We start from the raw sequence: 72,089 nt of genomic DNA on the forward strand, positions 1-72,089 counted from the left end.
GGTGTGTGTAGCATTCTTCAACATTGGTCCTCTAGAATTAGATTGGTCATTAAATTTGCCAAAGTTCTTAGAACTTTCAAATCTGTTAAATTTTACAGTATTTTATTGTACATATTGTTCTCCTGGTTGTGAAGTTTTGAAGAAAGTTTCAGAACAGTCATGTTTTATTTTCCAGAGGTGCATTATCCCTCTACTATTCCCCTTTTTCACAATGGTGAATTCCTCCTAGAATCCCCATTTTGAAAAAGATCTCAAACATTCCATGTTTTATTCTCTGGAATTTACCATTCTGCCCTTTCTTAACTACTTTCTTTTCAACTCTCTTCCATGTGTTGTCCTCACTTTTTCAACTCTCTTTCACATATTGTCTTCTCCCATTAAAATGTATACTCATTGAGGGTGAGTACCATCTTTCTTTTTGTCTGTAATTATATTGCCTTTACTTAGCAAAATGCCTATTATATAATGTGAGCTTAATAAACATTTGTTGACTTGTCTTCTGCAACTTTACTCTTCATCAACCCATGAAAATCTTTTCAGGTTTCTCTCAAATCATTCTATTATCATTTTTATGATATTGTACTATTTTATTATATTCATATATCCCTGTAAATATTTAAGTAGAAGTTGAATTACATATTTAAGGAGAATTTAGAAATGTTCTAGAGAATGTGCTTACATCTGAGATTCTACCTAAGCGTCAAATTCTATAATTTTGGGCAAGGTTTTTTCTTAAGGTGCCTGAGCCTGAGTTAGCTGATCTATAAAAATGGGAGTTAAAAAAAAACAACCTAGAATTACTGAGAAGAAAATGCTTTGTAAACGTTAAACCTGATTTATTATTTGGATAAATCAGAGCCTTCAAATATACCACAGAACATGGGATAGCTAAAGTTACAAAAGCTGCAAATAATCTCTCTAATGAACTAGTCTCTTCTTATTACTTCCTGACTCAAAAATCTCAATGCTTCCCTACTTTCTACAAGATATAATGCAAATACCTTATGCTGCCATGTATGGTTTTCCATAGTCTAGTTCCAATCCACGTTTCAGTCTTACTAATCTCCAACTACTTTATGTTCTAGCAACACTGTTTTCCAAACAACCTCCAGATCATATATGTAGAGTTAGGAGTAACCTTAAAGATATTCCAGTCAATGCCCTGATTTTATATTTTATATTATATTTGAAAGGCATCAATATTTTGGTGATGTTGGTCATTTAAATGATTATTTCTGTAGCACACAATTTGCAAGTGTCATTCCAAAATGGGGAAAAATGCATAATAATAGCTGGCTTTTTTCTCTGATAAAGCCTAGAATGCAGAGTTCTTTCCCCTAGGGAAGCGGAAGGGCATAATATTATAACATTTTAGCCTCCTCCTATAATGGACTATTCACAGTTCACCTCTGAGATCTCTTCACCAAATGACTTTGGCTGGACAGAATTGGACCCAGCTGGATGCTGAACAATTCCCAGCAGGCTTAATGGAATCTTGCACAGCCTCCCAAAGTCCCCCCTACCCCTTAAGAGTGTCCTGTCCAGGTATCCTGTCCCGCTCCCTTTGTTCTTCAGTTCTCTTACCAGGCAACAGAAGTTCAGAGCTTTGTAGCACTAGTACCGCAGGGTTGTCTGCTATAGTTCTGACTCTCTGTAGGCTTTAGATTTTGAATGGCTGTTATTGTGCTGGCTGGCTGTTGAATCCCAAAGAAACTTCTCTACCCTGGAGCCAGGGTCTGGAAGGAAGGTAGAATATGGGATTGGGTTTTGGTGAAAGTGCATATGTCAGGTTCTTGGGTCTGCTAGTGCAGCCTCACTGCAGGTAGCTTAAGATGTATGGGGAGGGGTGCTGAGTGATCTCACGTCAAGTGTCAATTTACAGGGTTTTTTTTAACATTCTTGGGGGGGCAGCTAGGTGGCACAGTAGATAGAGCTCTGGCCTTGGAGTCAGGAGGACATGAGTTCAATTCCAGCCTCAGACATTTGACACTTACTAGCTGTATAACCCTGGGCAAGTCACTTAACCCTGTTTGCCTCACCAAAAAGCCAAAAAAAAAAATTCTTTTGGATTCTAAGTGTCCCAGATTATAGAGACAAGGGATGTCCCTTTATCTATGGCATATATTCTGCATTTTGGAGACGTTTGAGAGGTTGTGGGGATAAGAGAAAATGTCTAGTTTTTTTTTTCTCCATCGTGTTGCTCATATGACCAGGAAGTCCTGTTCTTGCTATTTCTTGATGACAAAATCATGCACAAGCAAATAAGAAATTTGAATGATGCTCAAATTGTTCCCAAATATGGAAATTGTATTAGAATAAACCTGTATTTTCCAATAAGCATTATTACAGAACTGGCTACAGTTAGCACTGTAGATTTTTCTCAAGTTATGTTACATCTTTTGCCAGTCATTATACAACAAGAACCTGTGGCCAACTAGTTCATTTAGAATAGATTAGGCTGGACAAAACTCTTAAGTCCATTCTCTGTCATGGCTAATTCTTTAACATTGCCCTGTATCTTACAAGTAATACCCCTATTTCTTGCCCACTTGCCCACATTTAATAGATGTGAGATATGAAGAGGGTGAAAACATTTGGAAGAGTTATAGGGGTGTGGTTGGGTTAGCTTAACCAGCTTATGAAGACTAATTGTGACATTTTCAGCAAATTTAATTTCAGCAAACAGTACAAATTGAGGCTTGGTTTATTATTTTATTAATTTTCTATACTGAATAAAGGTGATGGAAAATGATAATGATGCAGATTAAACTTAAAAGTATGCCGTGTATGCATCTATTTTTTGATGAGCTGGCTTAACATTTACCAGCATACCTTCGAAACATTAACCTACTAGAAAAGCAACTCAGAGTTAAATTTTAGTGACTGTTGATGATAGATCTGTTGGACAATTTCCATTTCATGGCAAGCATACAAGGTGTTATGGATATTTTTAAAAACGCTTGTAATCTACAATCTTCATTGGTATTGTTCCCATTGTCTTTTATTTTTCAATCAGAATAATGAGGGCAAACACCATTAAATGATTTTGCCCCATCAGAGTGCATTTAAAACAACAGCCAGGAATGTATTTTCTCATGCTGTTTGTGGTGGTCTGAATTCTTCTTAGCATGTTAAGTGAAATTTGGAACATGAATCTCCATGTGAGGACCCTAGGAAATAAGGCAGTACCTTGTCAATTGATCCTCCAGTAACGTGAAAGGATTAAGAATTTTCTCTAGTTACTTAATTTTTACCAGGGACTGATTTCCTAGTGTGCTCATAGAATGGATAATCTGTAACTTAAAAGCAGAAAGGGATTCATACCTAGAAAAGTATCTCACAACTCAGGATTTAGAACATGGGCACAGTGAAAACTGCTGTTCCTAAGAAAGTTCAGAAATTATATAGAGACATAGAATATATATCTTTTGTCCCTTGGTGCTATACAAGGAAACGCTATCATTAATGCCTATCATTAATGCATGAAAAATTTTACCTTAACTTAAAAACTTATTTTGGTGGGATTTCCTTTTTTTTTTTTTTAATTTCTGTTTGTAACACACAAGTTTTCATTAGACTCCATGACTTGCTACACTGTATCTGCATCAGGACTCTTGGGGAGCTTCATTACCCATTTTATTAGTTCACCTCGTGGGCCAGGCACCTCAATAATTAGACTATAAGACAAAATAAGCATTGCTCTCCTGGGCACAGCTTGGCTAGTGCCATCAGATCACTACAGCGTCATAAGGCAGAGAAATGAGAACTTATTGTCTACAAAGCACATTATTTGAAAGGACACAGAACAAATGCCTGCTTGCTAATACTTACTTTGATTCATTCTGAAAAATAAATGAATAAAGCTGGGTATTTTTGATGCAGTGATACAATTGATACAATTATATTCCAGCTTTGGATCTCTGTGCTCCTTCCACTTCTCTGAAGGATTGAAGGCCTAGTTCCAACTGTGTTTACTCTCTTAAAGCCATTTCATAATTGCTGCTACTGCAAAGAGCCCCCATTCTTAGCCCTATGCAAATCCAAAACATTCACAAGTTCAAATGAGTTTACAAACTTAGCCGACTACAGTGGTATGTATCTAATCACACTTTACTCCCTATCCGTCCATCGAGGCGATTGTTTTCTCTCCTTTTACCAACCCTAATCTGTTCATCTCTTGGTTCCATCTATTGTAGACTAAATTCCATTAATTGCCTGTCTCTTCCTTCCTCATCTATATCATAGACCAGGCTTTTGAATCTTTTATTTGTGTGCTTATTTTGGTCAGCAAATGTACTGTCTCTGTCTCTTCAGCGGCACTTATATTCTGATAATATACAAAAGGCGAAGTCAGTGGACAATTGCAGTCAGAAGGCCAGTAAGATTTCAGGGATAAGTGAAAAGTAAAGCACCCCAAAGACAATTAAAGTTATTTTTGTTGGATCCTCATACTGAGGTACCGCTATAACACCCAGCAAGATAAACATTGATTGACATATCTCTAACCACAAGGGAATTACAGTAGATAAAATAAGCATTAGAAAGTAGAACTCTCAAAAGAATCACTAAACTCTTTCTTCCTAGCTATGATTTTATTTTTTTTTGTTTGGCTTCAAACAAATACATATCACTGAGCAATTCTGGCAAAAGTGTGCTAGCAAATGTTTAACAACCAGCTCTAAAAAAATAAAAAAAATATGCACAGCACACTTTAAAATTTAATCTGATTAGCATTTGCTCTTTCACTTTAAATCTAGATGATGAATAAAACAATAAATCAATCTTTGATTGGTAGCACATAACAATTTGTGATCTCACACTGAAAACTTAATAATCCATTCTCATAGCTAGTTTGATTTGCCTTCAAAATATTTCTAAATTCAGATTTCCTTTTATCTGACACATATAGCACTGTAAACAATTAAAACTATATACATTATTTCACTTAAACTTCTCAACAACCCTGTGTAGTAGGTTATATTTTTCCTACTTTAAAGATGAGAAAATAGAGGCTCAAAGAGGTTACTTGCTCAAGGGCATATAGCTAATAAGTATCTAAGGCTATATTTGAATCCAGTTCTCCCTGAGTTCCAGCTCAGCACTCTAGGCACTATTCCATGCTACTTTTTGCAGAGTAATTTTTGTGAGGACACTAAGAAGGGATAATGTTATCATTGGTAAAAACGGAGGAAGGAAGTCAACTCATACAGTAAATTTGAGGAACAAATGTAATTATAATGTATTTAATGTTTTTTATAATAATTTTGTAAAAAAGATCTATGCAATTAGTGGATGAAAATATCACCACCATCTCAAAATATGGAGAACATGAAATATAGACATAATTTACTCAATCAAAATAGGAATACGAGAATTTTCATCTTATAGATGAGACTTTTGACCAGATATACAAACTCCATTCTTTTAATTTCTGATTGAAACAATTTAATATATTGTCTTTTTTTTTTTAACAGTTTAGCATTTAAAATCCCAAAGAGAACTTTATTAGTATTTGTTTCACATAATTCTTCATGCTCCACCAGCTAAAGAATATTACTGTTTTTGGTGTCTCCTCTCTCCCTCATTCAAACGATTTTCCTTTGATGTGTCATAAACTTGTCTTTCCTATTGCAAAGAAAGGCCTGAATGTTATCTCTACTCTATCATATGAAAACTGCCAACTTCTAAATTGAAGAAAATTTGCCTGATCCTCTACCATTGTTCACAATTGGAGAAATAATTTATGGGAAAAGTTTGTGGATTTTAAAAAAAATCTCTTGCTCCTTTCATTCATTTGCAATAGGAACATCATAAATGTTTATAAACTGGCCCACAGGAAACCTAGTGTTTTGAGAAGGAAGAAACTATAACCCATAACAATTTTTTCCAAAAGTTGACATAACTTGGTTTTGTACCGTTGTCCATATGAATGTGTTCCCCAAAAGATCCTTAGTGTGCAGAAGATTGATAAGAGCAAATACAACAAAACTGTCATTATTACAGCACACCATGTCTACGAAACTGCTTTATTCATTGAAGGAGAAAAAGACTTTCATGTGTGATTAACTTTTTTTCTGAAGATATAAATGTTGGGATATCCATGAGTCTTACTACTGTTCTCATTTTAAAAGGGACAGACTACAAGTGTTTTGGTTATTAATGTTTCTAAATTAATTATTCATTATGAAGTATATGGCACAAGGAACCCATGATATTTGAGAAAGTAGGCCTTGTTGGATCTATAGCCTTATGTTTCTCTTAATCCTTGCATATTACTTATTTGGTTAATTTTTAGCTTATACAGTATAAATTTTAAGCAAAATCTCCACTTGCTTGGTCACAATATAGCAACTAAATCCTAACCTTTGTTTATGGATTCAGTCAAATTCAACATGCATTTATTAAGTGACTGATACACAAAAGGCAATTTGACAATTTCTGGGGATTAAAAAAAAAACCAGAAAACAGAAAACAACACATTACCTCAAGAAGCTTCCATTCTACCAGATTATGTCAATACTGATAAAGTTGAAAGCTTCAAGAAAACTGGCTATCTAATACTTGAGGAAAATCAAATTGTAATTTCTTTGAGAACTAGAGTAGGAGGAGCATATGGTAAGAGCTTTGTTTGAAAATCTGATTAAAAAATCATTTGAAATTGATGATAATATTATCAATGCCTAAACTATGATTTCTCACACTGCACTTTATCAGGGCACAAGTCCATCCATTAGGATATTTTAGTTACATCTTTAGTCTTTTCATAAAGGTAAAGATGTAAATGAAATCTCAGCCAGAATATAGAATGTTATTTGAAGTATCAATTAAAAATCTTTCTCATTTCCAAGGTGTGGGTTCAATTTCAAAATGACTCTAAAATATTATTCATAAGCAATAATATTAAGAGGAATCCATCAGTTCAATTAGATTGGTACTGAACTACTTAGGTTCCAAAATCTAGCCTTTCATTCAATTTGGTATCAAAGGATGTGTTTGGAGTAGAGAATTCATGGAATCATAGTTTCTCTTTCTTACGTTGCCCACCTCTTTGATCTCTTACTAGCTGCTGCTTAGCTGTGAAACCAAGTGCAGTCTTTTGTTTTGCATCCAAGGGCCTCAACTATTTGACCTATACCTGCATGGGATGGTTTATAGATGAGCAGGAACTTAGGATCCTTAGAGTCTAACCCCTTAGTTTTATAGATGAAGACACTGAAACTCAGGGGAAAGGGGAGGGAATAAAAATTTATTAAATGCCTACTATGTACTAGGCACTGTCCTAGGCACTTTACAAATCTTATCTCATTGGAGCCTCATAACAACACTGCAAGTAGGTGCTATTGTTATTATCATTTTATGTTTGAGAAAACTGAGGCAAAAATTGGTCAAGTGACTTACCTGGGGTCACATAGCTGCTAAGTTTCTGAGGCTGGATATGAATTCAGATCTTCCTGACTCCAAGTCCAGTGATATATATCCACCAACCCACTTTATTCTTCTTCATGCATCCTATACTATAGAAAAAAACAAGTACTTGTTTTTCCTGAAACACACGCCTGCACGTGCGCACACACACGCACACACACAAACACACTACTTTTTTACATATATTTATGCCATTTCCTCTTGCTTAAATGTTCTCTTCCAGGATCTCCTTTATTTGTGTGATTTCTACCCCTTTTTCAGGTGGAGGTCAAATATTTTCATCTTCATTAATGCCTTATCTTATTTCCAAGGTCTCTCCCACCCGCAAGAGGATAATGATCTCTCTTTCAATTAGTTACCAATGAAACTTTTGTTTATACCTTTCTTACACTTCAGAGATGTATATGATAGGGAGGGGGACAAACAGAGGCAGAAAGACAGACAGAGAGATGGAAAGAGATGGAGAGAGACAGAGAGACAGAAAGAGTTTTTTTTTAATTATACTTTATACTTCTGGGATACTTAGAGAAGTCTATCTATTGATATATCTATAGAAGTGTCTATGAAAAATTGCTTAGCCTATGCAGCAAGGCCCAAAAAATTATTGTCTCTATTGGGAGATCTGTCAATGGAAGAAATATAGGCAGGCAGATAGATAGATAGATACAAATACAGATAAATATTAGAGATATAAATATCTATCTATACATCTATATCTATAGCCATCTATAGTTATATCTTACTATCTATATACATATATGTATATATACATGTTTGTGCATGTGTTTTGCTTCTATTAATAGACCCTCCGATAGGAACAATATTTCTTAGAGTCTTACCACATAAGCTAGCTACTTTTTTCCTAAAGTGCTACTCTATGGAGGCTCAGGTAATTTATTCCTAAAACAGCATTGAAATTGTCCTGGTCCTCAAAACACAAAAAGTACCAGAGAAACAATGTCTTCCAGCTGCTGTCTCAGGTCTCTGACTATGGACCATGACAGATAATACAGAGGCCAGGAATTTACATGAAACTGAATCAAGTCTTTAACCTTACTAAATATCTTTTCTACACTATGGTTAAGTAAACTTCATTTTATTGATTCTTTCCTATTTCATTTATTTTGTTCTACTCTCAAACCTGAGGTGCTAGACCAGTTTGACCAGATACAGCCTGCTAGAAACTCTAATCTCCATGAGTACTGGGATGGCATCTGATTCTTCCTCCTAACACTTAAAGAACCTGCTATAATATATTAGGTGGTCAGTAAATATTTGCTGAATCAATAAATGATCCTATGCCAGCAATTATTTTTGTATTATGGCTAGAATAGAAGCTGCTATTATTCATGTAGTATATTCAATGTGAAATATAAAGAATCCCTTAATAGAAGGAAAGTTATATAATTGTAGCAAATAAAGAATATAACATATAAAACTTGATAAATTTCAGGATATTTAGCCTGAAGAAAAGACTTATGAGGAACATTTGCTATCTGGAAATCTTTGGGAAAAAAGAAAATCATTGTATACAGGGTTGTTTAGATTTGCTCTTTATGATCCTAAGCGCAATAGGAAAAGGACAAATCTGACCTTGAGTTAAGGATAGAACAAATTTTAAAAAAGCATGCATTTTGATTTAATTTCTAACCAATTGGATTATCTAGAAGTGAGATGGGAGGTAGTAGATTTCTCCTTTATTGGAGATCTTCAAGCAAAGTCAGAATAAGCATTTGCCAACAGTGTGGTGATGAGGATTATTTGTCCAATCTGGGTTGGAGTATATGGATACCAAGATCCCTTCAAAATATGAAATTAGATGATTCTTTTTTTTTTTTGCCAATGAGTAAAATGAACCCTTGCATTCTTTGTCAAACAATACTTTCTAGTCTTGAAGAGCTACAAAAATTTATTCAATTCCATATCCAGGAATGATAAGTAACTATGTGGAATTATCCTATCAACTTTTTACATCTTATTTTATTTTCTCAGCTCTTTTTAAGTTATTGTACATAACGGCCCTGGGAGTTCTTTGGAAACTTTTCTGGAATCAGCCATCCAAAATCCAATCCTCTCTCAACTCTATCACATCCACCATTAGACTGAAATATTTAATTACTTTCTCATCTACCTCATCCAAGGCAAGGAGGCACACAAAGCCAGGAAGATGGAAAGGGAGTGTGCAAGAGCAGTCTAGTATATATTGCAATCCTGTGAGAAATATTGATGTCTTTTCACAGTAGGAATCTGTTGAAAAGAAAGGGAAAGGTAATCAGTTTTCTAATGCATCCCCAAACTAATATTTGCAGAATGTCTTTCTACATTATGAGTACATAGAACTTTCTAGAATGTTAGACAAACCCATAGTCACACTAAATTTTAAAATCACGAGAAATCATCATTATTCAAGAGTACCACAGAAGCAGCACTCTATAAACAAATCATGTCATACACCATTGCAAAAAGTCATCTAACAACAACCAATAATGTTATTTTTAGGGAGTTCAGTGTTATTTCTACGCTATACCAAAGTATGAGAAGATTAGCCAGGACACTATAGAGGAAAGAAAGCTGGACTTTGAATTGGAGAACCTGGATTCAAATTCATGATCTATTGTTTACTTCTTATGGATGTCATTTCACTTAAATGAACCTTTGTTTGTTTTTAACCTGTAAAATGAGGGGAATAGTACAGATTAGTATAGATTATTTCCAATATCATTTCAAGCTCTATCATCTATATTCCTATCTACAAAAATTGTACTACCCATTAATTGATGGCAGATAAATGCCATTCCACCAATGTATTTTCTCTTTAATCCTGTGAGATATTTTAAGCCTTCATAAATTTTCTGCAATGCTAAGTTATTGAGGCAGCTAACTGGTACAGTGTCCTGGAGTCAGAAAGACTTACCCTCCTGAGTTCAAATCTGACCTCAGACACTTATTAGCTGTGTGACCCTGGGCAAGTCTCTTGACTCTGTTTATCTTAGTGCCTCATCTGTAAAATGAGCTGGAGAAGGAAATGGCATACCATTCCAGTATCTTTGCAAAGAAAACCACAAATGGGGCCACAGAGTCAAACATGATTGAAAAACAACTGAACATGTAACCACTGATTTGTTTTGTCCTTCCCTTTTCTCTTAATAACTTTTTCTAACCCCTTGCACCCAAAAGCAAAAAACTATGCACATTCACGCTAAATTTAGTTTATGAATTTTAACCAAAATAAAAGCGAGACAACATTTCACAGCAACATTTAATAGCCTCTTTTCAAGTAGATTAAGATATTACCTTAAAATCCAACTTATATTACAAAACGTTGTAAGTACACAATAGAAGTGACTGTTATTATATGAAGCTTAGTTTCAGTATTATCTGATTTTTTAATTCATAATTCAAAGCTTGATACTATGTTAAAAGTTTTAGACGCAATTAACTACTTTAAGCTCTATTCTGCCATTATTCTGTGTATGCAAGATATTTCTAGTACATTTGTTATTAGTGTAAAGTTCAGAGGTAAGGAAAACAGAATAATGCTTAATGAACTAGAATTTCTGGGGAAAACTCATGTGGTTATTGTGCATATAATACTTAACCAGTTAAATTAAATGCTAATAATATCCAGTGGTTGCATTGCATAGTAGATAGAATGCTCAACTTGGCAATAGGAAGACCTAGGTTCAAATACTACCTAGCTGTGTTATATTGGGTAGATTATTTAATCTCTCTGAGCCTCAAGCTATGTAAATATTAGTGGCACAAAGGAAAAACCAAGGAGCAGTTTGCACTATTTGAATTAAGGAGAAAGCATCAGTGGTAAATACCAAAAAAAAAAAAAAGGTATACATAAGGGTTGGAGGTGGAAGACAAAGAGAAAGGATAGGGAGGAGAATTCTATAGATTCATCAAGAGAAAGGGCAATATATCAAGATGTATATCCAAACAATAGTTTGATTGCTTTAAAATTTTAACGTTCAGATTAAAAATTGGGAAATCAAAAGCACTTGAAGACTACAAAGAGAAATTCTGTATACTTGGCCTAAATACCGTATGTCCAGTAGTCTGATACTATCATAGTATATACCTCTGTTCTGTCTACCATTTAGAACTAGGGACAAGAATGCACACTTTTCCCTCTGAACACAATCTGGCTTAGTTTAGGTTTAGTAGCTTCATACTGTTATATGAGCAAACTAATTTGGTTCTGTTTCGTTTGAACTATAGGCCTAGACCTAATAAACACTTTCTGTACTCTAGTTTAACAGCTTTCCAAGTAATAAAAAGAGTTCTGAAGACCCAGAGGTTACCTAGAGGAACTCAAGTGTGTAATTCTTGGGGAAGTGTACAATTTCTTTGGTTTCCAGTTAAAAAATGATTTGTCATGTTTCATATTTCCAAATCAATATGCCTACCTCATGTGGTTTGCATCTTAGCTACACTGCAAAGAGGAAGTAAAATGTCAAGTTGTTTATTTCTGCACAATTTTCATATCTCCAAATAACACCAAGTTCACATAATCAGATCTGTCTTCAATAACAGTCAGTGGAATTCTTTTGCTGGCCACTGCTCTCCCTTCAAAAAATCATGAGATCAGGAAAAGGAGGAGTTAAATCTTTTTTGACAACTTTGTCAAAACCAAAATAAAAGGAAGAAACTTAACTGTACCAGCATCCCTCTTTTCATCTTAAAGAAAGAAGTGTTTCTCCTGACCTCATCCCACGCTCCACCTTCCTTTAAATGCTGTTTCATTATAGATGAAAGGCAAAGATAGGGAGCTATACCAAAAGATACCTAGAAAATCAGACTTCCTGATCATAAGCTTTCACTTAGGGACATGTGGAAAACCCGGTTGCTGATGTCAGCAGTTTGGGCTTTAGCTCTCTAGAATTTATCTCTTTTGTCAAAGATCTGATCAAAGTGTGATGTCTAAAAGCAAGTTGAACAGTCAAATGTTTTTGTTGTACCTTACAGACCTTAGGCCTGATTTCAAAGTCCAGAAGACTCACTCCTGCTTAGACCTTTGAAAATTATTCAAAACCAGCATATCAAGGTATGTTACCTTACTTTCTTTCGGTCCTATTCAGAGAAGTCCTTCCTCAGATTTTTTTTTTTAAAAAGGACTCTTTTAAAGTTGACTTCATTTTCGTATTATAATAGCACAGCTTTTCACATGTATCTAGGACTAATGGAGTTCTAATGGCAAAGAGAGCAGGTTGGCATGAACTCTTCTAGTCAGCATCAATTTAATTCAGATCAATAGGTCACATTTATATACTGTGACAATTTACAGAGTACATGTTTGCCTTCCATATACTGTGTATGCATGCATATATAGCTATTTATGTACATTCTGTATCCTCCATTAGTATGTAAGCTCCTTGAGACCAGAGACTATTTCTGTTTGTGTTTTTTCCCCTTCTTTGTATTCCCAGTTCTGGCACAGTGTCTGGGAAATGATAATTCACCTAATACATATTTATCAATTTGTTGAAAAATATATTAATTATTTCATTTGAGTCTCATAGTTTCATGATCACCATTGCATGGATGAGGAAACTGAGGCTCAGAGAGGTTAAATGACTTTACCCAGAATTATACTGCTAATTTGTTTCTGGGGTAGAATTTGAATTCCAGTCTTTCTGACTCATATCTGACTGATATCCACTATATCACATTGCCTGAAACTTATATCAACTGATAAATTCTTCAATCATAGATCTGAAAAAAAGACATGCTGTTGATCATCAACAGAAGATTGGCTATTGGATTATTTTTTTAAACCTCTGCCTGTTTTTTCCAAAGCATCCCATCCCATCCTACTACTACCCAGAGAGGAAGCACTCTTGCCAGGTGGAGACATAAACTGACATGGAGACACATAGAAAGAGTTGGGCTAGATGAAGAGATGAAGAGAAGGAAGCATTGCCTGAAGGAGGCACTGAGGAGAAGATGGTCACAATGTGGAGGAGCGAACCATAGCAATTACTTCACTGTTTTACCATAATGTATTTAGAATTGCTGGACTCCCTAGTTACACTTAGATCTATTCTGTTGTACAGTGCCCACATCCAGGCTAGAACAAGTCTAGAAGTTAGGTCCCTGAGGAAAGTGAGGATCCTTCAGAAATGAAAGTGGAGTGATCTCTAATTCTTTACAGTCTCATGTGAAAAGCACATGCATTTAATAATTCTAAATAGAAAGTGTATTATTATCCTAGATTCTTGCTTTGTGAGAAGAGACAAATTCTGCTATTCTCAGGCAAACTGTGGTAGGGATAAAATGACCCATAGAATATGATTATTGAATTATCCTCAACATTATACCTAAGCTCAACAAGAGCTCAGAGTTTTGATAATCAGAGCTGGATGTATACATATGCATAAATACATAGATTGTTTGAGTACATCTATACATATACATACATTTCTGTTCTAAATATGTACATATGTACATACTACATATGTGTGTATGTATGTGTATGGCAAATGTCTTTGACCCTTATCTTGGACACCTTGCCAAATCCTTGTTTTCCTTAGTGTGATCAGACTCTTTATACACAGAAATCATGCTTCCTCATCCTATCTGATTTTGTTCATACCTTGTCATACATTCTCTGAGAGGACCCACCAATGCACTAGAAACTGCTCATTTTAGAGTTAAAAACAAAATGGGCACTTTAAAAAATAATATGCAGTCTAGGGTGTTTTCTTTGCTTTTCTCTGGTCCTTTGTTCTTTTCTGCAATCTCTTTAACAGTTATTTAAAGCACCAAAGGTATTTATGATAAGCTGAAAAAGCAGCTACTAGGCCTGCTTTCATCACCTCTTTATTATTGTTATTATGCATTATTGAATTATGTTATCAATGGTGTACAAGCATGCAGTGTTCTCAGAGAACTTAACTTCTAAATGAATCCTGTCAATCTAAGTATTCTTAATAGGCAACATCTGGAACTGTAGTGTGTATATTGACACACTGTTTATCAATGGTTTCAATCATACTCTAAATTTATGTAGTGATATGATACATTGTAACAACTTCATACTCAAATTTTGGGGGTGGTGGGGAAAACACCAGGGCACCTCCCAGTCTAACTTTCTAAAATTATTCTTATTTATCCACCCAAGTAATAACATTAGTAATGTTTTTATATAAACACATATGTGACTGTTCTGTGTATATTAATAGTAGCTCACAGTATTTACTCAAAATACATTTGTTCCTTACAGATATATCCAACCCAGCTGATTAGGCTGAAAAAGAAGTTATTACTAAATTAGGAAAATCTCAACAACTCTTCTCCCATTTCTGAGTTCTTAAATAGTGGTGTTTAACCTCTGTTTTCAACAAGTAGCAAGACGCTATAGAAGGAAGTGAAACACAAAATGTTTAGGTAACTATATTTTCAACTTTTATCAAAATTCTTGGTTATCTGAAGTCCCATTTCTTATAGGTCCAGGCAAAATTCTATTAACCCCCAGGCTTGTGGCCCTATATTAATTTGTATAACTAACTTAATGGATACTAAATTTATGCAGAAATATGGACATTTCACCTGCGATGATTGTTTCCACATCACACAGAGACTACCCCAATGTTAGAATGTTCCATTCCCCTTAACCACTGCATTACCTATATTTTTATCTGGGTTCTATAGATGAAAAGTCTCTAATCCTATCTGCCAATTCAACCCATCAGATATCCATGAAAACAGTTATGCTTTTCAAAATGTTCAAAACTCACTTACCTTCCAACAGTGAAATGATTGATTTTTTAAAAAAGCAAACTTTCTTCTTACTGCAGATCTATTTTAAGAGTTAAGAACAATTATTATCATTTAAACATATTATCCTCACTCTACAGATAAGAAAATTCAGGCTAGAAATCAGTGAAATGGTGCTTGGCCAAGAGTAAACACTTTATAAATATTTGTTGATTGATTGATGGTAAAAAAAAAAACCTTTCAATTCCAAGTTACTCTTCCACTGCTTAATTGGCTAGTACAGCTTTGAAGATGAATTGGAAATTCCCACACTTCATGTGTTTACAATTTCACAATCCTTTTTTTTAACTTAAAGTTTTATGATCAATTCTGTTGAGTTTGTTTCACATATATAAAGAGGAACTTGCAATAACATGAGTTTAAAGTAAAGAAAAAATCCTGTCAATCTCTGGTTCTTAACAAAAAATTAGAACAGGCTGAAGTCTTCTAGGACCATGTCTCACTTCACAGCTCCATTTGAATAAATGAACTGAATTGCTAAAGTTTAGATACCTGCTTTACCATAGGGTCACTCTCAATGTATTGTTTGGAGCATTGTTGATATAGTACAAGTCTGGAAGTTTTGAATCCTTCCCCTAAATTTTTTTTATTTCTTTCTTTGAATTTGTGATTTTATTCCTGTAAGGAGCTTCCAGGGAAACAACTCTCTTTACTAATGCACATGGGTAGATATTCTGTAGTTTGATTTCTTAGAGAGTCGCCTGTGGCAATAAAAGTTTAAGTGACTTGTACAAGGTCAAATAGCCATGATGTGTCAAAGTCAGGATTGGAACATCCCCAGACACTTAATCACTGTGTAATTTGACCTCTCTGGGCCTCACTTTCCTCATCTGTAAAGTGAAGATAATAAAACCAGCAATATCTACTCCACAAGGTTGTTGTGAGGCACAAAAGAAATTATGTGTGAATAGTAATTTGCATGCCTTATAGCACTAAATAAGTGCTATTTATTGGAAACTATTAGCAGGTAAATTTTATTTATTATATAATAGTGGTTCTCAAACTTTTCCACAATAGCAGAACCCTTTAAACAATATTTTGGGAAAGCTCCTATAGTAAAGCCCTCTAAAATATTTTAATTCCTTTCAATAAACAATATAAGGTTCATTAAAAAATAAGAATAAATTTAAGAAAAAATTTGGAGTGTTTCAATGTTCCTTACAGCAGTGTTTGAGAAACAAAGCTCTATAAGAGCAGTTGGCAAACTTTTGTTTTCATGTCCCTTTTACGTTCTTAAAATTACTGAGGAGGTGTATAAAATTATATGCCTTTTGCAAAATGGGTTGTAACTGTTGACATTTACCATAAAGATAATTTGACCTTTTTAGACTCCCTGGAAGGGTTTTGGGGACCTAGATACCATTACCACAACTTGAGAACATTCCTTTATAATATGAAAATTTTGTGGATCCCTGAAATAACCAATAGGAAGCTAAATAAAAGTCAAAAGTCATGATTATATAAATAGTAAACACAAACCAGCATTTTAAAAATTAAAGTAAAACAGCACCTTTTGTCTCGTGACTTTAAAACACATAAATGTCAGAATTTAATTTTGATTTCTCAAATTGTTTCTAGCTGGGGAGACCATCTTCACATAGAGCTTATTTTAAATATAAAAGAGTCTTGGAATATTTTTAAAATTATAAATCCACTATTATCAACTTTCATAAAGATTTCATACTCTGTGATTAATCTGTAGTTTAGAATCTTGTCCTTCTGAGTTTTCCCACCATGCATGGCACACAGTATGCAAGATCCAAATTCCTGAGTTCTTCTTTCTATTTTAGAAACATCAAAATTGCCCCCAGCCTCAGCTTCAGTGTTCACCAACCATGCTGGACAGATTAGGCCTCATGGGAAGAGGAAACTCTGTACTCCAAAGGTAAACCCTACTATGCAAGGGCTTCACAAATACTAATGCATACAGGCTGGCTTTCAAGCCAGTCCACATCAATCTAGGTAATGGTTTTAAATGCTGTAAATATTCATTTGATACCTTTACCATAGTATAAACAATTTCTAACCAGTCTCATATACTTCTGAGGTTTCCAGAATACCATAAGGATTTATTTACTTCTGTAAAACAACAGGAATCCTTAATCCTGTCAACAGATTATGGAGCTGTTTTCTCTTTGGGGGTAACAGAAGAGAAAAGCAGCCTACTGACCAGGCAACTCCTTGCCCCTGGAGTTCTTTGTGGAATGCTGCCATCTATAGAGCATCATTCAGCATTGCCGACCCTGCTGCAAAGAGAAAAACCACAGGACCGATTACTTCATAACGTGGTTAGTTCAGTAAATGAAGCAGTTCTTGGTCAATAAACAGGAATATAAATTATAGCCTTGGATAAAACAGAAATGTTAGAAACACCAAGCTGGCACTGGATACCACCACAGCGATTCCTTGGATTCAAATGAATTCTACTGGCAGTCAGGCATCTGCCTGGAGCTTTGATCTGGTTTTCTTTCTTTGGTTTTTCACACACATGCACACACCCACATGGATACTTTTCCCTCAAATGTTGCAATTTTTTTTTTTAAAAAGCTTCCCTCCCTCTTCTACAGATATACAGACAGACACATGAACTTGCATCCTGAGTGTTCTCTATTGTCATTGGTTTTTGTTTGTTTTTTAAGGTAGGAAAATAAATTCACCCTTCCTAATAAGCTTCATTATCTAGTTTCATGTGAATATACTTGGGAAATAACTGAACCTCCTAAAGTAGAAAGAAAATAATTAAACATCTGAGTATAGAGGGCATATAATTGAGTCAATCTAAACTTTGGTATCCAGATTATTATCTTAGAAAATCTTTTTTTTTCTTTTTTTTCCCTTTTCCTAGGGATTGGTCAATGCTGCATGCTTTTAAAATAAGCATAGTTCTTGTTTTAATGGTTTTTTATGAGTTTCTATATCTCTAATGTATTTGAAACAATCATAAGATGAACTGCAGCTGTATGTTTGAAATCTATAGCTTAGGGATATCAGTAAAATAAATCTGCTTCAGAAATTTCACTTTTTGATTTTTTTTTCATTTTTATCCATCTTAAAAGAACATTTCATGGATTATCAAATGTCAAAAACCCTCAAAGACATTTTGAATACTTGAAGGTATTTCATGTCCGTTCCTATTCCCCCAATAAATAACCCCAAATATCTTCTTAATGAAATTTGGGTTTGGAGAGGCCGATTTCAAATGAGCTACATGTAATATGATGGGGTTTCAAATGGTAAATGTTATACAGAACACCCATTATAAACAATAATAGACACATTGGAGACATACCATTTCCTGTCAGGCCATAGGCAAATTCAGTTTTGAATTAAAAGATAGAGTTTTAAAATGTGAAAATGAGTCCCAACATGAAGGACAAGGCCAAACAAACCTGCTGAAGAAATCACTTGGATTTTTCTCCTTAGACCACATTCCTCTATAAACTTGTCTTTTAGTACATATTTGGCTTACAGAGAATATGTATATTTAAGCCCTCCTTGGATACTCACCATAGAGTATGGATGATTGACTTAAATTAATTCTTCCTAATATAATATGTTAGGAATATAGCATTCATCTATTGTCTCATAGGTCCTACAGTGTGTTTCTTTCTGATTAATACCATAAAGAAAAACATGCTTCCTTTAGAAGCTCTGATTGCTTGGTGAGGTAGAGTAGATAGACATATGTGAACCATAAGACTTGGTTTCCAATTTTGGCTTTGCCATTAACAGGGTTAATCCCTTTGGTTTTCAATTTCCCCATATGTAAAATAAAAGGACAAGATAATGTTTAATATTCTTTCTGGCTAAGAAAACATTATAATGTGGCTTTCTCAACAAGTGTCAATAGCATGCTGTAACTATGTTATCCACATTCCCAACACAGTATTTTAGACAGAGTAATAGCTTACTTTTATAGAGCTTTTTTAATAATTCATGAAGAGCTATAGTATACAATGACTTATTTGTTTATCACAAGAGAAGAGTAAGGTAGAAGTTTAGCTTACATTTTAGAAACAGGGAAACAAGGTCAAAGACTTTAAATGTTACTAATCATAGTGTACTGGTTTAAACATTCAATGTGGATTTAGAGGAACTGACTTCAATACCTAGTCCCACCACTTACTAGCTATAGGGGACAGAGTCCTGGTCCTAGGGTGACTTAGTCACTTATCACATATGTGACACTGTGACTCTGGTTATCAGTTCACACATCAGAAAAATGAGAGGACTGAACTCTTTGTTTCTAAGGTCCCTTCCAGAAAAGTTATACTTCTTAAAGGAAAGGGGCTATTGTTTTCCATTGAGGAGCAAGTCCCAAAGTGGTATTTGCATTGGTCAAGCTAGAAAAAAGAAACACAAAATTCCTTAGAATATGTGGATTGTTTGTTTGGGGCTTCCCTAAGTAATTTCAATCTTTTGCCTTATGTTCTTAATCTGTTTGGAAGATCTCTATTGATTTCTATTGCTAATTGAAATTGTTTTTAGTACTTCATTTTTGTAGATAAAGTATTCGCTATCCTAAACAGAGTGAAGAAGGATGAGCTACTGATTTCATTCTCACAATACCATTTGAGCAATCAGTAACTTTGAATTCCTGGGAACTAGAGAAAAATTAAACATCTTTACCCCACAAAAAGAATACTTTTACATAAAAAGGAGAAACTTGTGGTCTGTCTTGGGAGATGTTTTGAACCAATCTCTCCCATCCCCTTATAATTGAGCTGAGAAAACAAGCCATCTCTGTTCCTACAACACTGCTGAGATTTTCAGGAGTTACTAATATCTACCCTTTCCCACTAACACCTAGGGGAGCTACTGTATTTCCCTTCACTCACTTCTTTCTTCTACTAGTCTGTGATTCTGATGGCTAGTGGATACTGAACTCAAGACATAGATATGAGGAGCAGCTCATTTTATCTACAACCATCTTGGAGCTCTACTAACTAAAATGAAAATTTTATTTAAAATGCAACAAACATCTTAGATTGTAAATGTAATAGCTGTGACCTATTTCTTCCTCCTCAGTACATGATAATGAGGTTATCACAAATCACTCATTTAGAGGGAAATCTCCATTAAATGTAGAGAGTAGTAGGAATAGGGGTATGATCAATCCTCCTGTCAGTTACATTCTTTGAACTCCTAGGCACTAAAATCAACATGTAAAAATGATACCAAAAGAAAGAAAACAAATGCTAAAAATGAATGTTGTCTATTGGCATTATGTAACAAGCCTTTGTTTGCATCAGTAATGGCAATTGCTAACATTTATAAATATATACATATACACAGATATTATATACAGTCTCATAAATCCTCACATGACTGTAATCACCATCATCATCATCATCATTTTATAAACAGCAAAGTTGTACTTAAATGACTAATCCAGAGTCACACAACTAGGTAATATCTGTGAAATGATTCAAAACCAAGTCTTGATGGTTTCCAGACTGGCACATAATTAACTATGCCACCTAACTTCAATGTAATCACTACATAGTCATTCATTCAGTCAATAAGCATTCATTAAATTCTTAGTGCATAGAGCTCTGGGTCTAGAATTAGGAAGAGTTGAGTTCAAATCCAGCCTCAGACACTTACTAGCTGTGTGACCCTGGGGAAGTCATTTAACCTTGTTTACCTCATTTTCCTCATTTGTTAAACAAGCTGGGGGAAAAAATGGAAAACCACTCCAATATCTTTGCCAACAAAGCCATAAATGAAGTCCCAAAGAGTCAGACACAACCAAAAGGACTAAACAAAAACAAATAGTATGTGCTAGTCACTATGATAAATGTTGAGGATACAAAAAAAGTCAAAAGACCATCCTTCCCCTCAAGGAGCTCACAATCTAATGGGAAAGTCAATAAGCAAACAAATATGTATAAACAAACTACAAGCAGGATAAATAGCAAATAATTAAAAGGAGGAAGTCACCAGAATTAAGAGGTACTGGGAAAGGCTCCCCATAAAAGATTACATTTTTATTGGGACTTGAAGGATGCCAGGAAATAGAGTTGTGGTGGGAGAGCATTCCAGGTAGGTGGAAAAGCCAGGGAAAATGCCTGGAGCTGAAGTATGGAGTAGCTTGTTTGTGTCATAGCAAGGAAACCAATTTCAATGGAACAAAGTATGTGTCAGGGAGTAAAACATAAGAATGGAAAGGTCATAAGGGCTTTTAATGACAGAAGATTTTGCTTTTGATCCTAAAACTGATTTGTTTGTCCTTCATTTTGGATGAAGAGTAGTGACATCATAGGGTGATGTCTTGACTTGTGTCTGAATTGGATTTAAGTGAGGCAGAGTTGCAGAAAGTCATCAGCCTCACTCTCTCTTCCAGAGACATCAAAGTCCAGTGACAAGACAAAAACCAGGGTGACTGGCAATGGCTCTAGATTCAGTGGATGACTTTGGCACCTTCCACATCTGACCAAGCTCTAAGCACTCCACAGCTCCTGCTTCTGCCAACTTCATGGTCAGTGGAACAAATTGTTCTCATCTGCCCATTCCTCTGGGGGATGTCTTCACACATTTAGGATAGACATATGCTTAACTCACCATTGGGTTTGAGGCCTGTCAGTTACCCTAAAGCTGGTTTAGCCCCTATATCAAGATGATTTCAATGGAATCTGGCCACCACACAGCCCAAAGCTTTTTGAAGCTACAGGTGGGAGTAGGGTGAATCAGGTGAACAACAAAGTGTAGCCCTAAAGAGGGCTTGGCAAGCCCTCATACCAAAGGTGCTAGTCCACCCTTAATATCCTATTTACCCCTCCATCCTAGATGGTCTTTTGACTTTTTTTGTATCCCCAGCATTCAGTATAGTGACTAGAATATATTATTTGTTTTTGTTCAGTCTTCTAATAAGTCTATTAGTCTTTCTTCTAGAACAGAAACTCTTCACTGTGTGTGTATGTGTGTGTGTGTGTGTGTGTGTGTGTGTGTATGTGTGTGCATGATGGATCCCTTTGGAAATCTGATGAAGCCTATGAACTCTTTCTCTGAATAATTATTGTCTACATTCATGAAGAAGAAGAAGAAGAAGAAGAAGAAGAAGAAGAAGAACCTGTATATAATGTCTATTATGTGCAAGGTACTGGGCTAAGCCATTTACAAACCTTATGTGATGGTCACAACAAGCCCAAGAGGTAAGTGCAATTATTATCCCCATTTTACAGTTGAGGAAACTAAGGCAAATAGAGGTTGAATGACTTACCCAGGATTAAAGAGATAAACAGTGTCTTTGTATGAAACATTAAACTTCAGGTTGAAGTTAGTAAAAAATAGAGATTTTTTTCTCACATTCAAATTCACGAAGCCCTTGAATTCTATCCACAAACCCCTAAGGGATTAAGAATCCCTGAAGCAGAGCATATTGTTTCTCATGAAAAGCTTTTCTTTTCTTTTTTTTTTGATGGGTGATTCTTCTATTTTTTCCTTTCTTTTTTATTAATTCATTTTGATTTATCAACAATCACTTCCATAAGCTTTTGAGTTTTAAATTTTTCTCCCCCTCCCTCCCTTACTCCCTCCCCAAGATGGCATGCAATCTAATATGGGCTGTACATATACATTCTTATTAAACATATTTTTACATTAGTGGTGCTGTAAGTAAGAATCAGAACTAATAGGAGGAACCACCAGAAAGAGGAAACAAAACGGAACAGAAGAAAAAATGTAACAAATAGTATGCTTTGGTCTGCATTCAAACTCCATAGTTCTTTCTTGGGATGTGGATAGCATTTTCCATCATGAGGCTTTTGGAGATGTCTTAGATCCTTATGTTGCTGAGAGGGGTTAAAGTCAGTCATCACTCAGTGTGGCTGTTACTGTGCACAACATTCTCCTGGTTCTGCTCACTTCACTCAGCATCAAACCATACAAGTCTTTCAAGGTTTTTCTGAAGTCTACCTGTTCTCATTTCTTATAGCATAATAGTATTCCATTACATTCATATATTACTTTCACAATTATGATAACTATCTGTCTTTCTCTCCATCCTCCCCCCATTTATGCTTTTCTTTCTCCTTTCTCCTTTCCCCTCCTCACTAATGTTTTGCTTTTGACCACCACCTCCCTCAGTCCCACCTCCCTTCTATTAGCCCCCTCCCTTTTCTTTCCCTTTTTCCCTCCTTCTGCCTATAGGGCATGTTAGATTTCTATACCTAATTGATTATGCTATTCCCTTTTTAAGCCAAATCTAATGAGAGTAAGGTTCAAACAGTGCTTATCTCCCTCCCTTCTTTCCCTCTTCTGTAATAGGTTTTTGTGCCTTTTCCTATGATGTAATTTACCCTTGTCTGCCTCCTCCTTTCCTTTTCTCTCAGTACATTTTCTTAGTTAGATCAGATTAATTCATTTACTTGGATCCATTTAACCCACTTGATTAGATTTTTTTCATCATTACATCAAAGTCATTTTATACCCCATACACCATGTTAAAACATGGTGTAATAACAATACAGCTCTCAAGAGTTACAAGTGTTATCTTCCCTTGTAGGGATGTAACGAGTTTACCTTTCTTAATAACATTTTGTTTCTTTCTGTCCCATTTACCTTTTTATGTCTCTCTTAAGTCTTGTATTTGAAGATCAAATTTTCTGTTGAGCTCTGGTCTTTTTATCAGGAAGCTATGGAAGTCCCCTATTTTGTTGAATATCCATCTCCTCCCCTGAAAAATCACGCTCATTTTCATTAGGTAGCTGGTCCTTGGTTGTAATCCAAGCTCCTTTGCCTTATAGAGTATCATATTCCACACCCTACGATCTTTTAAGGTAGAAGCTGCAAGGTCCTGTGTAATCCTGACTGTGGTTCCATGCTATTTAAATTGTTTATTTCCAGCTGCTTGCAGTATTTTCTCTTTGACCTGGTAATTTTGGAATTTGGTTACTATATTCCTTGGCATTTTTCATGAAAAGCTTTTTAATGGATATGTGTCCTAAAAGTTGTCTACTGGCAAAGAGCTTCAGGTGAAAATTTGTTAGAGGAACAACAGAAAATGAATAAAAGTACCTCAAATGAGTTATAAGCAGCTTCAGTGCATAAATCACCCTTTATTTATTATTGTATTTACCTAGCTGTGCCTTGCTCTTACTAGGTCCTCAACAAATAGTTGTTGAATAAATAAACTCAATCCATGAGCTCTGGGAGTCCATCATTGTATAGTTATGGAATGAGTAAATAACTGAATCAATGAAAGACAAAACTGATGAACTAGAAACCTATATAAATTAGAATGACTTCTGATCTGAAGTAAGACTTATTCCATGTGTGTGTTTGTGTGTGTGTCTGTGTGTGTGTCTGTGTGTGTGTATGGGTGTGGGTGTGTGTGTGCATCAGCTGAAATTTGAGTGAGAAGAGAGAATAAATGGAGTGCTAGGAACATAAATTCAGTCATAAGTAGTTTCCAGATTTTACAGAAAAAAGTACCATAGGATTTAGCTCAAATGTTAGATTCAAATTCAAAGGAGTCTCTTTTCACCGGAAGCTGTTTGTGCAGGCCATCTTACTTCGCACACACACTGAGTTGGCTAAGAGAAGTGATATCCATGCAGATTTATAAATAGCAGAGATTCGTTCATATAGCTTAGAATTGGGTTTCCCCAAATGTCTGACCATTTCTCACTAAAAAAACGCAATAGAAACAAGAGAAGGCTGCTGGGCAGGGGTAAGGGAGTTGTTACAGGAGTTAATTTGGTTTTTTTGTAGGGAATGTAGTTGATACAATGGATGAATTGGTCAATTCTTATCTCTTTAGAATTTACTGTTAAACAGTGAACAGATTTCAGGATTATCAACAGAAAAAATTTGTTTAATAGCACAAACTATGTCAACTACACACAGGAATAATGAAAAATTTTAAGCATTTATTACTTATTTAAAATAGGAGAATCATAACTCCTTGTTTGACTTTTTTTTAATAAGTTTTATTGGGGCAGCTAGTGGTGCAGTAGATAGAGCACCAGCCCTGGAGTCAGGAGGACCTGAGTTCAAATCCAGCCTCAGACACATGATGCTGACTAGCTATGTGATCCTGGGCAAGTCACTTAACCCCAATTGCTTTCCAAAAAAAAAATTATATATTTTTAAAAAATAAGTTTTATCGATGTATTTTGTTTTAATATTGTCAATATTTTCTTGTGTCCCCTTCTTTCCCTCCTTCCAAAGAGCAATCATACATAACAAACTATTTTAAGACCAAAAAAAAAAAGAAAAGAAAAGAAAGCAAAAGGAAAAGGAAAAGGAGAAAGAAGAGGAAAAACACTACAGCTGATCGATATATTGAAAAAGTCCCCAAACACGTGTGACATATACTATGGATCTACCACCTCTACTAAGAGGTGGGTTGGGATTTTCCTCATATCTTTTATTTCCAGACTTGTTTGTTCTTTATAATTTGGCAACTTGACTTTTGATTGTACTGTGTGTTTTTTCCTACTTACTTCCAGTCATTGTGTATATTATGTTCTTCATCTGATTATTTCATTCTACATCAGCTTATTAGAATTCTTTGCATGCTTCTTCGTATTCATCACGTTCATCATTTCTTACAACATAGTAATATGCCACTACATTCATATACCTCAATTTGTTTGGCCATTTTCCAACCAATGAAAATCTACTTTATTTCCTTTTTTTTCTACCACAAAACTGCTGCCATAAATATTTTGGTGTATGAGGGGACCTTCTTTTTATCAATGGTTTCCTGGGGGCATAAGCCCAGTAATGGAATCTTTGGGTAAAAGACTGTGGATATTTTAGTCACTTTATCTGTATAATTACAAATTATTATTCAGAGAAGTTATACCAATACATAGCTCCATCAACACAACTGTGTGTTTTATCTTCCAACAACCCTCCAACATGGATTACTATTGTCCTTTTTCATCTTGAGCAATTTTCTGGTTGTGAGGGAGTTGTAAGATAATTTTGATTTATATTTTGTTTATTATAAGTCATTTGGGGTACCAGTTCATGTGATTGTTAATACTTTGTTATTCTTCTTTTGAGAACTGAGGTATATATTTTTAGAACACTAATCAATTAGGTTATTGCTATTGGTCATACACATATATGTATGGATATACATATATACACAAATATAGATACAAACAAATATATATGCATGTGTATTTGTTAAGTGGAAAGACAAATAGAAATCATTTATCAGGCTAATTTTTAATAAAGGTAAATGTTACCCTTCTGGATTATTCAATTTCACCAAATTGTCCCTTAGTAAACCCATCCTTTTCCTGTAAGTCTCAGAAAACTTGACTTGACTTGCAACCGTGTACAGTCAACTTGATGCTGAAATATAGTCTTCTGCCTCATAGATTTATTTAGAGTATATCTGGGCATAATCTCCACAGAAATGGCAGATAATGGGGTATATGCCATATAGGAATACAATGGTAAAGAAAGGGGGTTCCAAATTAACTTCTTCCCTTTTGTACAACCCTGTTAACACTCAAATATTCTGGCTCTCTCTTCTTTAAAAGGAGAATACACAGGAGAGCTTCAACCATTATTTGGTCTACTTCAACGATCAAAATATCTCAAAGGTAATAAGTATTTTCTATCTACTTGTTAAATAAATGAGACTGCTTGTATTTTCCCCCTCAATAACCAAAAATGTTTCCTTCATATACCAACAGCAAAAGTAATAAAAATAATGATAACATTCATTATAATAACTAATAGTTATGTAGAATTTACTATGTGCCAGGACTATACTGTGTTTTACAGTTATTATCTCATTTGATCCTCACAACAACTTTCGGGGTACAGAAGCTATTATTATCTCCAGTTTAATAGGCAAGTGACTCGCTGAAGGTGAAATAGCTAATAAGTGTCTGAGGTTGAATTTAAATTAAGGTCTTTCTGATTCCAGGACCAAACTCTACTACTCTACCCATTTGCCACCAGTACACATATGTGTGTATACATACATGCATACATACATATATGTATTTATGTAAATATATGCACATATAGCCAAGCTATGGATATAAATAGATGAATGGGTTTTTATGTATTGATGTATATATACAAAGATATGTATATATGTATATACATACATTTGTATATAGACTAATAGGAATAAAGATCTTTTGTTTTTACACTATCTTTATTTCCAAATAAATTTGTTTCCTTCTTTTACCCAGAGAGTTAACCCTTTAAAAAAAAAGTGAGAAAGGGAAAAAAAAGGAAGGAAAGAAGGAAAGGAGGGAAGGAGGATGCAAGAATGGAAAGAAGGGAAGGAGGGAGGAAGGAAAGGGAAGAGAGCAAAAGGGAAAGGAAGTGAGTGGAGAAGGGAAGGGAAAGGAAGGGATAATAGAGGAGGGAGGAGAGGTGGTAGTTTGGCAAAAGCAACCAACATAAAGTTGACTGTATATGCAATGTTCCACACTCATAGACACCTATCTTTATAAAAAAGGATCTTTTTTCATCTTTTCTCAAAGCTTGACTATTATAATTACATAAAATTAAATGCTCATTGCTGTTGTTCTGTCCATTTATATTGGAGTAATCATTGTCTATGTTGTTTTCCCACTTCTGATGACTTTACTTTGTATAAATTTAATTGACTTCCCATGCTTCTATGTATTTTTTATAATCATCTCTATTGGGCCAATAATATTCCAGTTTTTGGGGGTACAACTTATTTAGCTATTCTCTATCAACAGACATCAACTTTATTTCTACTTCTTTGTTACCAAGAAGAATTTCTATCAATATTATGTTTTAAGTGGAACCTTTGTTTATGTATTTGACTTCCTTGTGGTATATGCCTAGCCAAGTTTCTTTAACAAATACTTTAAAAAGACTTGTTTGTTCTTTAATACTCTAAAATACTTTAAAAAGAATCTTAGTAGTAGCTACTTCAACATAAGCCACATATAGGACATAAGTGTATTATTAAATTAATTTATATATATATAATTTATATATATAATTAATTTATATATATATATAATATAATTAAATTAAAATGGGTCCATTTTCATTCTGAAGGATGTTTAATCACTAAGACACCTTAAACTATGAGTTAACTTATGCATTGATCTTATTTCTGAAGTAGTAATTCCCAACTCTCTTTCTGAAGGAGTTTTGGAGAAGACCAATATATATAATATATACATATATACATGTATAATGTGTATATATATGTATATATGTGTATATATATATATATATATACACATACATATGTGTGTATATACATTTATGTGTATATGTATATATATACACATACACACACATATATACATATACATACATACATATATATATATATCTATATATATATATCTATATATATCTATATAGAAACATATATCTATATAGATATATATCTATATAGATATATATAGATATATATATATATATAGTTTTAAACTGAAGTCCTTTCCTACTCCTTATGGGCAGGGAGGTAAGTTAGAAAGGTATATATGAAGGCAAAGAACAAAAAGAGCTATAACTAAGATGAAACAAGTAGGATTTTGATGGAGTGTCAAAATCAGAGAACCTCCCTTTGGGTGTTATGTTCTGGGATCTTTTTTTTTTCATAAAACCTCGCATTCCAATGTCTGTTGTTCCTTAGGTCTTCACCCGCAACTATTTTTTTTCTCTTAAAAAATTTATTTGAGGGAACTTTTTATGTTGACAGTCTTAGCCCCAGAATTGCTTAATATGGTTTTGGTGACAAATATCTCCTCTAAGGAGGAGCAGATCTCTATATTTTCCTCCCTCTTTCCATAGCTAAATAGGGAATGGAACTAAAGAAAGATTGGCCAATTTAGTTCTTGTCTTTTTGGTGACTGAAATATTGAAGTCTAGGCTTTTGGGGTCTTTAATTTGCCATCTCCAGCATCATGAGGTGATGATACCTGCATTTAATTAAACTCATTCAAACAATGTCTGCTCAGATGACATTTTAAATCTGAATCAGCATATTTCAAATAACTCAGAAACAGCCATCTCGTTTGCAATTACTTTCAGAGACCCTGGCTAGAAATGTCAATGCACACCGATGACGGTGCATTAGCAGATTGACCCATCAAAAATATGAACAATTGTTGTTTTTTTTTTTGTGAATGTTTTATTAGGTTTGGGACATATCAATCTCACAGTTATATAACAATAATCCTTAGGCCCTACTAAGCTGGAGATTTTGGAAAACCCTTTAATCATTTTTATTGAAAAGATACAGGATAAGATAAAATTTTAAAGACAAACATGAGAATTATAAAAAGAACAATGTGATATGCCTTTTAAGACTCTCCAAGCAGTGACTTGAATTCCTAATATCACAGAAATTGAAGTTGGATGAGATCTTAGACAACATGAGATCCAACTGTTTCATTTTGCTGATTAGGAAACAGTCTCAGAAAGCTGAAATTATTTGATCAAGGTCACATAGGGAGTAAGGGAGAAGGCTAAAGTAAAGACCCATTTCTTTGAATTCCAAACATACTCTCTCCCTTAGCAGGAAGTAAAAGGATTCCCCAAATCCCTTTACTAGAGTAGAAATCTCATGTGGGAAAAGGATCATATCAAATTTCAACTTTGTAACTTTTCCTGGTGCTAACCTCAAAATGTGTGTTTGTTAGATAGAATAAAATTAGAGGCACAAGACCTTGGCTTCCACATGGATGTGCATTAAATCTATGCAAGACAGAAATAGTACATACTTTTCCCCCCCATTTAGAACTGGCCTTGTTCACTTTCCAACTAAAATGGCAAAAACCTTGTAATGCATACTGTAAACTATGTTATATCTCTGCTTTGGAAAGTAGATGTCACCCACCTGCCATTAGACACCTTTTTATAGTCACCACAGTTGCCTGCAAGGCAGAACAAGAGATGAATAACCATTTCCCACTCCCTTTTTACTGGGCTCTGGTTTTCCCCCCTACCTCTGTGACAGTAGGAAAATGAAGAGAAGAGAAATATAGAGAAGATACCATCAGGCTAGTATATTTAGTTGATAATACACATAACTAAAAAGTGATTATGCTAAGCTTTAATCAAATAAATTAATATTTTGTCTCTGGTTTAAGTATTTTTCTTTATCTAGGAGTTCACATTTTCAACATCGGCTCCTTTATGTTTGGTAACTATGGCTTGCACTGACGATATAACACATGCTGACACCAAATATCAATTCTAGGTAAATCCAATTAAGCCCAGAAGCAAAACAGCTGGATTAGCAGTTCCCTGCATAAATTATTTTTCTTCCATTTACTTTGTCTTTTTGCAAATGAGCCTTTTAAGATGAAAAAATTCAGCTATCAGTTTCCCCATTCCTTATTAATCTTGGAAGCCTAAAATGAAGCCAAAAAAAAAGTAAGACTCAGAGATTTCCGTTTTATGCTCCTAATGTATTTGTTATGATAAAGGCTCTAAACTAATCTCCCTCAATCACATATGGACTTCCTGTTTGGGAGGGAAGGTCGTCAGAAGTCCATTTAATGTGGTATCCTAATAAGGAATTTTCCCCCAAAGGCTAAGCTGCTATATAATTTTTGCCATTTAGAAGTCCTTTGGTTTTGTCTCCTTTCCACAAAAATAAGGCTAATAAAGCAAATAAAAGCAATCTAACAGCTAAGGTATTCAGGATGATGTGTTCTTTGCCACTAAATCAAAATAACACACACAGACAGTCATAGACAAAGAGGTATTTGGTCTGTTCTTTCATTAAGGTCCATGAAATAAGTGGCTTACTACTTTTGTAGATATTCTGATGGCCAGTATTGATTATTATAATTGTGATTCCATTAATGACACACCAAATAAAAGATACATTTGTGGGGCATCAAAAGAGACAATAAATATGTGTGTTGCATTTGTAGTTCTTAAAAAATTTATTGACTTAAAAAAATCTTTATTTTTTAATGGTCAATAGATTCCATTTGTTAAAAAAAAAAAGGAAAAGATTGATGATGCAATTTAAGGGAAAATTTAATTTAATCTCCATGTCCTCTTAGGGAAGCTTCTTTCTCCTCTGCCTATCCTGATTCTCAATTATGGAAAGGAGAAAATACTATTAAAAAACAAAACATGATACTATCCAGTTTTTAAGACCCAAAGTATAATACTAAATTTTGGGGTGGAAAGGTTTTGCTGCAGTTTTTGGAGGAAGCCATTTATTTAAAAAATATAATTAGAATTAGAACCTTATTCTTTGAATGGCAGGCCTATAGATAAAATCATACAATACTGTAGCTTAAAGGCTTTAAGAGATCAGATATCCCAATCAACCCACTTTTCAAAAGTGGAAACTGAGGCCAGAGATGTTAAGATGTAGCATGGACCAAAGGATACAATTTTAGGCTTAAGAAGACATAGGTTCAAATACTGCTCCAAACGTTTACTAACCATGTGAGCCTATCAAGTCACTTAATATCTCTTCACCCCAGCTTCCTCATCTTCAAAATAGGAATAATAATATCACCTATCTCACAGAGTGATATTGAGGATTCAGTGAGATAACATATGAAAATAACTCTGCGGATTTTAAAGTTTATAAATATGTATTGCATTAATGTCCAAATAAAGTGACAATCCAATGACTTTTTTAGCCATTAAGGCATGATGTTCTTCCCATTAAAAAAAAAATGCAAGGGGCAGCTAGGTGGTGCAGTGGATAGAGCTCTGGCCTTAGAGTCGGGAGGACCTGAGTTCAAACGTTGCCTCAGACACTTGGCACTTACTAGCTGTATAAGCCTGGGCAAGTCACTTAACCCTGATTGCCTCAGTTTAAAAAAAAGAAAAGGAGGGTTTTTTTTTTAATCAAAAAAGCAGCTGCTTCCAAAGGAGAGGACAACATAGTGGATCCAATGGAAAGGAGAACTGGGTTGAGATTCCCACTCTGCAACTGCAATTTATTACTTGTGTGACATTCCTCTCATCCATAAAAATTAGGTGTGGGGGGGTGGAGTTATCTGAGATAATCTCCAAGACCTCTTACAGCTTAAAATCCTATGATCACAGGAATATTAAAATTTTAAAAAAGTAGAAATATGCTAGAAAGGAGATGGGTCCATACCTAGACCCATCTATGATGCAGAACCACACCCTCTGTGTTTGGATAAATATATTGAATCACAAATGAACTCTTGAGGTATCTAACAAAATCATATTTTGAATTGTATCTCTGAAACAAAGGCTCTAAAATAGCATAGAATACAGGTTAGGTATGGTGGTAACATACTCAGCACACTTTGTTTTAATGCAGTGTGATGTAGCTTATTAAGCCAATCTCTCCCACAAGTAGAAAATGTATGGCATCCTGGGAAGCCATTTCACACAACGTGACTCACATTGCAGTTGGTTTTCCTGAGTAAATTATAAAGCCTTGGAGAGCAACAGCTAAAGAAGAGCAACACAAAAAACTCCAACATGTCAAAGCCAAACCAGTGAAGAGCTGATGGTGTTTTTGTTTGGTTTTAAAATATATTCTTTTCTAAAACTCTGTTTCAATCATGAAATGTGGTTTTTGCCAGCAGAAAACTATCATTTAATTGGCGAAATGCACAAATTTCCAGCTGAGGCACATTCAAAAAAATTTGCAATGATGCCCTGAAGGCAGAAACAAAATCACCCTTTCTGCTATAAAAATCTGAGTCTACTAAGAGGAAATGACCAAATTTCACCTTGGAAAAATTTAGAATAGATTCAAAAACATCATTTGTCCTTTGAATACCTCCATCAAATAAATGTTACTTACCTTTATACATGGGTCTAGTGTCAATTTCTAATTATTTTTTTAAACAAGGTTGTAGTGGTGATATGTTCATGGCAAGACCATGGCAAGAAACACACAAATACCCCTACAGAAAACCTAGAGACTTAAAAAAATTACTTTGCCCCCTTTTTCTAACAGATTATGATGGATACCTTTGGTTCCAGGCACTCTAATTGAATAGCCATGGATTCAAGAGAAAAGAATCAAACAAACATCCATAGGAAAAATCCAATGATTTTTAAAACTTGAAAGCAGGGAAAGGAGAATCAGTAAAACACAGAAATAGAGAGACAGAGATAGAAACAGAGAGACAAAGATAGACAGAGACACAGACACTAATACAGAGAAACAGAGAGAGACAGAAGCAGAGACAGAGAAATGTATAGACAAAGAAAGAAGAGACAGAAGAAACTGAGACAGAAAGAGAGAGAGTGAAAGAGAGAGAGAATTTGCCCAATTAAAATAATTTCAGCATATACAACTAGAAGGTAAAGTGGATAGAGTTCCAGGCCTGGATTTAGGAAAACATATGAGTTCATATCTAGGTTCAGACACTTGCTAACTGTATAACCCTGGCAAAGTAACTTAAACTCTATTTAACCCATTTTCCATGTCTGTAAAATGGGGATAATACAAACACCTACTTCCAAATACTATTTTGAGGATCAAATGAGATGATAACTGAAAAGCACTTAACACAGTACCTGTATACAGTAAGCACTATGTAAATACCAGTTATTATTAATAATAACTAAAATTATTGTTATTATTACCTCTTATGGTTCTTGTGAGGCTTAAATGAGATAATAATTGCATAGCACATGGCATCATGCCTGGTTCATAGTGAGTACAACTTTAATATTAGCTGTTATTACCATTATCCTTTTGATTAAGGTAAGAAAAATATATACATATGCATTCTAATGATTTCAAAAAGGTATAAAGGTAATAGTGCCAATCCATTTAATAGTATTTTCTTAAGAAATATCGGCACCAATTCTAGGGGCCAGCAAATTCTTCCATGAGAATTTTGTAGACCTCACTTTAGAGCAGGTAATGGTATAGAACTATTGCCAAGTGAACTCTGCTTTGCCATCTGAATTATTTTTATTATTGTCATTATTATTATTAACTTACTAGCAACATACAACAAAAGAAAGAAAGGGAGGAAGGAGGGAAGGAAATGAGGAAATAAAGAGGGAAGGAGGGAGGAAAGGAGGGAGGAAGGAAAGGGGAGGGAGAGAGAAAAGAATGGGCAATTCTAATAGCAAGAGTGAGATAGAAACTTGTAAACTGGGGGTAATTCACTGCTTTCAAGGCAATGTCAGGAGATCCAGAAGAAGACCCCAGTATAGTGGTTAGCTAGCCATTAGTCATTATAATGAATAGCTAATCATTTTGGGGTATAAGGAGGCAGAACTTGAACTCCTTCTGGAAGATTTTTAGACTTGATGAGGCATTTATAAACTTGACATGGCCAAAACTGCATAGGAAAGGTAGGTATAGTTGAGTTGATATCTTCATTGTAGAATAGTAGCCATATTGAGTAAATAATAAATGTATTCAAGTATGTTTCTAATGTCAGCCAATAAAAAAACAATATTCCAGGAGCCTTAAAGATGTAAATCCCTGCTGTGAACTTTGGCACTTTCAATATTTTGTCTCAGTTAATTGAAAGTAAAAAGTAAGAAATCTGAAGTCAGGACTGAAGTGAACATGAGTTCAAATACCAGGCTCTGCTATTTGCCACCTATAAGAATTTGGATAAGTCATATAATCTCTCTATACTTCATTTTTTAATTTTTTAATGGAAGAGTGGTCTAGACAAGTGATGTCAAATTCATGCCACCACCAAGCCATACATAAGAACCTCTCCAGGTCACATACTGACTTAGAAAACCACATAACATGACATGTAGTTTATTGTATTTTTTATTTGTTTTACTAAATGTTTCCAAATTGTATACTAATCTGCTTCAGGCTTCATTTAGGAGTGTTGTGGGCTACATGTTTTGTGTTTAACACATCCAGTCTAGATGACCTCTACAGCTATTTCCAGCAGTAAAATCATGAGCCCATAATTTTAAAAAAAAGTAATATAGTAATATGATATCTGGCAGGGTCAATGAATCTCCCATCATCCTTGTCTATATTTTTCATGAAAATATGCAGACTGCAGATTAGTTACTATATGCCCCCAGGAAATTGAATGAGAACTAAAGATTTAATTTTTTTTACCTGCCCATATTTAACATAATGTATAAAAAAATGGCTGATCCAGTATTTTGAAATGAGCAAGGACTTACATTCTGCATTACTTTTTTGAACAAAAATCCTCAAATATTCAACATAGCTAAATGTGATACAATCAGATGTTCAACTCCCCAACTCCCAAAAAGAAAAATCAATGTTTCAGTCAAACAAACTCTATTTCTTAAGTTCTTTGAAAGCACAATATTAAAAGAAACAAAAACACAGGGAGCAGTTAGTTCCACAGAAGATATGTTATCAATGGATCAATGGTAATGTAATGTAAAATCAGGCTTCTAGCACTTTATGAACGATTAGTTTGGTAATTATGTTTTTATAATGTTCAACATATTCAACTGAACACTTATTAGGCACCTACTATGTATAAGGCCCTGAGGACACAAAGAAATAAAACAAAACAAAACACTCTTGCTGTTGTTTACATTTTACTGTGGTAATGGGAATATGGAATCGAAACACATGAATACAAGGTGTCCCCAAAAATCTTAGAGTATCTTTATTAAAGATTAAAACTGCACTAAGACTTTCAGGACATGCTGCATAATGCAAATTAGTGAGTGGAGGTAACCAGGGAGAAAGCAGAAAATGTATTCAAGAATTATTTACATAGAATAAGAATGCTGACAACTGCCCAGATCAAGGAAGGCTATAGGAAGAGAGGTGGTACCTTCAAGAAGAGGCCTTGAAGAAGATAAGGAATCTGAAAGATGGACCTGTGGAGGAAGTGCATTCCAGGCATTAGGACTGCCTGTCTAAATGCACAAAAGCAGAGTTATTATCATAAAGTACTAGTGATCAGGGCAAAGATATTGGGATTATGCCCATTCTTTTGAAAGTTTAGGACCATACCTTGTCCTGTTATTGTTGTTTAATATTGCATAGCAACTGCCAAAAAAAAAATGTTTCTTTTATGATGTGTCTGATTTGCTCTTATGGTTTATTGGCTGGAAATGATCATGTCACAGCCATTCTCAATACTCCCCTTTCAATTATTCAATGAACCTTAGTCATTAGCTGCAGATATTATGAAACTATTTGGCCATCTTTTGACCATCATTATGATATGAAGCTGATTGGTTACTCTAATAAATGATAGACAGCACCCTAGTCACCTTCATATTATGCATTCCTACAGATTGTATTACTATCTATTTGGCTTCACTACTTAGTCACAAAGGAAACCAGTGGTAAATTGTATCTGATAATAGACTTCAATTGCCTCAAATGACTTTGCTTGTTCATGCAAGAGCAAAATGCTTAACGTACTACAGTGGATTTGATTTTTTTTTCAAAGTTCCTCTAAATAGATACTGTATCTCAAAACCCTTGATATCATAACTCTTCCATGGAAGATTCCTGTTAATGCAGAGAAAAGAAATGGCAATCTCCTTGGCTATGACACACACAGCATTGGATGTATAAATCCCCTTTACAACAACAGAAAAAAAAAAGTTTCGATAGGCTTCCTCCATCTTTTTTTTCCCCTGTAGGGTTATTCCTTTACTTTAAACTTCCAATAGGACTTAAAACAGAGATAGACCAAAGAGATTTTTCTGTTCTACTTTCATTCTAGCAACCTGCCTCCGTTCAAACTAATATCTGAGGAAATCATTCTAAATCCAGAAACATAAATGTATTTGAATCTCATTTCTAATTCTATTTTATTGAGTGCTGAATATGAGACCAGTAAGGGTGTAAGTATACAAGGGGAACACGAGATATTTACAAGAGAAATGCAAATATGTGGGTTTTTTTTCTTTTTTCAGTAACCACCAGTCTGATTTCCCTTATTTCAAAGTATGTATGCATATGGGGGAAGGGGGAGAGAGGTATTATTATACATTGATACATATATAGGAATATTTACACAGTTACAGTATCTGCTATATGACCTATGTTCAAGTGTTGTCTTTGGTACATGCAAGCAGGGTGATCATGGCAATTACTTAAACTCTCTGTTCCTGAAGTAATTCTCATAAACATTAAATTCATTGTGACCAGCATCATGGATTGATTTCCTTAACAAGTAGTACTGTAGAATCTGGGAAAACTGAGGAAGGACTCTAACAGAAGGTGTATTTGAACTGAATTTTTTTGTTTGTTTGTTTTTTGGCAATTGGGGTTAAGTGACTTGCCCAGGGTCACACAGCTAGTAAGTGTCAAGTGTTTGGTCTGAGGCTGGATTTGAACTCAGGTCCTCCTGACTTCAGGATTGCTCTATCCACTACGCCACCTAGCTGCCCCTGTTTGAAATGGATCTTAAAGGAAACCAGAGATTCTAAGAAGCATGAGGGGGAGGGAGCATATTACAGGCACAGAAAACAGTCAGTGAACAGGAACAACCAGCAAATAGAGTGACTTGCATTGGAACAGCAAGTAGACTAATATGGCAAGATGGAAGTTTGAGTTTGGGAAAAAACATTTCTAGGAAGACTGGAAAGGTAAGAAGGGGTCAGCTTGTAAAGAAAGTTAAAATCTAAACAGAAGAGCTTATATTTAATATTTGTTCCTAGATTTATCAAGGAACCACTGGAGTTTATTAATTATATATGTGTGTATAAGGGAATACAGGTAGTTGGTAATTGGTGAGAAAATGTGCCTTAGGAAAATCATTTTGGCAGCTGTGAGGTTTGGTGGAAAGGCTTGAGACAGGAAGCACAATTAGGAAGCTCTTTGTTTTTCCCAAAAAATATATTTTATCAATACTCCTGGGTAGAAGTAAACTATGAAAAGACTTGCATCACAGTTATCTGCTTGATTACCTCTAACAGACTTAGAATTATATAGATTAAAACAAATGATCCTTACCTTCATAGAATTTAAAATCTAACTGTTTGAAAACAAAACTAACATATCTAAAATAAGTTGCAGGGAGAAACCCCTACACAAATAGTGCATCAAGGCCTTTATTCATAGTGATGCAGATACACTAGCTCTCTATTAATGCATTTCCATTCACCTGAGTGGTGCCGGAATAACATGGCAAAAGAACAAAGAAGGGAGAGATGAGGGTAATGCATCAACCAAGTAGACCAAAATATCTCCAACCCTCCCATCTGGAAAACTTACATCATTTTTAGGGATATGTTGTTCTAATTTTATAGATGTGAATTAGGTAATATAAACCTTCATGAGATTTTTCCCCCTTTGGGTTTAATTGTGATCAGCTGTTTCACATTATGCATTCACTTCTTCAAGTTTAAAAAAAAATTCTGGAGGACAAAACAACAATAACAACAACAACCCAATAAGAGAGATGTGGTTACATTTCCATCCGATGAATACAATAGCTTAAAAAAATTACATTTGAGTTTCTCCATCTGAGGTGGTTTTTTGTGGGGGGGAGGAGAGGGGGGTGTTTTTTTTTCCTTTAATGTTGGGAAACAGATATTCATTTCAGGAGCCAGTGTCGGCTTCCATTCTTGAAGCAATGTATGATTCAACAAAACTTTACAAAGACATAAAGGCTTGTGCACTTTAAACATCTGCATACCATCTTGTTATCATTAGTATTATTTCTAGTACCTTTATTTTATCATCTTAAAAGTGGGAATGGGCAAATATCCAGAACTTTTCAATATGAAATTGGTTGTTTTTCTATTGCATGTCCAAACCCCTTGAAATCGAAAAGTTGGCCAAAAAACTTATAAAAGCAGCCAGAATACAGAAAGGCAAAAATCATTCATCTGGCCACCATAGGCCTTCAAAACAGGGTCAGTGCAAGTTCATCTCTGAAATGAATAAAGCTTGGAGTCACTGCAATATAAAATAGTCATTTTTTAAAAATATTTTTTATAGAAATGAAGTTGACAAGCTTTTTTTTAAAAAAGCACTCATTTTAACTGAATCATTTTATTTACATTATTATAAAAATAGTATATTGACTTGAAAGTTCATATATATACATATATGTATGTGTATATATATATAATACTTATGTGTGTGTGTATATATATATGTATGTATATATATATATATATATATATAAAACTACTTAATGATACTCTAATTAATGAGATTTTCCTGATTTTCAACTCAACAAACTTTTATTAGGGACCTTTTTAAGAGCAAGGACGCATATTAGCAGTTAAGAATTTAAAAAAAAAAAGAACAGGTGAAAGGAAATATAATAAATTGACCTCAAAAGCTTAGGCTATTCTCTGAAAACAAAGATGGCAGGGAAGGAAAAAAAATCAATCTTCCAGTAACAAACTATCATTCCTATTGACATTCTTGAAGTATGAGTTGTAGAAAATCTGTGCTTTAACTGCATCTGTATGGGCAAAGCCAAATAATGGGCAAGTAGAACTGAATAATGTAAAATACTTATATTCATTAACCTTCCTATATATTGTCATTTTTCTATTTCACTTTGCTTAAGGTAAAGTTTGCTATGTACACACTGAATGCCATACTTTTATGATTAATAAATTGACCTGGAAACCAATCTTTTATTACATACAGTCAAGATGGATTAAGAAATTCAAATGAGGTAAAAAATCAGGACAGCATAAAGATAGAATTATAATCACATTTTCATGTTCAACAATCATTGTCTTGCACATACATGCTTTTTGAAAGATCTGAAGAGGGAAACTGAAGAGATTTCTTGTGTGTAACGCAACACACCTCTATATAATATGAGTTGTCCGGATCCCTAAACTTAATAAAAAAAAAAAAACCCTCCATCCTCCTCCTCACCATTTTCTTAATGCAACAAGTGAAGATGGACTAAAAGGTCCTAGCATGAACTTTGTCAAAGATTACTAAATCTAAGATCAAACTCTTATAAGACCATTGCGGACTCATTTTTTCTGCTGTGACCTGAAGAAAAACACTTGGATAGCAATGCAATTAATGGCCTCCATTTTGAACTATGAAACCTGAATTGAGACTGAAAGGCCTATGCTTTTTTTCTCTTCAAATTTGTTTCTAACAGCCAAAACAAAGAAATCACAATTCTTTGAGTAATAATCTCCAGGATTAACTGGATCAAACAAATCAATTGATTATGTAAGTTAAAAGTGAGAGGAACAGGAAGAATTTTATTATATTTATCATATGTATTAGATTTAGTGGATAAAATACATATGCATACATAACAAACACATATGTATGTACTAGTATATGCTGAATACACAAACATATACAATACATGCCCATGCATATGCCTGTCTATACACACACACAAACATCCATATACACATACATTGATAAGATGTAGGAAGTCACAAATTGACCGAATGAAGCATAAGAACCTATGACATGTATTAGCTATGTGACCCTATACAAATTACTTAACCTACTGGTTTCCCAGAGAACACTTTAGGACTAAATAAATAAAAAACTAAATAAATTTTGGGGCAACTGTCAATTTGGCATTATCAAAAAGCAATTAAATGACAGGTGTGGGAAGATATATGAACATGCATTATATTTCTGCTTAGATGGGTGATAGGGATTTGTTAGTTTCTTTCTTTCTTTCTTTCTTTTTCTTTCTTCCTTCCTTCCTTCCTTCCTTCCTTCCTTCCTTCCTTCCTTCCTTCCTTCCTTCCTTCCTTCCTTCCTTTCTTCTTTCTTTCTTTCTTTCTTTCTTTCTTTCTTTCTTTCTTTCTTTCTTTCTTTCTTTCTTTCTTTCTTTCTTTCTTTCTTTCTTTCTTTCTCTCTTACCTGTGGGTGCTCTGCTCAAAGGGAATGTAAATTTTACTCCCTGAAACTTTTTTTCTTTTTTCTTTTTTCATAAAGTCCAGCATTAACCTGAATCACTCTGACTCTCAAAATCCCTCTGGCTCTCAATGATTGGCCAATAATAGGTCATTGTTTTGGCCTTGATTGACTCAGAATGAATGTATGTAGCAATTGTCTCAGTTTTGGCCAGAAACCCTGAGGGTCTTCCCCTCCTAGATCTATTTTCTTTAAAGAGGCCATTCTTTGTTTCATTTCTTGCTAAGCCTTAATCATTGAATAGACTTTGCCTCAGTCAAACTGAGACCTGTTGAAGACCTTAGCTTGAAAAGGCCAAGGTTCCCCACTGCATCCTGGACCATCTCCAGTTGTCCTGATCCACATCTGGCCAATGGACCTAGATGGATCTGAAAGTGAAGATAAGGTGGGTGACTGCACAGCCCTCCCTCCCTCAAGTCCAATTCACTTGTGTGTTATGGCATCACTTCCCTGATGTCATGCTCTTCTTCAAGAACAAAGGACAAATGGCAACATATAGGTAAAATATAAAATGAATATATATTTATATATACTTGCAAAGTATTGTTACTTTGATTTGAGATTATTTGTCCTTAAGAAAGATGAAGACAATGAAACATTCACTTAATTGGGTTACAAAGATAGCAGCCAAAAAGAGGTAAAATATGTGGGAAGAAGGACTAGGGGTGGGAGGGAAGACTGTGGTAACAGAATAACATCAAAGTAGAATAAGAAAAACTAGCTATGAAGACAAAATGTCCAAAAGCAGGAAAATGATAAAAGAAATAAATGGGGGAAAAATTCAACACCAGATTCTAAGATATAAATGAGTTTAATAATACAATAAAATGAAAGTAAAGGTTAAAAATGTAAAAAAAAAACCAAATTGACTTCTGGATCTTGACATATCTAGAATATAAAATAATGAAAATGAGAGGCTGGACCAAAATTGACTGTGTCAGAAAATTTCAAAAGAAAAAAAAGTCAGAGGTTTCAACAATACTATTAGAGAAAGCAAAAATAAAAATTTGCAACATCAAAAAAGATGAACTTGGAAACTACCTTAAGCTTAATAGCTTCATAGACAATGAAGCAATATTGATTCTAAACAAAGGAGAAATAGATAATATAAAAACTCAAGACAACTAGAAAAATGATAAAACTAAAGCCTGCTAATTTGAAAACTCACAAAATTAATAAACCTTTATCTAAACTCATCATATAAAGAAAAATAAAATTAATATTTTTAAATGAACAAAGTAAAATCACTATCCCTGGAATTCCCCAGACCAAAAGTATTTTTATTTAACCACCATATTTCTTGACTTCTGTTGGAATCTCTCAAGCTTTGTAAAGGCAGGGACCAAATTTTTTTTTATTTGTATCCCCAACATTTATGCAGTGGTAATAGTTTGACAGTTCTAATGTACTCTATCCCATCAGATCATACGTTAGCCAAGGTATTGTTTTTCAGTTTGGAATGCCTCCAGTTAGTCAGAACTTTGCACTATGTCCAAGGGAGTTGGGAAGCACTGCTAAAAATCTAAAGCTGCTATCATATTCAAGAATTGGTTAAAGTACCTAGGAATATTTAGCATAGAATGAGAAATCATAGGGATATCATTCAACTTTCATCATCTATAAATATTTGAAGGACTTTAATATTGAATAGAAATCAGATGTTGTATTGGCCTTATTTGACAAAATTAGGAGCAAGGTAAAAATGATGCAGGGAGGTATATTTAGGCTTAATGAAAGGGGAATCTTCATAACAATTAAAGCTATCCCAGTGTAAAATGGGTTGCATTCCTCACACTAGAAATATTAATATGAATTCTAAGTGAATATTTGAAAAGAATGTTCTAGAGAGAATTATAAGTCAGAAACAGGTTAGACTGGTAGGTTTTTGAAGTTCCTACCAACTCTAGTATTCTGATTTTGTAAGAGTAGGGGGGCAATGCCTTATAAGACTTTTAACATTTCAGTGGTGGGAGAGGAAAAAGACAATGAAGGAAAGTAGTGATCACAGTAGTAGGAGGATAACTATGAAAGCCCAGTGTCATGGATGCAAGGCAGTGTTGGATATAAATTCAAAATATTTGGGGGGGGGGGGGGTCAAGGAAGGAGAAAAGGCCATTGAACTTTGCAATTGGAAAGCTGTTTGTGTTCTTGAGAGACCAAATTCAGGAAAACTGATGGGAAATAGAGTCATTTTTTTCCTATCACATAGGTGACCAAAATTATTAAAATTCAAAAGTTCACAGTAACCTTAAGAAAAATCTTATAAGCAATTAATATGTATATAGTGCTTTAAGATTTGTATAGATCTTAGCATACATTTCTCATTTGATCATACCTTGAATTTATATAAATCAGTAACAGTGGATATGATCTTTCTTTGCTTCTGTCTCCGAACAATTTTTCGGAGGGAGGGGGAGCATAAATATGATGTCATGGATATAGAGAGCTTTTGGCATGAAAACCTCTTCCACCGATAGATCAGCAACTTTTCTATTACATAATTTTGAAGAGTCCAGTAGGGCTAAGATATTTAGTAACTTGCCAAGGATTACACAACCAATGTAAATCAAAGGCAGCACTCAAACCAAGGTTTTAACACCATAGATTTAGAGTTGGAAGAGAAAGGAGAGATCATTATTCCAACTTCCTCATTTTACAGATGAAGTAACAAAGGTACAATAAGATTAAATAACTTACCCAGGGTCACATGATTAGTAAGTGTCTGAAGCATGATTTGAATCTAAGGCTTAAACCTTGTCCAGCCTTTTATTTACTCTACCAGGCTGACTCTTTTCTTCATAATATTAGATAATGTTTTAAAGGAATTCAATAATTATAGAATTTGCTTCCCAAAAGGCATTGTGATGCTTTTGATATCCCTGGCAATCATCGATTGCCGTCCACTGGCAACAAAGTAATTCACCATGAAGGTAAGTATTTTCAAGAGCTGAGCCTCTGCTAGACCCTTTTGATGATATGACAGATTAAATATACTTAATTTTCTAAGAGCTAATTCATCTGGTCTGAAAAATATTATAACCAAATGTCTTTCATTCCCATCGCAGAAAGGCCAGAATGTGACCTAGTATTTGAGTGGCCATTGCTGATGAAGAAACAACAGATACACATGAGTCATTATAGTTAAACACTCAAAATAGATCAAAGAAGCTTCTAAAAAGATCTGTTATTTACCACTCTGAAGGCAATCATGCTATTCAACTGGATACAACCTAAACTTTTTCCCAGCTGTATCAAATGAATGTCCTAGTTACAAAGAGCTATTGAGCTTTCAGAAAGGAAGGAAATAAGCAATTGATTTTATTCAGTTTGCACATATTCCCAGAACAGAGTTTGACCAAGAAGCAGAGAAAGAGTTAACTCAGTGGTATTTATCTTTTTGCCTTGAGGATATATTGTGCTTCCTATGACCAGAATGACATAAGGGGAGAGTTAATCAATCAATCAACAAATACAAATTAATTTACTAAGCACCTACTTTGTGCCAGACACTGGGCTCAGTACTAGTGATATAAAGGCAAAAATGAAACAGTCCCTGTCCTCAAGGAGCTTGAATTCTAGGGAACTAACTTCACAAAATATTTAACATTTACATGAACTCCTTATGAATTAATCAAAAGAAACAGACCCCTAAGCCTAGATTAAGCCTCCAAATATTAGTATGTCCATACACAAAAAGAAAGACCAAGATTGGCTCATATTATAATTGGTTTTATCTATGCATGCCCAAGCAGGAAGAAACAATTTCATGATGCTATAGCTTACCGACCTTGATATGTTTATGATAAGCACACACAAAAAATACTGCCATAAAGACAATTAAAGCTAAAAACAATTCAATAAGCATTTATTAAGTACCTATTCTGCACAAAGAAGATAGTACTAGGTGGGAATACAAAAACAAAATAAAAAACAATCCTTCACCTCTAGGTACATACATTCTACTGATTGGGCAAAGAACACTTACATAGACAAGTTTTTAAAAATACTGTAAGGAAGGAGAAAAGAGTGGCAACTAGGTTTAAGAAATTCTATGAAGAACTTCATGCAGATGAAGTCAGCATAGAAGCCTTAATAATCAATAAAATCAATGCCAATGGTGGCTAACTAGCAGATTGAAAATTATTCTAGAAAAATATAGTTATGTTTAAGAAACAAAAAAAGGCCAATGCTTTTTGGTCTACACAGAAGAATATACCATAATGAGTACTTTCTTCATAAAGAGAGGTAAAAGGTACTGGGCATGATAAAAATATAACATTATAGCAGAAAATATAACATTACATTAAAAATGAAAGAAATTCTACCTTAATGATTGGTTGGGAATAATTATTGAATCAGACTTCTGTATGCAACCAGATCATCACTTAGAGAAAAGATAATTATCAATACCAAAAAAAGAAAAAAAAAGGATGAATATAATCAGAAGGCATGTCAAGCAACTAAAAACTCCACATTGACCTATTTGAACAAGCCAGTGATAATGAAAAATGGGAAATGGATAACAGAAAAGACAAACAAATTCAAATGATGCTCTTTGTCAATTTAACCATTATGTAGTTCTTTAAGGAGACCAAAAATAACCAATATCTTTGCCAAGAGGAAAAACAACACAAGTTCAGAAAACAAAATAATTTCAAAATTTTATAAAGAAATATAGTGGGAAAGGATGAGTGATAATACCTCCTAAATCAACATGAAGCAGTAGGGGGAGAAAATGTTCCCAAATACTTTTGTCATAAAATTAATCCTAATTCACATGATCCTGAAACCATTTAATGATACAACTAGGGAAACAATAAGAGAATGCTTAATAGATTTGTTTGTATTTCTTTAATAATAAGTGGTGTTTATAAAGCTTCTTAAAGTTTTCAAAACAATACACACATACATTTATAATCTCTCTTGAACTTCACCATAATCTGTGAGGAAGAAACTTCATGTATTAATTATACCCATTTTAGAGATACTGGCAATGAGGCTGAGAATTTAAATAACTTGTTCAAGATCACATACCTCTTATTTTCACATGTCTGAGGCAAAAATCTTCCTAACTCTAAATGGAGCAGTATACCCATTATGCCATACTGCCTTCCTTCTTTATTTATATTCTTCAATGGTGCCAAAGGAACCATCACATTTTATATATCAAACAAGATAATAATAATAAAATAATAATAATAATAATAATATAATAATAATAACAACAACAATAATTTTAACATTAGCAAAAACTCTTCACAAATATCATGTCATTTTATTCCCAAAAAAACCCTATAAGGTTTAATTCCTCCCAGACTGAAATCTAGAATTTCTCTATCGTAATCCAGAAATATCTTCATCCTGGAAGCTTGCTCTGAGGAACCTATGCTCAGAATCCACACATTGAAAGTTTCCTCAATCCCTGTAGCCTTTCCCTCTGATTGGATGGCCCTCCCCCAAACCTCTGTTTAAAGGACCTAAGTCATCCTGGCATCACTCTTCTCTAGACTTAACTTCATACTTTCTACATGATACTGACTACCTTCATATTCTCTCCCCTTCCCTCTTTTTTCAGCTTATTTTTTATGTGTTATCTTCTCCCATAAGAATGTTGGCCATCCTTTTAAAATGTAAACTCTTTTGAAGCCAGGTATTATCTTCTGCTTGTATTTGTATTGCCAATGCCTAGTGCCTGGCACATAGCAAACATGTAGTAAATGTCTGTTGATTGTTGACTGAGGTAGGTGTTATTATTATTCCCATTTTACAGATAAGGAAACTGAGGCAGGCAGCGATTTAAGTGACTTTCTCAGGGTCACACATTTAATAAATGTCTGAGGCTGGATCTGAATTTTTGCTTTCTTGACTTCAGGTCCAGTGCTCCATCCATTGTGCCACCAAGCTGCCACACATATGAGGAGTGGAAATGGCACTAAAGAAAATCAGTAAAGAAATGGAACTAAATAATTAGGACAAGAGGATGACATACATTAAATATACAGGAAATCTTTGGAGAGGCTACATAATTTTGAGAATCTTGCCGATTAATTCTCAAGATATCTAAGGAAGAATGGATAATACAAAAACAATAAAATAGTATTTTTATATGATGATATGCATTAAATATTATGCAAAATGTAAGACACTATATAAAAGAAAGCTGATATTACTATTATTATTGCTACTGAGAATAAGTGATTAGAATCATTCATCGATTGATTCAATAAATCGTGATATTGTGCCTATTATGTACCGGCACTTTGGTGCTGGGGATACAAAGTCAAAAATGAAAGTCCCTGTACTCATGAAGTTTCCATTTTTTTGGGGGGGGGCCACCACATGTAAAGAAAAATAAATTTAAAACACACAAAAAGAATATTCAAAGTAACATCTTGGAGTAGCACTAGGATCAAGGTATGGGGTGAGAGGTGTTGGAGTAGGATAAGCTTCCTACTAGGAAGCTTTCTAGGATAAGTGAGAAAGGAATTAATAATTTTCATATTAATCAATATGATATGTGCAATTAATATACTAATAATTAAGTTTTCTCAAGAGCTGCCTCTCTGGCTAGGGAGTCAGAGCTATTAATGAAGGTTAAATTGATTGGTCAAAACTCTGACAATGCTCACAATCACTGGACCTTAAGTGAAGTGAATCAAAGATTGTAGAACCTGTTCCTGTCACATAACTCTAATTCTATACTTTAGGTATACTAACCTTAAATTTAGGTCACAACTCCTAAAGACTTGACTCCAGAATTGTTATATTGTGGGACTTATGGGTTTCTTCTGGGAGACCACTAAATGATTTTTTGCAATCCACCTTCCCCCCTCATTCTCCAGTTGTGATTTAAGTATATAACCTGTGCCTTTACTTCAGCTAAGAGAACATTCCTCACTCTGAAATAGATGAATTAAACTACTGATTACTGTTACTCCCATCTCTATAACTGCTTTGTTCATCTCCAAGCATTCTCAGGTTAGAGACTGGCTCAGTAAAAATCTTGTTAACACAAGAAATAGTACTTGAGGGAGGGTGAAAGTGAGAGGGAGTGTGAAAGCAACTTACTTCTTACTCAGCCATCTTGGTTCCTGGGTAACTGAGCCAATTTTTTTTTTATGATACAAATATGGTGCTGACACCTAAACCAGGAAGAGCCAAAACAGAGAAAAAAAATTGTAGACCAATTTCCCTAATGAATATAGATGCAAAATATTAACTAAAATATTAGCAAAGAAATTACACTATGACCAGGTACGATTTATACTAGGAATGTAGGGCTGGTTCAACATTAGGAAAACTGTCAGCATAATTGACCATATCAGCAACAAAACTAACAGAAATCATATGATTTTTTCAATAGATACCGAAAAAGAATTTGGCAAAATACAACACCCATTCCTATTAAAAACATTAGAGAACATAGAATAAATGGTAGATATAGAAATATATAAGCAAAATAAATAAAATGACAGCACCTATCAAAAGCCATCAGCAAGCATTGCATGTAATGTGGATAAACTAGAAGATGGGGCTGGGATTCTTAAAATCTAGCCAGTAGCTTACTAATGTTCAGATTCCTTAACTGTCTGCCCAATATGATGGATATTCTGATAAACCTTCTCTTTGGCTGAAAGAAGGCTTAGGTCGAATTCTTTTGGGCAGGACCCACATGTTGTGATTCTGGGGTCCCAGCACCCCTGAACCCCTAAACCGCATCAGCTCAGGGCCCTTCCTTGGGATCATCGACATCTTTGGAACTGGAGGTGGCCTATTTGAATACAGAGCTAGTCTGTTGGCTAGATACGGGTTCTCTGTGCTGGCCCTGGCATACTATGCCTTTGACATGCCCAAAGACATGAAGGAACTTCATCTGGAATACTTTGAAGAGGCTTTCCAGTACCTAAAAAACCACTCCCAGATAAAGGGTCCAGGAGTTGGGCTGCTTGGATTTTCTAAAGGGGATGATCTGTGCCTCTCTATGGCCTCCCATCTGAAGGACATCACAGCTACTGTCACCCTCTATGGCTCCTTGGCAAATGTAGGGTGTGCAGTATGCTATAAGGGTATGACCATTCCCCCACTGGGTAGTGACCCAAAATGTATCAAGATGACTAAAGTTGGGTTTCCAGACATCGTTGATGCTCTCAACAACCCTTTGGAGGAACCCAACCTAATAAGCTTAATTCCAGTTGAGAAGGCTGAGAGTTGCTTCCTGTTTCTCATTGGTCTGGATGAACATAACTGGAAAAGTGAATTCTATGCCGACAAACCTGCCAAATTGTTACAAGCCCATGGGAAGAAAAAACCCAGGTTATCTGTTATCCTGCAACAGGACACTATATTGAGCCCCCATATTTCCCTGTGTGCCTATTTTCCTTTCATAATTTGGTGGGCAAACTTGTGATCTGGGGAGAAGAAGTTAGGGCCCACTCCATGGCCCAAATCAGTGCTTGGAAACAACTCTGAGCCTTCTTCCACAAACATTTAGGAAATGATAACAAACCCCTCAACTTGTAACTCACCATTTAGAATTTAAAATGGTATATGCTAAAGGCATGTTGAGATGATACCAACTAGAGAAATTATTTTTAGAATAATTGGAATAGGGTTTTTTTCTCATATGCAAGATAAAGCCAAACTTAATTATAATTTTAAAGCTCTTAAAGTTTTTTTTAAGTAAACAGTTTTCCCCAAGGAATAAAAGAATAATTTTGTGAAACATTAAAATAAATAAATAAACTAGAAGATGAGGTGTGCGAAACAAGTATGTCCATTATCACCACTGTTATTCAACATTGTGTTAGAAATGTTAGCTGTAGCAATTAGAGAAGAAACAGAAATTGTGGGAATTAGAATAAGCAAAGAAGAAACAAAGCCTTCACTCTTTGCAGATGATACGATAGTATTTTTGGAAAATCCTAGAGAATCAAGTAAAAAATTACTTGAATTAATAAACAAATTTAGCAAAGTTGCAGGATATAAACAACCCAAACAAATGATCAGCATTTCTGCATATTACTAATGAAGCCCAGCAGCAAGAGATAAAGAAATTCCGTTTAAAATTACTATACACATTATAAAATATTTGGGAGTCTACCTGCCAAAACAAAACCAGGAACTCTATGAGCACAATTACAAAACACTTTTTCACACAAATAAAGTCATATCTAAATAACTGGAAAAATAACAGTTGCTCATGGGTAGACTGAGCTAATATAATGAAAATGACTATCGTACCGAAATTAATTTGTTCATTCAGTAACATACCAATAAAAGTACCAAAAAAATATTTGTAGAGCTAGGAAAAAAAGAATAACAAAATTCATCTGGAAGGACAAAAAGTCCAAAATATCAAGGGAATTAGTGAAAAAAATGCAAGTGCAGGTGGCCTAGCTGAACCAGATCTTAAATTTCATTATAAAGCAGTAATCATCAAAACTACTTGGTACTTGCTAAAAAATAGAGTGGTGAATCAGTGGAAAAGGTTAGGAATGCAAGACACAACAGTCTGTGACTATACTAATCTACTTTTTGATAAATCCAAAGACTCTAGTTTCTGGGATAAAAAAGCATTATTTAACAAAAACTGCTGGGAAAACTGTAAAAATGTATATTGCAGAAACTGGCCATAGACCAACATCTTATACCCAATACCAAGACAAAGTCAAGATGAGTACAGGATTTAGATATAAAGACTAATGCTATAAGCAAACTAGAAGAGTAAGGAATAACTTACCTTTCAAATCTATGGAGAAGGGAAGAATTTATGACCAAACAAGAGATAGAGAACATTATGAAATGCAAAATGGATAATTATAATTACATTAAAGTTTTTGCACAAAGCCAACACATCCATGATTAGGAGGGAAGCAGCTGACTAGGAAAGAATTTTTACAACCAGTGTCTCTGATAAAGGCCTCATTTCTAAAATATATAGAGAACTGTCAAATTAATAAGAATACAAATCATTCCCCAATTGATAAATGGTCAAAGGATATTAACAGGCAGTTTTCAGAGGAAGAAACTAAAGCTATCTATAGTCATATGAAAGTAAAAAAAATTCTAAATCATTATTGATTAGAGAAATGCAAATTAAAATGACTTTGAGGTGCCACATCACACCTTTCAGATTGGCTAACAGGACAATGATAAATGTTGCAGAAGATGTGGGAAAATTGGAACACTAATGCATTGTTGATGGAGTTGTGAGCTGATGTAACCATTCTGGAGAGTAATTTGGAACTAAGCCCAAAGGGCAACCAAACTGAGTATACCCTTTGATTCAGGAATATACCCTAAAGAGATCATAAAAAAGGGAAAAAGACTAACACATTCAAAAATATTTATAGCAGCTCTTTTTGTGGTGGCAAAGAATTGGAAAATGAGGAGATGCCCATCAATTAGGGAATGGCTGAACAAGTTGTGGTATATGAATATAATGGAATACTATTGTGCTGTAAGAAATGATGAGCAGGCAGACTTCCAAAAAACCTGGAAAGACATACATGAACTGATGCAGAGTGAAATGAGCAGGACCAGGACAACATTGTACACAATAACAACCACGTTATGGGATGACTGACTTTCATAGACTTGGCTCTTCACAGCAATGCAAGAATCTAAGACACCTCCGAAAGACTCAGGATGCAAAGTGCTATCCACATCCAGAGAAAGAACTATGGAGTCTGAATGCAGATGGAGGCATATTATTTGTGCCCCTTTTCTTTTGTTGGTTTGTTTTATTGCTTTATTCTCATTAGTTCTAGTTGTTCTTTACATCATGACTAATAGGAAAATATGAGTAATTTGAATGTATAAATAAAGTCTATATCAGATTGCACACCCTCTTGGGTGGGGATGGGGGAAATTTAAAACTAAAAATCTTATGGAAAATGAATGTTGAAAATTAAAAATAAATAATTATTTAAAAAAAGAAATAGTACTTCAGATGATCTTTGAAGGAAGCTAGGGATTCTATGAAGTAGAGGTGAGGAGGAAGTTCATTCCAGGCATAGGAGTGAAGAGCTGCAAACTGTGCAAAGGCACATGCAATAGGAACATGGAATGCTGAGTATGCAAAAGTAGAGTAATTTGGTTCAGATGTAGAGTATGTAAAGTTCAAGTTAAAAACCTCATGAAATAATAAGCTGTAGCCATATAGTATGGGACTTGAAATGCTGAATAGAGGACTTTGTATTTTGTCATAGAGGCAAAAGGAAGTCAGTGGAGCCACTTGGGCAGGAGAGTGATTTAGTCAAAATTTACTTTAGATTGTTATATGGAGAATGGATTGGAGAGGGAAGAAGCTGAAGACAGAGAGAACAATTAGCAGACTTTTGTAATATTCCAAGCAAGAATCAGAGGCATAAACTAAGGGGAAGCTATATGAATAGAAAGATTTTCCTATTCATAGTCTAGTCGAGTCAACAAACATTTAGTAAATACTTACTAGGTGCCAAGGTACTGTGCTAAATACTGGAGATACAAAGAGAAGCAATAATACTTCTTGTCTCAGGGAGGTTGGAGTTTAATGGAGGAGATGATATTCAACCAACTATGTTCAAACAAGAAATATACAGGATAAATTGGAGATAATCTCTGATGGAAGACATTCATTTTAAGGGGAATTAAGAAAGGATTCTTGCATAATATGGGATTTCATGGCCTTTGAAGGAAGTCAAGGGAACTAAGAAACAGATGAAAAGGCAGAAAGTTGTAGGCCTGGAGGTCAGTTAGTGAAAATATACAGAATTGGGAGATGGAATGTTATGCCTGAGGAGAAGCAAATAGGACAGTGTAAATAGAAAGTAAAAGGGTATGATATGGATGATGATTCATCAAAGGAGACCAATATCAATAATGACCAAGACAGATGGCTAGTTTTTAATCATTATAAAATCTTAAAAGAGTGATCTTCCCACACATTGAGGTGCTCTTGATTAAAATATGACAAAGGAACAGGTAGATTTTTCAAATGATATTCTACAGGAAATAAATCTTCATAATCAAAAAGCTAAATAAAAGGTACATAATATATCAGAAGTAGGGTGACTAGGACAGAGGACAATGAAATTATCACTCCTTAACATCTCTTTTTCTGGACACTTCCTTTCTGTATTTTAGTCTAAAATTGCACTAAATTTATAGGTATATGATATTATTGTCTCATACTCACCTTGTGGCCTGCTAATTTACCTTTTCCTTCCAAACTGTTCTTCAATCACATTTACTTCATTCTATATTTCTGAATCTAAATCAAAGTCTATATTCTCTCATCTATTGTAACTCTTGTCTACATCTTCACATAAATTTTCCAGAGGAATGGCCCATTTCTCTTTTTAATTATTATTTATATATAACTTTTTTTTAATATTTTGAGTTCCAAATTATATTCCTCTCTAACTTCTTCTATACTCACTGAAAACCAGTAATATTAGATGTCAAATTTCTGTTGTACAAATGAAATAATACAGGGCAGAGCCAAGATGGCAGAGTAAAAGCAGTGACTTGCTTGTGCTTTTCCCCAAACCCATCCAAATACCAGTAAAAAACTGTCTCTAAACAAATTCTAGAGCAGCAGGACCCACAGAAAGAGAGTGAAACAAATTTCCAGCCCAAGATAACCTGGTTGGTTGATTAGAAAGGTCTATCATGCAGAGCTGGGAGAGAAACACAGTTCAGCATTGGCACATAGGCAAAATAGGCCTCTCACTAAAGCTGGAGCAGGCCTCAGAGGACTGAATCATGGGCAGCTGTGTTGGTTTCCAGACTTCTCAACCCACAAATGCCAAAGACAACTTGGAAGGTCAGTAGGAAAAGTCTGTGACTGTGGTGAGAGAAAAACTTGGTCCCAGCCCCTGACCCAGAGCAAACCCAGTATAGTGACTATTTCCAAAGGTTTTGGCCCACAGACTGAGGGGGAATCGAGTGGCTGATCAGATGGGGATTGCAGGGCTCCCTTTGCTGGTACTGAGGCAGGATTATTTTGCTTTGCCTCTGCTTGGATATGGGTCACAGTTCTGGGAGGCAATCCTGGGACAAGGAGGAGTGCTGGCGTGGGGGTGCTTGTAGTGGCGGTGAAGAGGGAATCTTCCACATAGTTCTAAGGCAGAAAAGAGTGTTTGTGATCACTCATAGACCAGAGCACAGGCCAGAAAAGGAGCAAACACCTTGACCTTGATTGTATCACCTTGGAAGAATGGAAAATTTGCAGATCCCTAGAAGTATCTCTGAAAACAGCTGTACAAAACCCCCAAAGCTTAGGATAGTATATTCTCCACACTGGAAGCAGACCCCTACCTTACAAAGAGTGTAAAACTCAAGTAATTGGCTGGGATGGTGAGAAAACTGCACCAAAAAAAAGTCAGACCATAGAAACTTTTTGTGGTAACAAAGAAGATCAAAACATACATCCAGAAGAAAACAAAGTCCAAGCTTCTACATTCCAAACCTCCAAGAAAAATATGAATCAGTCCCAGGCCATGGAAGAGCTCAAAAAGGATTTTGAGAAGCAAGTGAGAGAAGTAGTGGAAAAACTGGGAAGAGAAATGAGAGTGATGCAAGAAAATCATGAAAAACTAGTCAACAGCTTGCTAAAGGAGACCCAAAAAATACTGAAGAAAATAACGCCTTAAAAAATAGCCTAACCCAAATGGCAAAAGAGGCCCAAAGAACCAATGAGGACAAGGATACCTTCAAAAGCAGAATTAGCCAAATGGAAAAGAAAGTCCAAAAGCTCACTGAAGGAAATACTTCCTTAAAAATTAGAATGGAGCAATTGGAAGCTAGAGATTTTATGAGAAATCAAGACATTGTAAAACAAAACCAAAAGAATGAAAAAAAACCGAAGACAATGTAAAATATCTCATTGGAAAAATGACTAATCTGGAAAGTAGATCCAGGATAGATAATTTAAAAATTATTTGACTATCTGGAAGCCACAATCAAAAAAAGAGCCTGGATATCATCTTTCAAGAAATTATCAAGGAAAACTGCCCTGATATTCTCAAACCAGAGAGTAAAATAGAAATTGAAAGAATCCACCAATCACCAAGAGATCCCCAAGGAAAACTCCTAGGAATATTGTAGCCAAATTCCAGAGTTCCCAGGTCAAGGAGAAAATATTGAAAGCAGCCAAATTCAAGCATTGTGGAAACATAATCAGGATAACAAGATTTAACAGCTGCTACTTAAGGGACCACAGGCCTTAAAATATGATATTCTGGAAGCAAAGGAGATAGGATTACAACCAAGAACCACCTACCCAGCAAAACTAGTAAAACATTTCAGGAAAAAAAATGGACATTCAGTGAAATATAGGAATTTCTTTTTTTTAATCAATTTATTTTGATTTATCAACAATCACTTCCATAAGCTTGTGAGTTTTAAATTTTTCTCCCCTTCCCTCCCCACTTCCCTGCCCAAGACAACGCACAATCTGATATAGGCTATTATAGACCTTATAATTAGATCTAGTTTTGCTTTTGCTTTGTCTTAGATCATGATTGCTACCACTACCATTTTTAGCTCAGCTGAAGCACAATACATTAGGCTACATTCCCTTGTTTTAATTCTGTGCATCTCTCTGTTTTGTGTATCTCATAAAAAACTAATTTTTGGATTCTAGTTTCTAATCCATCCTGCTATCTGCTTCCATTTTATGGGCAAGTTCATCCCATTCACATTCACAGTTATAATTACTAACTTTGTATTTCTCTCCATCTTGTTTTCTTCTGTTTATCCTTTTTCTCTCTCTTTTTACCCTCTCCCTTGTCTAGTCCATTTTGTTTCTGACCACTGGCCCCTTATTCTGTCTTCCTTTTATCATTCCTCCTTTCTCTTACCACTTTTCCCAATAAGATAAAATTCTATAACCAAATGGCATACACACACACACACACACACATACACATTCTGTCCTCTTTGAATCAATTCCGCTGAGAGTGAGGTTCAAGCATTGTCTGCCACTACCTCCATTTCCCCCTCCACTATTAAAGCTCTTTGTACTTCTCTTTTTTTGTGAATTTATTTCCCCCATTCTTTTTTCCCCTTCTTCCTTGTCCCTGTGCCTCCTTCTTTCTCACCTTTTCATTTTTTTTACATCATCCCAACATAATCAACTAGCACTTATGCCCTCTGTCTATGTAGACTCTTCCTAACTATCCTAATAATGAATGATAAAGTTTTTGGGAGTTGCATGTGTTATTTTCCCATGTAGGAATGTAAATAATTTAACTTTATTGAATCCCTTATGATCTCTCTTTCATTTTTATGCTCTTAAGTCTTGTGTTTGAATGTCAAATTTTCTACTCAACTTCATATTTTCAGCAGGAATGCTTGAAAGTCCTCTATTTCATTAAACATCAATTTCCCCCCATAAGGACTGCACTCAGTTTTGCTGGGTAGGTTATTCCTGATAGTAATCCTAGTTCTTTTGTTTTCTGGAATATCAAAATACAAGATCTCTGCTCCTTTAATGCAGAAGCTGCTAAATCTTGTGTGAATATGACTGTGACTCCACAAAATTTCCAGTGTTTTTTACTGGCTGCTTGCAATATTTTCTCTTTTACTTGTGAGCTCTGGAATTTGGCTATAGCATTCCTGGGAGTTTTCATTTTGGTATATCTTTCAGGAGGTGATGGGTGGATTTTTAAAATTTCTATTTTGCTCTCTGGATCTAAGATGTCTTGAATTTTCCTTTAAAATTTCTGAAAACATGTCTGGGCTTTCTTTTTTTTTTCTCATGGATTTCAGGTAGTCCAATAATTTTCAAATTTTCTCTCCTGATTTATTTTCCAGGTCAATTGCTTTTCTATAAGATATTTCACATTTTCTTCTAGTTTTTATTCTTTTGAATGTTTTATTGATTCTTGATATCTCATGGTGTCATAAGCTTTCATTTGTTCAATTTTCATTTTAAAGGGATTATTTTCTTCGGTAAGTTTTGTACCTTTTTTCTTTTATTTGGCCAACTCAACTTTTTAAGTAGTTCCCTTCTTTTCTATGTTTTTTTATTAATTTATTTTTAGTTTGCAACAATCACTTTCATATGTTTTTATTTTTTAAATTTTCCACCCTGCCCTCCCCACCTTTCTTCCCAAGACGGCTTGCAATCTGATATAGGCCCCACATATACATTCCTATTAAACATATTTTCACATTAGTCATGTTGTAAAAAAGAATTAGAAGCAATAGGAATAACCACAAGAAAGAAGAAACAAAACAAAACAGAAGGAAAAAAAAAGAGTGAATAGTGTACTTTGATCTGCATTCAAACTCCATAGTTCTTTCACTGGATGTGGATAGCATTTTCCATCATGACACTTTTGGAGATGTCTTAGATACTTGTATTACTCAGAAGAGCTAATTCTGTCAAAGTTAGTCATTGTACAACGTGGCTGTTACTATATACAACATTTTCCTGGTTCTACTCACTTCATTGAGCATCAGTCTATAAAAGTATTTCCAGGTTTTTCTGAAGTCTGTTTGCTCATCTTTTCTTATAACACAGTAGTATTCCATTACATTCATATATCACATCTTGTTCAGCCATTCCCCAATTGATGGGCATCCACTCAATTTCCAATTCCAAATTCCAATTCTTTGCCACCACAGAAAGAGCCGCTATAAATATTTTTGTACATGTGGGTGCTTTTTCCCATTTTTATGCTCTCTTTGGGATATTGCCCTAGAAGTGCTATCGTTGGGTGAAAGGGTATTCACATTTTTATAGCCCTTTGGGTCTAGTAAGGAGCTCCTTTCATCAGTGAATATTTGTTTTGTTTTGTTTTCCCATTAGGCCAATTCTGTTTTTTTAAGTTATTATTTTCTTCAATATTTTGTCTTCCTCTTTTACCAAGATGTTGATTTTTTCCATAATTTTCTTGTGTTATTTTTATTTCCCCCCATTTTTTCCTCTACCATTCATGTCTTTTTTAACTTTTCCAAGAATTCTTGTTGAGCTTACATCCAATTAGCATTTTTTTTTCCTTTGAGGCTTTAGTTGTAGCTATTTTTACACTGTTATATTCTGGGTCTGTTTCTTGGTCCTCACAACCACCATAGTAGCTTTTTTATGGTCAAGTGGTTTTGTTGTTGTTGCTATTGCTGTTTTTGCTCATTTTCCTGGTCTACTTCCTTACTTTTCACTTTATGTGAAACTTGGGATCTACTTGCCCAGGGTGGGCAGGCACTGTCCCAAACATCATGTGTGTGTTTGTGTATATGTTTGTGTGTGTGTGTGTGTGTCTGCTGCTGCTATTTTTAGAGATAATTTTTGGGGTCTGCAAGTTTTAAGTGCTTTCAAGATTATGTTATTGGGGGAGAGCTATGGTCACTGCTCTTCTAGTCTGTGCTCTGGTCTTTACCCAAGGAATGCCCCTATTCGCCTGCAGTCACAAGCACTCCCCTCTGCCCTAGAACTGTTTCCCAGAATTGCATACGGGCAATAGAGTTCCAGGCTCTGTACCCAGTGCTGGAAAATAGTACCCTATAATCTCTTTCTGACCGGTGGTCCACACCTTTTTGATGCCACTGGGCTGAGAGCTCCTGAAGGTACTGCTGCTGCAGCACCTGCCTCTGAGACCCAAGCTGGTGCTGTTCATGTGTGCTTCATCATGGCCTCCACCCAAGTGTTGTACACTTCTCCTGGTGACCTCCTAAATTGTCTTAGGTTGGAAAAATATTTCACCTCAAACTTTTGTTGTCCCTGCCACTTCAGAATTTGATTTGAGGCATTATTTTAAAGCTGTTTGAAAGGGAATTGTGGGAGAGTTTGGCTAGGTTTCCACCTCTATATAACCATCTTGATACTGCCTAGAGTACCCATTTCTTTAAGATGCTTTTGACAAAGAATGGAGTAGGACATGTGTGTACTGCCCATCAATTATCCCTCACTCTCTCCATATGATTAGCCAAATTTTTTTTTGACCATACAGTTCATCTCTCTGACAACACCTTTAATTTTTTTTTCAAATACTGTTTATTGGTAATGTCTACAACATACTTTAATTGATGTTTCAGTGACTTTCAACATTACTTTTTCAGAGACTTGGTTGTTCCATGACTTACTGTTATATAGCACTAATAGAGGACTATAGAAATAACTCCTACTCATTTACTTGTTAAAATAGATGACTTCTGATATTCCTTTAAACTATGTTAGTCTAAAATACTGTGATGTTAAAAAGTTAGGTTTTTGTTTCAGGATGAATATTGATGGAGGACATCACAATATAATTTGTGGAAAGCAATATACCCTGCTCTCAGATATGAGGTGCACAGTAACTTTCAAACATATATCAATTGGCAGATCAACTTGTGAGATGGCTTGGTTTTCTTAATTGGATGAAATTTTAAAAATTGATTATAAAACTCATTTATAATCTTCTCCTATGTTCCATAGTTCAGAATAGTAATTTCAATGCCATTCTTATAGAAAAAAAATGTAGAATGCCTCATCATGTAGGGAAAAATCTCTTTTAAAAATAAATTTAACTATTATTCTTATTATCACTTTAATATGACTTCACTGTACATGCTACCTGACATTGGCAATGTATCTGCAATGCATACAAATGGCTATTAGGCCTTGATATTAATTATTATTCAGTCATCAAACAGAATTATCTTTCTTTTTACGTCTTTCAAGTAGTCTCGCCTAATTTTAATATGTGAAAGATAAGTTCTTGGAGGAGAGTAAGACAACAATTCACTCTCTGCTGAATTGTTTGTTTTTAAAAAGTCTACCAACTATATAAAGTCTACCAACTGTCTGAGTACAAAGTTTTAGCCTGCTAAAGAGTATAATATTTAAAGCCTGTACCTTCTCTCTTCTTATCTTTTGATCATGGAGATCTTTAATGTGCATATAGATTATTCCAATTTTAAAATTTTTAGAAATTAAGCCATATGGGTTAGTAGTTATTGACATCTTTTTCTATAACCCTTTTTAGTAATGACTTAAGGTCTGAGATTTTTCCCCCCTCCAAGTGTTCAGTATCATCCTATTTATATCATGAGAATTATCCTCCCAATACTCTCAAAATTATATCATGTCCATTACAAATCTCTTCCGAATATATTTTCTTCTGTCCCAATTGTTTACTTATTGGATACAAGTAAGATTAAAATTTGCTCTCTTTAAAAATATCTTTTCTGGTATAAAAAGCTTACAATATAGGCCTTCTTTGTCTATTAAAATAAGAAAAGGTATGATTGTTGTCTAGAAGAACTCATCTACTGTCATTGACTATAATTTTTGTCATCTTGAATGTTGTCTTATGCAAATTGTTTGCATAAAACATCTTGAAACCTGCATACACACCCGCACACCACACACACACACACACACACACACACACACACACACACACACCCCATAATCAAGGGAGTCATTTGAAATGTGTACTTATTTTGGAACTGAAGCTGATGCACAACACCACTACATATGCTTACTTTAAAAGTAAGGCAGAATGAGAATAGGCCACTTTTTTGCCTTGAAATGAATTCAAATTTATTCCAGTTTATCTTAATGTCTGGTTTAAAATATGGTGTTTTGATTCTCAAGACTTGTGGCCAAGAATTACTGATGATTTTTAAAGTTTTCATTTTTAAAGTATACCTTACAGTTGTTCCACTACTATTTTCTCCAGTTAATAAGGTAGTTTGCTATCATTGGCCTTCTTTCAGACCTGAAAACCAAAAAGTTGCCATTGATTTGATCATTCATATAATATTCAAACAATGGATTGAAATTTCATTAGTGATTCCCTAATTTGATTGAATATTAAAAATAATAAAACATGTCTAATAACAAATGCTCACCCCATAAACTACTCCAAGAAGTAGCTAATGAACCCCCCTAATGTGCTTATTTTAATCAGCCAAAAGACAGATTTTTAAAGAGCTCTCCATGTACCTAGTACATATTTACCAACAAATACATATACCATAAGTAGTAAGGGTGACACGTTTTTAAAATATATATGCAGAAATATGCATGTTGGAAATATATATGTATATGTGCATACACACACACACACACACATATATATGCATACATATAAATTTCCATTCATTGTCTGAATATTCTATGAATGCTTAAATCAGTTGGGAATGGCAATTTTTAGGCACCAAGACTGAAAATGACAAAAAAAAAAATGACAATGACAACATACTATCTTACTACTTTGCTAACTTGAGGAAATGATAGTGAAACAACTTTAAAGTATGTGTATGTATATAGCATATATTTAAAGAATATATATATATATATATATATATATATATATATATATATGCGTATATATTTATCTTCCTAACTTTTTCTTTTTCCTTCTCTTGAAGGTCTATTATACATTGTCCAAATGTAATTAAAAAATAATTAGGGGCATCTAGGTGGTGCAGTGGATATAGCTCTGGCCTTAGAGTCAGAAGGAGCTGAGTTCAAATTCAGCCTCAGACACTTGACACTTACTAACTATGTGACCCTAGGCAAGTCACTTATCCACAATTGCCTCACCAAAAAGCAAAAAAAAAAAAATTAGTGTGGATCCACTAATCATTTATATTATTTTTAGGAATCTCCATGAATAGGTACTACCTATGATAATACCTCTTGGCATGGAGATGACTTTGCATTGTTGAGATATATGCTAGAAGAACATAAATTCTAGGAGGGCTGTTCAAGCCGAAGAGGTTTTAAGCATTTTAATATGCTATGTGCAATGATAAGGAGATAAGCCAAGCAATTTTTTTAATGGAAATTCTTCTTATCAGAGACTTTGCCGCCAACTGATAGTGACCCAAGTTGATTTTAAACACGGTAAGTCATTAAGACATTAAATGCCATGCTTATTTATTGATGTTCAATACAATGACATAAAGCTAACACTATGAAAAATGAAGTCAGGGAAGGTGGCTGGAACAGAGTGAACACTTTCACAATAAAAATGATCCAATTTTTAAAGTACTAATGCATCATTTTACAAGATATAGAAAGGAGATGAAGATACTCTAAAATAAGAAAATCGTGGCTGATATTCCCAATCCCCCAAAGGCAACCAAGAGGACACTAATTACTGACTTACAAGCTTGTTTTCTCAGCTTTCTGAAATATTTATGGTAATAATCTACAAAAACATTGAAGATATCCCCTATGGAAATAGGAAAAGAAAACAGACAAGATTTTGTAAAGAATGATTCACCACAGTCCCACAATTGGCTGAAATATGCAAAGAATAGAAGACACCACAATGTTTTTTTGTTCATTGACTGTATAGGAGCCTACACCATACACTGTACTTGGTAGAAGAAATCACAACCTCAAAGGATCCTTCTAAGAAAAAATCTCTCATGCATGTTAAAGATCATACAAGATCCCTTAATAAATTCCACCAGAACAATCGTAACTAATATCTAATTAGTAACATTACATGAAGTATAAAATGGAGAGATATATACTATACAAAGTTGTTTGCCAATGTCATGAAGGATGGGCTTGTAACTACCAAAAGGAAAAGGGATTCCATATAGATGGAGAAATCATTCAATTTCTCTTGTCTGTGTCTGATTTCTTGTTATATCAAGTCTCAGCATATGATATGCCCTGCTCAGTGAGATCCATGATAATTCAAGAGAAATTGACTTAATATTCCATGCAGGAATAACTAAATAGATGGCAATGTTTCTTTTTCAGACTGTAACATTAATTAAAGTCCAGTACATCTATTTGAGACAACAGATAGTGGGTTGGGCTCATAATTGAATCAGAGGAAGAGAACACATTAGGTTACACTTTGGAATCCGTATAATACTTTAAATGATGTTTTTCTAGGTATGTCATATGATTATGGAACTTTATTACAGTCTCTAAAGAATCAAGCTGTCAGTGACCCCCAAGAAAACACAGAAATAAAAATTAACTTGAAAGAAACAACATGAATGAGTTGTGATCTGGACAGAACCACTGGAGAGAATAATCACACATTCCTTGAATAAACATGTTAATTTATCTAAACTTTATAATTACTCTGTCAATTAGGTTCAAATGTCATTTTAGTCAGAACATGTATTTTTCTTGAATGTTATAGTTTTCCATGAAGGTGTTAAATATCTGATAGATTGGAATCACTTACCTAGTGTCAAAGTTCAGTAGACAACCGATATTCTCTAGGATGTGTTGTGTAAATAGTTATGAGAAAACTTGTTTTCATTGTACATTCTTCTTTGTGTTCCTTTTACTTTAGGATTTACTCTAGATTTTAGGAAAACATCATCTGGGAGAATCCAAGATAGTTAGAGCATTTGTCTAAGCCTGGTATACATGTTGGGGTTTATTCATACCTGTTCAGAAGAGTCAATGGTTTCACTTTCTGTGTGATCATTTACATCTAGGAAATAGGCAAAAGTTACAAAAGTCTTGATTTGTTATTTTATTGATTGCCTAACTTTGAGAATATGATGAAGAAAATGCTAATACTAACTAAACTTAAAAGAAAGTCTTGCTTATTTTTATTTTATTTTATTTTTTTCTGCAGAGCCAGGTATTAAACATTTACCATTATACCCTTGGGTCTGATTATAAGGAAGAAAATATGAAAATAGACTCACCAATTCTGACTGAATATCATTATTACATCAGCCATCAATAGAATTAAAGTTTCTTGAGATCAGGGACTATTTATCTCTTTATGCTAACAGCACCTAGCATTGTAATAGGTATTTATTCAGACCTTAAAATGTTTATTTATTGCTTCTTTGGTCATTTTGAATTTGAATCTTGTAATTTCAAAGTTTGCAGGGTTCTTAGAGATCACTTAGCTCAATCCCAATTTTGCAGATGAAGGGATTGAGGCTCAGCAAAGTGACAAAATCAGCTCTCCTGAGTCCCAGTTCCAGACTCTTTCTAAAAAATCTTGTTTTAAATAGAATTTGACATTCATATGAGAGTCGGTAAAATACCTCAACAATCATGTTAACAGATGACTTTTTCTAAAGCTTATGCAACACCAAAAAGTTATGTGCAGAAATGTTTTAAGGTCTTAGCTATTATTTTTTAAAGTTTAGCATAGAAAGTTTCTAAAAGTGGAAAAATATGAAGATAGCAAAAAATTTCCGTACTGTGTATATTTCAAATAATTTAAGTTCAATAGCTAGTGTGTGCGTGTGTATGTGTGTGTGTGTATGTGTGTGTGTAGTTTACAAAGCACTTTACAAATATTATCTCCTTTTATCCTCACAACAACCCTGGGAGATAGGTTCCATTGTTATTATCCCCTTTTACAGCTATTCCTTCTACATCAGGGTTTAGGGGTATAGCATCCCTGAGATCTGGAAAATCCACATAAAATTTTTTGGCCTTCACTTCATACCATACCGGGTTTTTTTGTTTGTTTGTTTTCCACAAGGCAATTGGGGTTAAGTGACTTGCCCAAGGTCACACAGATAGTGTGAAGTGTCTGATCTGAGACTGGATTTGAACTCAGGACCTCCTGAATCCAAGGCCATTGTTCTATCCACTGTGCCACCTAGCTGACCCTTTTTCTTTTTCTTTTATGGAGTGTTCATAGTTTCTTATTGTAAAATTTGGTTACATATTTGGTTATAGGTTCTGTGTCATCTGTTGGCCTTTGTGTATCATCTGTGGCTTCTGCAAAACTCCCAAAAAATTCCCATTTAATTTCTTATACTGACTCATGATATATCAAAAGCATGATGGAGAAAGTCAAGATGTGGAAAGGATAACTATACAGTTGAGGAAACTGAGTCAGACAGAGGTTAAATGCCTTACCTAGGGTCATATAGCTAGTATCTGAGGCCTGATCTGAAGTCAGGTCTTCCTGATTTCATGTCTAGTGTTCTACCCACTGTTTCACCTAACTGCCATTAAAATCTTATTATCTTAATACAAAAATGGTATTTAGCCAAAAGAGGCAATCAATAATATGTGTACTTCTCATTTCCTTTAGACAAAACATGATCAAAAATCAATTAGGAACATGATGCCTTAGAAAAAATGTAAGTTATGACCTCTCAACTTGCCACTCAGAAAAGTTTTCTCAGATTCAGTATAAAGGAAATGTCACTTTTATAAGACGTCGTCAATAAGGAAATAGCCCAACTGGAGCGCAACAATTTCTTCCTGTTCTTTCAGCAAGACAGAGAGTTCCAAGTGTGAAATTAGCCAGAGTATGGCAGGTTAGATGGGGAGTTTGGGGATGAAAGAATATGGTAAAACAAGCTGTTCCAACCCAGTTTTGGAAGCTTTCTTCCTAACTTCTTTCTGCATTGACTTATCCAGAAATATACTATTGTGTATGTTGTAGAACCAAGAAATCTGGTTAGTAAAAATGCCAGATTCTTTGATTTGATTTTATTTGATTTCATTAGGGACCATCAGCCTAGCTGCTTAAGTGCTCGACTACTGTTTGCAGTTAAACATTCATTAGGGAATCCCAGTGGGTTCATTTGTTTCACTGAGGTCCAATTACAGTGCCACAAAAGCAGTTTTTGCAGCAATTAGCTGATTTTTCCTGTTTATGTTCTGTCTCTTTAGGAAGAGGACTAGTTTGTGGAGGTCAGATTTTTAATTAGGCACAATTTAGGGCCAATAAGAAAACTGATAATTTACTAAATGGCTGCGGTGGACTTAACTGCTCAGAGCAGAGGTAAATAACACAACAGGGACACCAGGCCTGTGTTCTCCTGGTGTGCATAGCTCAGAGCTCTATAATGTAAGAAATAGATTATGTGTTAAATGGCTGTCATAGGCTCTAGCAGGCTGCATGGCACACCAAGGCTCAACTTCAGGTGTTCCCAAAGTATGGACCCCATTGCCCAGCCCTTCAAGATAACATGTTAAAAAACATGGTAAATTCATTTTAAAGAATTTAAAAAATTTTCTGCTGACTTTAGAGTCACAGGTACTTCTCACAATGGAGTAACCTACTCTATTCAGATTAAAGAAATGTCTTACTTCTGTAGAGGGCTTTTGGAAAATGGAGAAGAAAGTCAACCATGTTCTTCCTTGAACTGACCAAATAAAAGGACAAAAGTTGTTATGACTTTGACTATGGCTATTATGATATTCTACCAAGGATATATTAATGAGTAATAAAATTAATAATAAAGTGATTCTTATGTCCTTGGCAATGTACTATTTTATTACCTCTAATAAATGTTTGTCAAATTGATTTGAACTTAAATGAAGCTAATTTATCTGTACCTACACAAGCTCTTAATATGAAATAAGTATAATATAAATAATATAAAAGGAGACCCTTTTAAACAAATACATAAAAAATAAAAAAGGTGAATCTAATGAGAAAGCATGTCATTTAGAGTTATTGGGTAGAAGCCAATGCAGTGTGTGGGGGTGGGGGGTGGGGGGGAACTACCTTTTACCCAGCAATGAACTGCAAGAAAAACTGGGGGACATGACTAGTATGTTACATAAACAGAAGTGAAAAAAGTTAATGTGATTTAATAGCAAAGACTAATTAAAAACAAACTTAAATTTGTAAGGCATAGTAATTTCAATAACTGCTAAGGAAATTTGATCCATTGTTCAGCAAAAGAGAGCTTATCTTGGAGCAAAGAAGAAGATACTACAACCTACTACCTCCAGCACCTTGAATTCAGACTGTGATCACTGTAGTAAATCAACTAAGAAACTTTTTTTAAAGTCTTAATAATCTATAAGACCAAAGTATAACATAGAGAACACAGACAAGAACTACACTAGATCAGCAGGCATGTATGTATCTGTGAATTGCACTGTTGGAGGTGATAATTACCTTGCTGAGATTACAAATGCATTGGAATATTGAAGTGAGACTAAACTGTAGTGGGAAACATAAGAGACGTCCAGCCATCCTATTTAATGTGAAATGAACTTCCTCTAACTGGAGAGTCAGGTTGCCTTAGCGCGGTTCTTGGTCACTATCAAAACTATTAGTATAACTACATAAAATAAAGTTTGCACAGTAAACAGGAGGTAGTAGCATACCTGCCATTGTGCACAACCGGCTTTGAATTCCATGTCTCATACTCTGTGACCATGGCCATGGCCCATTACCTTTCTGAGCCTCAGAGACCTCATATGTACAAAAGGAGTAATGATAATATATGGAGTAATTCCTACAAGTTGTTGGGAAAATCAAATGAGGCATTTGGAAAACACTCCACAAACTTTAAAGTATTATCGTCAGCTATCATTATTGTCCACATAGATACAGAAATACCAGTTGCCTGTTAAAAGTAAATGTTCATATATATATATATATATATATATATATATATATATATATATATATATATATATATATATATATATATACACACACACACATACACACATATATGTGTGTATATATTTGTATATATACACACATATATGTGTGTATATATTTGTATATATACACACATATATACACATATGTGCGTGCACATGCATATGTGTATATATGAGTGTGTCTGTGTGTAAATGTGTATTTACATGCATGTGCATATACATATATGTGTACATAGTACACAAATATCACATGTATGTATTAATGAGTATATACATAGAATTGCATTAAAGTCATGCTTGAAAATTACATGCATATGTGCATATAATGTGTATGCATGCACGCAAACATATATACATTCATATGCATATGTGTATACTTGGGTAATATACTGATAAGTGACATATCAATCAATACAAAAATTGGGAAATTGTACTTCCATACAAGCACTCATAATGGTCAATAGACAATGAAATATAAAATAGAATATCATCATTTCTTCTTGCACATATAAAAGTCATCTTTTTCCGAATACAAGATCTTTTAGAAAACATTCTGTCTCATGAAACCTGGAAAGATTGAATAATTGGTCCCCTGGCATTGATTTTTAAGTGATCTAATGTACTGAGGCCATGGTTACTTTCTCCCAAGGGATATGGAGAATTCATTAAATGGAGCTACCAGTTCACAAATGGAAATAACCACTTGAACCTGAACTACATAAGTATTTCAGATGAAAGTTTGTTTCATTATTAAATTATATTAAACAAAACCCCAAACTCCTCATTAACTACTTTATTTGGTAGTGAAGCTCTGGATGAAAAATGTAGGAAAAACTGTTTCTAGCTTGATCAGAAGGTGAAATGACTCATGATACCTTAGGTTTTTCCTCCTTATTTGGGGTCAAAAGGATTATATTTTCCCACTAATTCTATTCCTCATATCTCTGAGCAATGAAACCATTTTTTAAAATAACTCTAAGGCATTTGGAGGTCATGTGGAAATTCAAGAGCATCTAGCATAGTGCTAGAGGCTCTACTGATGCTCAGAAAATAGATGAAGATTGATTGAATGATTGGTCAACTTCAAATCTATTCTAAAGGGAAGATGAACTCTACCTCAATCTTGACATACTTTGTTGAACCCATTATTTATATTCCTGTAATTCAAAAGATCCCTGACTTCATCTGCATGGACTTCCATCTCTGATGCTGATTATCATACATAAATAGACAATTTATAAATTGTGGCATCTAAAACAATACAGCACCTTGTGCCCTTTCTACAGTGAAGCAGGATTATTCTTATGGGACAGACACACAGCATGTTGCTTATTTCTTACCCCGAAGACTTCTGAGTCAGATAGAATCTACACAAGCTTGTGTTCCACTATCAATCAATCAATAACCATTTTAAACACCTACTTAATACTAGGCACTGTGGTATGCACTGGAGATTAAAAAAAAAAGACGAAAGTCAGTCCTTGACTTCAAAGAGCTTACAATATAATGGGGTACACGACATGCAAACAAATATATACAAAGCCAGCTATATAGATGGTAACTAGGAAATAGTTAAAAGAGGGGGGTAGGGTTGAGAGTCTTCTAGAAAAAGATGGAATTTTTATTTGGACTTAAAGGAAGCCTGAATGGTCAGTAGGTGGAGTGGAGGAAGGACAACATTCCAGGTATGGAGGAGAGCCAGAGAAAATGTCCAAAGCCAAGAGATGAAGTGTCTTGTTCTTGGAATAGCCAGGGGGCCAGTGTGACTGGATTAAAGAGTTTGTGTCAGACAGTAAGGTAAGGTAAGAGTGGGGCTAACTTATGAAGGGTTTTGAGTGCCAGAGTATTTTGTCAGTAGGAAGCCATTGGAGTTTATTGAGTGTGAGCAGAACTGATCAGGAGGATAACAATAACAATGATGATGGTGATGATGGTAATGATGAATACCCTAGGATGGATCCAGACTTATTTATTCCTTCACATAATTTAAGTCCCAAATAAGATGGATTCCTCTCCATTCTCATCCTGCTCTTTTCCATCACCATACTAATGTTGAAAACTTTCTTCTCCCATCTGCTGAAGCCCTTCCTTTCTTTCAAAACTCAACTCAGTCATCACCTGTTCCACAAAGCCTTTACTGATGCCACCTGGTGAAATTCTCAGCTATGCTTGGACACCTCCTTTGCACTTAACTCATACTCCATTATATTACATTTATTGGGGTACATATTACCCCTTCTGATTAGATTATAAGAACCTTGTGAACAAGGTGTGTTTTGTATTTATTTTTCTTTCTCCAGAGGATAACATGGTTTATTAACCATAGTAAGCACTTAATAAGGTTATATTTTAATTGCATTGACATAATCTTTCATGAATTCAAGTCCATTAAATTTAGCATGTATTAAATACCTATTGTACACAAAGCCCTGTATTAGGACACTTTAAATAAGAAGACAAAAAAGATTACATATCCTAATGATATTTCTCCCCATCATCTCACATAGTAAATTATTTTCCCTAGCTTATGTGTTTATTACACATTATCATGCATTTTAACCATCTACATTTGTCCTATCTCCCAGACTGCCATATTCCCTTTGTTTCTCTCCCAGTCTTAGTACAGGAATATTGATGTTTTGAAGAAATGGACTTAGGTGGCAGAGAACAGCTTAGAATAATTGAAAGTACTTTTCCTTTATTTGTGGTATGGAATGGCACTCTGATATGGAGAGGAAGAATGAATTTGTATTCTACTAGAAATTCTGGTGTTCTAAAAAAATGAAACTTTATTTTGAAAAATGAAAGTGATTTTCCATGAGTCCAGTCTGCTATTCTCCCATTTAATTCTGTGTCATGCACATAATATCTGTTCAATAGACATATATAGAGGGGCAGCTAGGTGGCCCAATGGATAGAGAACTGGCCCTGGAATCAGGAGGACCTGAGTTCAAATCCAATATCAGACCATGCAGTTGCCACTTACTAGCTGTGTGACCCTGGGCAAGTCACTTAACCCCAACTGCCTTGCTGAAAAAAAAGGAGAGGGACAAGAGATATATGCAGGTAGAATAATTCTCTGCTTCCAACCATCCATCAGAATCTGTGTAATATGAATTTTTCATTCATTTGATTTTTATTACATGGATAGTTACGCCATTCTTTTTTTTAGTCATTATACGTTTCAATTAAAAGGATCTATACAATAAAAATAACACCATCCAAAAATAAGAGAATTGATACAATTCCTACTGTAATAGTAAATTCTTCCTTTTGGACAAGGCATCTTCTATGACATGGGTAAACACCTAGGATGAGTACATGTTGTCCTTTACACAAAGTATAATGAACATAATCTGTTCATGGATGCCTACAATAATCATTATCATGTCATACTGTTATAAAATAGTGTTCCTGAGTATTATTTAGGTTTTTAGACTTATTTCTCCTATATAAAAAGGCCCTCGATATCAGGTTCTTCGGATTTTTTTTTAAGTGTTGAGGTTTGCTTTTCATAGTCACTCTTTCTCTTCACTCTCTGTCACGTTATCAGCTGTCTCTTCTTGCTTTCATCAGTATGTCGTTCTTTACCACTAACTTCTAATTTGCTACTTTTAATTTGTTTTAAGCTAGAAAAGGAAATATCATGCACTTATTTATTTAAATAAGACTAATTGAGTGCCTGAGGGAGGCACTCCTATGAGAAAAGTGCATAAGCTATTTAAGGTCTTAGGGACATCTACTAAAATTTTCCTATGTCTTTTTTTTCCTATTTTGTGGTTCTTCTCTTCTGGGTAGGTGAGGTTTCTTAAGAAGTTCTCCGCCTTGGAAAAATGACTTGTACAACTTGAAATACATGTACACAGTTTTACTCTGGCCCTACTCTCTCAGGACCAAGTATGTTACATTTTATACCAGGGCAGGTTTGTCTGCTACCCTGAGAGGGGTATACATTTTTCTGTCTTTGACTCAAGCCCCAACCAGCTATGTTCTCATTATTTAAGGGGCCTACTGACTATTACTCCAGTTATATTTAACTAGCTAACATGAGTGTAGCTTTAACAAAGAGAGACTTATTTCAAAGATATAGCAAGGACAAATGTCCAAGCATTTTCCAAAAAAAAATCTATGGAGCAATAACTTCACTCCGTCTAATATGACATCGGATCCTGGGGAGGGGAGAGAGATTAGGTTCACAATTTAGCTCAGTTCAAGTCCAAAACCTTCGATGTAAGTTTCTGTTGAGCTCCTGCCCTAGAACCCTGTTCCTTAGGGCTTTCCAGCTGGGCTGGCGCAAACTCCAGCCCAGATTCCTAAGCTCCTGGATCCATATAACTCAAGTTCTGGGCTGGATCAGAGACTCTACTCCCTGCACCTAGAATGGAAAAGAACAATGAAGAATGCAGAAACTCAGACCTCTTTCTTACGGCCACATGACCTAAAGAGGTGGATGACAGAGGAGATCTTCAGACCCAACTACTATACTATACTATATATATGAATAAAAAGGTCAGTTGAGAATGCTGCAGAAGTCACCAGAGTTGCCAAGTCAGGCCATTTTAAAGATACTAACTGACATTTCTAGCCACCTCACAGTCAATGGAAAATAGTACTCGTAACAATTGTTGTTGTTCAGTCTTTGTCGGTCATGTCCAACTCTTCATAACCCCATTTGGAATTTTCTTGGCAAAGATACTGTGTGGTTTGCCATTTACTTCTCCAGGTCATTTTACAGAAAAGAAAACTGAGGCAAACAGGGTTAAGTGACTTGCTTGGGACCTCATAGCTAATTAGTGTCTGAGGCTGGATTCAAACTCTGGTTTCCTCACTCTA

At 34.7% G+C, this 72,089-nt stretch overlaps 1 pseudogene; it reads left to right on the plus strand.

Annotated features, from left to right (window-relative positions):
- The first annotated feature begins 1,427 nt into the window (after positions 1-1,427).
- LOC110192009 (acyl-coenzyme A thioesterase 1 pseudogene) lies at positions 1,428-49,480 on the plus strand (annotated as a pseudogene).
- The last annotated feature ends 22,609 nt before the right edge of the window (positions 49,481-72,089 follow it).

This window comes from Phascolarctos cinereus, unplaced genomic scaffold (genome assembly GCF_003287225.1).
Source record: "Phascolarctos cinereus isolate Bilbo 61053 unplaced genomic scaffold, phaCin_HiC Scaffold_4;HRSCAF=312, whole genome shotgun sequence".
In the NCBI taxonomy this organism is placed as follows: domain Eukaryota; kingdom Metazoa; phylum Chordata; class Mammalia; order Diprotodontia; family Phascolarctidae; genus Phascolarctos; species Phascolarctos cinereus.